The 72,089-nt window shown below is 32.7% G+C and overlaps 1 protein-coding gene across 1 annotated transcript; it reads left to right on the top strand.

Moving 5' to 3' along the window:
* The first annotated feature begins 12,526 nt into the window (after positions 1–12,526).
* Positions 12,527–68,389, top strand: LOC149423720 (uncharacterized). Its single transcript, XM_089632088.1, has 3 exons — positions 12,527–12,798; positions 48,303–48,430; positions 66,607–68,389. Exons 2-3 carry the CDS (start codon positions 48,317–48,319, stop codon positions 67,699–67,701), a joined length of 1,209 nt encoding a protein of 402 aa, XP_089488214.1. The 5' UTR covers positions 12,527–12,798; positions 48,303–48,316; the 3' UTR covers positions 67,702–68,389.
* The last annotated feature ends 3,700 nt before the right edge of the window (positions 68,390–72,089 follow it).

Raw genomic sequence — 72,089 nt, 5'->3', positions numbered from 1 at the left:
CTGTTTTTTATAATTTTTATTTAGTTTCTAGTTGTTTTCACATCGTCTTCACAATGGTTGCAAGTTTATGATCATTTGTTCTCTAAGCCATGTTTTAAATTTTTGTTTTAAATGTATTAATTTTCGTTATGTTTTTGTGTAGAGCATTATATAGTTCGGTATCACGGAATTTAATATTATTTCTCTGTTCAACATATGGAAGTTTAGTGTTAACAGCTTCCAAGGAGAATTTCTGAATACATAATAAATAATTTTTTATTAGTCTTGTAGTAAAAAAATCCAAGATTCATAAAGTAGCCGGAGAATACAATGCGTTTGAATTTCAAGTACCGACACTCATAAATCTTTAGCATATTGAGCGAAGGGCCCGCAGGCAGACGCATCCAGAATACCAATTTAATCGCCCCGACCAAGGGGCCTGTTCTATCGCATAATTCAGAACACTCCTGCGTGCATTTATACAGATGGCTGAATTACATTGCTTTCTTTATGCGGAAGTATTTCCACCCAAAAAAACCAAATCGAACGCTGCCAGTTTCGATTTAACCTTTCCGATACGAGATATTCCAGATACGTACTTATGCCTCTGATTCCATGCAAAGTATACTGCTGATAGGTTTGTTGTAACCATTGAACAATCCCAGCTTAAGACCCTGGTTTAACAACTATTACAAGTTACCATGATTATATAAATTTGACTGTCCTAAAACGATTGAATCTTTTTTTTATGCCAATGCCACACAATAGTCTCAACTGCTACTAACCGTCAGAAGGCAGTCGAGGTATGTTGTGAAGCTGAATGTAGTGTGGAGGGGAAGGAGACGGGGAAGAGGAAATTGGGGAAGTACCCGGCTATTCAGATCTGGTCATAAAAGTAATTTCAAGCAACGTTTAAATTCTGAATAGCGGCATTACATGAATAAGTTGTTAAATAACACAAATCAAATAAATAAAATTTACGTGGGCTGGATTTTTAACCCGTGACCTCCGGATTGATAGTTGAGAGGTTTACCCCTCGATCATGGAGGCGGTCGAATATTTAATATTTTAATGCTATTTATCCTAAATAAAAGGATACGTAGTTGAAAGCTTTCACCAGAAATAGATGATCAAACCGACGAGAATAACAGCCATTAAAAATTAACCAACCGATGCGCGTCGCGCCGAAAAACGAATAACGGACCCTTCAAATATCAAAATATTCGAAATGGCGCTGATAGTCGATTTGTGAATATGTCAAATGTGACGGCCAAATAACTGATGACAATAAAACAACTGGTCCTAATTTAGCGTTCAATACAGTAAAAAACTTTTTTTTTTAAAGATATTTTTTTGTATTTTTCCATTAAAAAAATTCAACATTTTTACCTGAAAACTTTCTGAAAATGTTGGAATTCCAAAAAAAGTTATTACCTTTTTTACTTGTGCTTTCAATTTGTAGGTTCGCAACCCGCAGTTAGTGCAATTTATAATATTATGGTAACGTAAAAACAAAGTTGTAGGAAACCTGATAAAGATTTGGCTTCACAATAAAAACATTTTTTTTTAAAATATTTATGATTCTAACGAAGCACACTCATCTTATGTTTTCCTATGGTTTGTTTATTTTTTTCATATTTTACTGACTTATTTAGTTCGAAGAAAATTTCAGTTTTCGATCGTCTCCTTTGGTAGTCAAATTCGAAGTGAAAAAGTAACATAACCACATAGTATTTGGTAAATTTTGTCGTATTTGGTGAATCATAGCGAGGTAGTTATTAGATTATCAAGTTTAATTTATAGAACTACACTTTAATTTAAAGTTTTTTCTGTCTACTCAATAATATTATTATTTAATTTATTAAAAAATTATTAATAAGTATAATTAATAAGCATATTTATTAATAAGATATGCTGTGTAATGGCACTGGTAAATTAAAAGTAGTTTGATTTCATTATTCAATTCAATTGATATACTTATTTTTTAAACGTTACTAAATTTTAGTTTAAAGTTATTAAATAACATATTATTTTAAATATATATAATAATAATATTTGGATGATTTGTATAGCGCCGTTTTTGTGCAAAATCACCTCAAGGGCGCTGTAAAAATTAATAATACATTTCTGCAGTGATATATGTTATTACTAACTATTTATGGAAATTTACCTGATGTCACTTGAGATTAAGACTTAATTAACAAGCGCCCCTGAGGTGATATCTCACAAAAGCGGCGCACAAATTGTCCAATATTATTATTATTATTAAATAATTGTTTATTAGCGAAATCTAGATACGGGATTTTGGACATAATTGGAACATTGGATATATACGGACTTTCTCTCAGGAATGGTATATTTAATTTAAGGGTATGACAGCTTAAAAAGCACAGTGATTAAATAGATATTATACATAATGAATGGTCATTATATATAATAACAAAATTGTTTAGCAATGTGATAAATTAATCACTTTATCCGGATATTATTCATAATATCGGGTCAAAGTTAGCCAAAGTAATAAATACGGTTCAACTGATTTGTTACCCTCCTATCCTAACCTAACCTATAATAACCCAACCTCACTTAACCTAACCTATCATAATCCAACCTAACCTAACCCATCCTAACATAACCTAACCCATCCTAACATAACCTAACCTAATCCAACCTAACCTAATCTAACCTATAATAACCTAACCTAACCTAACCTAAAATAACCCAACCCATACTAACCCAACCCAACCTAATCTAACCTATAAAAAATCCAACCTAACCTATAATAACCCAACCTAACCTAACCTAATCTAAAATAACCCAACCCATCTTAACCCAACCCAACCTAACCTAACTTATAAAAACCCATCTTAACCTAACCTAACCTAACCTAACCTAACCTAACCTAACCTAACTTAACATATAATAACCCAACCTAATCTATAATAACTCAACATAACCTAACCTAATCCAAAATAACCCAACCCATCCTAACCTAACCCAACCTAACCTAACCTAACCTATAAAAACCCAATCTACCCTAACCTTACCTATAATAACCCAACCTAACATATAATAACCCAACCCATCCTAACCCAACCCAACCTTATCTAACCTATAATAACCCAACCTTATAAATTAAAGGCAAATTGAAATAAAATATTATAATCTTTACCTATTCCTACTTGTTTTATTACTTTATTCAAGTCTTCAAAGATATTATATAAAATGGCTAGTTAATGTGATTAATTCTGTGTCAATTATCACTTTGTCTAAATTTGGTAGAAATTATAAATAATGGCTGGATAGTATAGATAATATCCGGATTTATTACTCTGGCTGTGACATATATATATATATATATATATATATATATATATATATATATATATATATATATATATATATATATATATATATATATATATGTAATGCAGAAGTATATATTATATCGATATGTAGGTCGAAATCAAGTGTTCTTAAATGAGTACGAAGTACACGTCATTTCGATATGAGCGTGAAACTTCTGCCTACTATCAAACCAAAACCGCCTAGATCACAAGGCCGCGACACTGAATCAAATCAGCCTTCTAACTTGTATGAGAAACTCCAAAATTTGATCAAACACGATACCAAGATCCTTTATGGTGGAGAGACGTTTTAAGTAACCGGTAAGTGGTTTCACCACAGTTTGATAATGCCTTCAAAATTCAAAATTCAAACAATATTTATTGCACAAAAAGAGTACAAAGGGTATAGCTTATAGGTTACATCCTATTTCTTCCAGCTAACCCAACAAATTCACATTATATTACATAACCTTCAGAAAGCGAAACAGCTGTCCCGCGTGATAATAATTACACAGCATAATATGTTTGTAAATTAACTTTTTTTTAAAATTATTTGAATTAATATCAAGGTACTTCCCAACCTTTCTCTCTCCCTTTTCCACTCCCTTCAGTCTCACAACATACCTACATTTTAGAGGCGGGTATAGGTACCGCCGCATTGGAAAACCAACAAATCTGCGATAGGTCACTCCAAGTTTTTCGCTACGTTTGGTGACTTAGCAAGGGGGTGCCCAGGTTCATGGGGTGAGGATTATTTATGTCTTGGCGGTGGATGCGTCTGACCACCAACCATGTGGCGAACCGGATTTGGAGAGACTGGTTGAGGATGATCTTTTTACGTCTCTGGTAGGACCGTCTTAACCTATTACCTTGCACCGCAGTTGGGGGGAAGAATTCAAACGTCCGTCACTCCTGGACAAACTGACCCCTGTAATTCCTACCCACCCCTCATACATATTTCTTTACCAAGTCTTCCTTTTTTTATAAAAACCCCCCACACAGCATCCTCAAAGATGACATAGGCCTTGAGGGAAATTATTTTATTCAGGGAGTGTGTAAAGCTAATGTAAAAAAAGGTGGCATAGTTCCACAGGCTTCATGCAGTCGGGAGCAGATGTGACTCAAGAGTGGTATTCACATAAAACGAAATATAAGATTAATTATAAACACAAAAAAATTTAAACATAAAATTCTACAATTTAATTTAATAGTATTCTTTCGAATCACACCTAGATTAGTGTAAGACCTTTTGGTTCAGACAACGTCTCAGGACGGGAAAACCCCTAAATATAAATTATTCTGACATACGCACGTGTCAATAGGTATATGTATTTATAAACCGACGGGTTATTAGTTAACTGTGGTTAGACTGGGGTAGATTTTGGACTACAAGGGTAATTAGTAATATCTGAATGATGCTGTCTCAATAGCCTTCTAATGATTGAAATACCTCGAGAAGATTATCGAGATAGTTATTGTATATATATATGTATGTCTCAGCCTTTCTCATTTAAGGCGAAGCTTAGTGCTAAATCACTATTTTGATTAATCTTTATAACGAATTGGTGTACATTATGAATACCAAAAAACATGCTTTAGATAAATTGACGGTAAAGTATTTGATATGTGTTCGTCGTTGGAAAGATAAATAATTATTATTCTCAGCTTGCCTCAAATATTTATAGAAAATTACATGGATTAAATCCAAAAAATGTTAAATTATGTGATTACAAAATGGCAGGATTTTTTCATCGAAAGTTGAAAGTTAAAAAAATATTAACATATTTTATTGTATTAATTGCATAAAAAGTGAAGTGACTGTTTTCTTACTAATTCCTTACACAAAAGGATTGTGTTTTCTAAATATGGAAGTTTCAATCAATATTGATTTCAAACACAAAAATTTCAAGATAATTATATCTAGTTTCTAAAATGATATTTCTTTTTACGACTGCTTCAAAAATAAGACATACGTGGAACATTATAGATATCTCGAAAGCTTTTCGAAATTCCATGAAATTTCACCGTGTCGTTTAGCTTGTGGGTAAAAAAAATTTAAACCTGAAGGGTTAAACGATTCCTAACATTGAATCTAAGGTAATCTTCTCCAATGGCACAATGATCATTGTGCCACTATTTTTGCGTGAATACGAGTAAAATATTATAATCAAAAAATTCGCTTTTAAGCGAATAATATTTAATAATGAATAACAGTAACATTTTTAAGAATTTTGCCGTATTTTTCGAGGATAAATAAGATATCCAAGAACATTTCAGCAGACTTAACTCAAAAATGCAATTTTTTACTTGTACCACTGTTATTGCTCAGGTGCAATGTATTAAGTGAAATGTTATTCAGATGTTCTAAACAAAAATTAAAATATTTTTAAGAAGATAGAAAAATCTAAATCGAAAGAAAGTTAACAAACGGGAACGAAACAGACCTATTTCCTAATTTATTGATAAACGTTGAAATAGTGTCGCCCACGTTTTTCGGTGATCGGTGTGATTTTGGTTTTTTTGTGACACCTATTTAAAAATCGAGCTGGTTTTGTTCTTTTAGTTACAAAATATTTTCACTCGAACCTGTAATGGGTAATAATTTTTCTAAATTTTCTGGAGAATAACATTGAAAACGCCTTCTTCCAATCTTCTTTATACACTTCAGTGGCATATCCAAAGTCATCCAACAAAATAAGTTTTTTTTTAATGTAAAGTATGTAGTAATTAAAATAATATGGTAAATTGCAGATTTGCTAACTTTATAAAAAAGTGTTCAAAAATAATCAATTATTCATTATAAATAAGAAATATTATTGATAAAAAATAATACTGAACTTCACAATAGTTAATACACCACAATTATAAAAAAATTCGATAAAAGTGAATTTTTAAGCAATCTCATAAAGTCTGGTCATAAATTAACAGCACACGTACATCGGTCACGTACGCCAGCATCCAACTGACAACTGATAACCGCGAACCCTTTCTTCTCAAGGGTACGTGATACACGAATGTCATGCACAATTCACATGTCCGGAATCACTCGACCTATCCGTAGTCACCTCATTCTACGGTATCATCTCAGTTATCTCGTTACAGCTATGCTAATTAAAATTGTCTATTTGGTCTGGTGTTGAAGTTTTTATACATTAAAAATGTAGTAGCAAAATGTAACATGAAATGACTTTCCTGTTTTTGGTGACCAGACCTATAAGTAACTATCTATTCAGTGTCCTTCTCCTTTCTCTTTGCAGTCGTAAGTATACTTCAGCTTCAAACATTCTCAGAACTAGGTTTGTCATAGTCCCACTTGCTCCGGGACTCTTGTGTGGTTTAGTTGATGGTTTAGAAATGTTAATCGGGCTTGCTGACATATCGCGTCCCTGTAAGAATCGAATTCCCAACTTACAACCATGAATTTGGAAATCACTGCAAATCCTGCAAATTTACAAAAGTTTTTCTACTAGTTTCTTTGACGGATAATCTCTTCCCAGAAATCTCGTAGCAAAAAAAAACTTCAAAATTGACTTGGGTCTTTCTCCACCGCTCACAACGGCTCATCCCTTAATCCAAATTTATAGTTTCGTCCCCGCTAAGCACTTCCCCACTAAATCCAGACGAATAGCATCAATTATGAGTACCGCGTTAAAAAATCCAAAACAGTTAATCCCTTCCTAATCAGATTAAAAACAGCCAAGAGCGACGCGAAAAATCAGGGAAATGTGAAATGTTAAATTGGCCGATTTTGGCAAGCAAACAAAACGGAATAATGCAGAGAATACCCGAGCCCCGGGGATTAAAGCTCCAAGTCCCTTCTACTCCAGGCCCCACACATCATGGCTACTTGGTCGGTTAGGATAATAGGATTTGAATAACCAATTTTGTGTTTACGGCAATGGAATCGTGAACTTTGGAGAGTTGAGCTCTGTGTGTTGTGTGCTGTGTGTTACGTGTCATTGCAGCGATACATGCAATATACAATACGTACACATAGTAGGTAATAACTAATAACTAGCATTGTATTAGTAATAGAGCTTTGAAGCTGTCACGCTAAACATGAATATTGTAAAAGTTAACTGGGAAGTAAATATATTTCGGTATACCCACTACTAAGATCATCAACTGCATGGGAAATGAAATGTCCCGGACGCAGTTCCCGGTGGAAGTTCATTTGGATTGATTTTATAATTTTCTGTGTGCTTGTCAGTAAGTATACAGTCTTTTCCACAGAAAACCTGTTTCGGAGCGCTGAATTCACATAAAAAATATAATATTATAATTTTTCTATGTTTGAGAAAGTATATATCTAAATTTTATGATTGTACATATTACTTTTAGAAACTTGTAAGTCGCTATTAGATATTCCTGAACGCTTCGGAAAATTTGATGCTATGTAAGTAGTCTTGACAAATCTACGCGTTTTAGCATTAGATTTCTTATTCGGGTTTGCGGTGTGAATATAAAAAGGTTGAGTCTGTGGATGCGGGGTGAGGGTAACCATGGGGATGAACGAGCTGCATCTAATTTTGTCAATTACTCTAACAAAATTCTTAAGCTCCCACGTAACTTCAAAAACACAAGATTCGTTAAAGTTTAATAATTGTTCTTTTTGTTTTGAAGAGTTTATTTAACAATATGCATTTGTTACTTGTTTTTAATAATTCGCTAGAAATTTCGACACGTCCGTCCGTGTCATTAACTAAAACTACATAGTTAACTAATTAATGACACGGACATTGAATGTGTTAGGGAATGATCCAACTGTGAAACAGTTCATTAAATTTCAAGGTTAATATTCAAGTTCTGTGAAAGATCTATTAAAGTTATGTTATCATCTAAGTACTGTGAATCGCCTGTGATGATATAATAACAAAACTTGAATATTACTTTCACAGATTTTTATTTTTGAAAATGGATGAATTCTTCAAATTCTGTGATACAACACGTCCTAACGTTTTGACACAAAAACATTAAAAGTTTATTGATAAACTGTAAACTCTTGTTGTTATGTTTAATATTAACGAAAAATAATAATTTATGGGTGAGGGTCATTAAAGGCACGGTAGTTTTCCATTTTATGTAGTGAGAACAAGATTATTTTCTTAAAATGAATCAATATTTTCCACAAATTCAATTTCCATAAGCAATATCTCCTCATTGATTTTTAAAAAACATTCAGAAGACGAAACGGTTGGGGTAAAAAAATAATATGTTCAAAGGAAAAAAAATAACAATTGTATTAAACAAATCATAATAAATAATTGTACAAATCCGTAAATGATTTTTTAAGTTAACCGGTTATAATTGTAAGACAACATTATATATAAATAGGTGTAAACAGTTCCAGTTACTATCATCCGAGGGTCGGGGTCGTCTATTCCATGAATGGTTCGGTCCAAGCACCAGTTAAACATTTTATACTATGTTACAGCTCCGAATAGCCCAAACACTCGCACTAACTTGGACCGTTCTTCTTTATTCTATACTGAATACATAATAGACACTAGAAATGCGTTACATGAAAATTTTTAAGAACATCGATGTTACCACTGGCTTAATATATTTTATACCATTTAGAATGCGCTTTGTCTCTCTTCTCCATTCCATTTAATCGAAATTAAAATTTACTGATGAAGATGGAACACAGTTCTTCATTTATGCAAAATTTAAGCAAATAATGGTCAGACTTTTGGATCATTAAACACGCCCACATCGCATTTCTTGTGCTCTTCTATGCCTTGTATTATAGCCTATTCCATCCCCGTTCTATTTAAAGGGAATTGTGTCCTGGAGGATTTGCCCGCCATTTCACTTATTGGACTTGCCTTCAGAGTGATTGTACCTAACCCTCCCATTCAATAATATGCGTGTATATACTTAATAGGTGCTTAGTCTTGCTAACCTTTGAGAAGTGTAAAGAAGTACGTATTATTTTGAGGTATAATGTGGAATAGAAAAGAAAAAGCCTACCTTTGTAAAGATAAAATAACGGATAAAAGGTGTATCGTAATCGACTATCCTCGTTAGCGTGTCTATTTATTCAAAATGTGAATTTCAATGGACTATTATACTCTCCATCAGTTTAATTACATACAGGGTTACAGGAATTTATTGCGATATATCTGACGTAAAAGAGGAAACGTAGTAATATTCTTACCCATAAAATATTCATGTGATAAATTTCACAATTTTTTCAAACTGTGGAATTTGTATGTTTGATAGTCACGAGTCACAATACACTTTTCAAATAATAATACGAATACTAGCGCAGACAAGGGAAAAATCGCGGAATCGCATAAGTCCCATTAAAAAGACAATTTTATGTTAAAATATTCAGTATGTCATAGAACCGGTTACAATTTAAAAAAGGCAGTTAAATTCAAATCGATTTTGATTTTTGAACCAGATTTCACGGAAACAAACAAACACACACACAGAAAACCTAATATTTACGTGTAAAAGGTTATGGAATGTGGAAGTATAAAATTTTTTTGCAAAGTTTTAAACCCACAATATTTGTATTGTAATAATATATTACGCAAAATGCAGCATATTCTACACCACAACCCTGTTTCTAAGTAAACTGGTCATGTTTTGAAATAAAGTGTCAAGAACTTTACAATTTTACTTCCAAAGAACAACTTTATAATTAAACATATTTTTCATAAATAACTCCTTCAAGTTAAAGTTTCTCGTTCACAAAAATAAAATATTAATTGCCTTATGATGAGGTGTACTTTGAGAGCATCTTCGAGATAATGGTTGGTATGTACATAAATAGCACCGAAATTCCAAAAATTAATAGGACCTATAATATTGTTTACACATACAAAAAAGTTTGTTTTAAAATTATTTACATTAAATAAAATTTAACACTACATCGATTGGCATTAAACCAAGTGTACCTAATTACAGTTATTTTATACGAATTATAAGAATGTATAAATTAAACGTGTATAACTTATTTATTATGAAACAAACAAAAAAAACAGCACTCTTTTAGCACGTTTTTTGACGTGTTTCGATTGTTGCCTCGCCGAACTGCTGTAATCAATAAGAAATAAAATATTTTATGATTCTTGTGTAGGCATTTTACGAATTTCACAAATAATAAACATAAAATGGAGAGAGTTTACAGTCAAGTGGTTAATCATTCACCCCTTACTAATAAATATGTTTTAAATGTTACACAACTGATAAGCAACCATTTCGCATACATTAATGGTGTTTTATCAGTTGTGTAAAATATGAAACACGTTTATTAGTAAGCTCCTCAGATGTCTTTAGAGAAAGCTACCGAGTAAGTAGCATAAGTGAAAAGTCCGACAAAAGGTTATTGTGAGTTATTTACCACGAATATCCAAACACAAAATGATTAAATACTTCAAAAATAGAATCCCACTTTATCAGTCAGTCATTACGTCACCAGAACTTATTATTATTATGATTTTTTATCACTTAAAATCAATAAATAACTGGCATTAGACTAACATTTTTTTAACGGTTCCATTATAAGATTTTAATATTTTCGATTTGGCGATCGATTTATGTATTATTTCTTGTTTTTCTACGCTTAAATAGAAACAAGGCGTCGGATAGATAAAAAACAATTTGCTATTTTATTATTATTAATGTATTATATTATAATGAGCAGTAGGTGGTCCGTTACAGTGTGTGAACTAACCCTTTTAGGCAAATTTGAAAAGAAAGTGGTATAATGGAATTGGAGTGAAGTGTCAATTTTCAGGTTGGCATTCACATGTAGCTTTTTGGTTCGGGGTGGAGTATAAAAAAAAACATTTTTATACTGACAGAAATATTTGCTGCTTAAGTAGGTAGAATTAGTAAAATCACGGGTTTAAAGAAAATGTAACCTCGTAAAGATATTCCTCTTTACTAATAAACGTGTTACAAAATTTGACACAAATTATAAATAACTATTTACCATACATAAGTTATAGTTTATCAGTTTATTTTTAAGGCCAATTATGCATATTGTTGTTGATTTTGTTTTCCACAATTTAGGCACATTTACAACAAAAAAAATCCTTAATTTCAAGTGAAAACGATAATTATACATATTATGTTATTACCATATTTAGCATTTAAGTTATTATTATTATCACCATTATAGAAAGTGTTTTAAATTTTACATAATAATAATTAGATGTTCTACCGAGCCGAACCCTCTGATATGAAAATATCTGGAGTCGGTGAATTATTTTCCTCCCATTTGATCTCTGGTGATTTGACGTGTTGTTTTTGTATTGTTTTGTATTTATTAGGCTTATATAATGCACTTGCATAATTTGGATTGACTAGATGACCATTTGTGGAAAAGTGTGAGGAAAGGTTTAGTTTTTCCTGTGGAGAAGATTTAACCCGGACATAAAGTCGGAAAAATTTAAAAAGTTAATAGATTGTTAGTTTGTTACATATTTTTAACATTATTGTTTTAGTTTGACAATATTATCAAAAATGAGAATACTAAGCTGTACATTCCGGATCATATATTTTACATTGCAGCTGCTTTTTGAATAATAAATAATTCAAACCAAATTAAAATAAAATTATTATTTATATAAAAATTATGTTTTTTTTGGTTTTACTGGATGACAGATTTTAATTTCCAGTTAGTATGGCAAGCCATTTAAAGTTTACAGAAAGTCATATAAATACCTGGTTGGAAGGTAATTAATATTATGTACTTGGCTTAGGTTTTAAACATTCACTTGAATACGGAATGAATTTTATTGGTTAGAAATTTTACTAGTTATGAAATAATTGTTGTCCATAATTTGAGCGCTAATACCATTAATTGAAAATAAATTTACATACAAGTAAGTTAATGAAGGTTTTAAATCTAGTTATCTATTCTAGGTTTATTGGAATGGTTCCCGTGAATAATTGTGTATTCAAGTGTGGAAGTGTTTGTTACACGGGAGACACGATATTTGCACTCTCAAATGAGGTACAGTGCTCGTCATCATCCAAACTAAACACGTACTCAATCCGAATGCGAAGGAACCAACTACCAACATTGTATTTTCAAAATGAAAATGTGTGAACCGCCGCGGCCGGGGTCGCTTGCGCAGAATCGAACGTTTGAAACGAATCTCGGCGCGTAGCACTGCCCCGTAGAGCCAGTGCCACGCAGACGCCCGTAGGCGATCTACGCCGAAAGCCCGAATCAAGTGCTACGGAGATCATCCGCTACGAAACGCGAACTACGAAAAGTCCCAGTACTAAGTTACTGGTGTCTCAAAAACAGCGTGAAACTTGTGTTTTAAATAATCAACTGAACAATTATTCTCTGTGATGTTTTAGAGATTGGAGTAAACATGGATCGTAGCTAGGATGGTATTAAATGCAAGTGTTTTGAAACTTATAATGAGATGTGAGAGTAATGTTTGGAAAGGAAAATATAGTTAGCAATTGGAAATTACACATAGACGACTACGAATTTGTGGTGAGTACTATAAAAACATAATTGCAAATCAATTAATAATATTATTTTTATAAAAATATTCTAATTAAATATATACAATGTTTCATTAAAACAATCCTCTCTGATCAGAAAATGAACTAAATAAGCACAATTGATTAAGTTTTTAATATGTACAATTGATTAAGAGCTTGAATACAATTACATTTGTGAATTATTCTTGTCTGACGAAACGAAAATAACCCACACATATTTGTGAAGTATGTACTTATACATGTAACTTTATTATTCTTCGGTAAATACTTATGACCAACGTTTTCTGTATTTAAAATAAAATAAATATTCAATAAAGTTATTTGAAAATAAGAATAATATATATAGGAGGAACAAATAATATCATAAATATGTATATAACTCAAGAATGTTTTAATTGTGAAAAGTCTATGTATATTTAAAAGTCCGAGCGATTTTAGTTTTAATTTGACATCAATTATATTAAAAGTATTTACAGTAATTAAAAATGACTTAGGACACGTGCAGGGAATTCGCAACCAATTTTACAATTGCTCGGCAATGATGCACTTAATAATAAGTACTAAATAACAGATATATTATCACAGAAAGGCACAATTTCCTTATGTGTACAAGTATACAATAATTTAGTATTACAATCCATCCTTGTTCAACAATACTGATATGAAAATTACAATGTTCTTTCAAGCTGATTCTTTTTTTGAAATTATTATTTGTTTATTTGATACAATAATATTTCAAACAATGGTGTGGGCCTCTTTGGGTACTTTGCCCGTACTGAGGCTCTCATTTTACAAACAATGATATTGGCCTCGCTGGATACTTTTCCCGTGCGGAGGCTCCAATTTTAAAAAATTCAATAAAAAGTAATTTAATTTTAATAATAATTCCTTATCTTTGGATTGCGAACAAGTCAATTTCCCACAACGATAAACTCAATTTACAGAATTGAATACAATTGTTTGGCGGCCGCTCCTTAAAGGAGTTACTTTGGTTAATTAAATACAATTTTTTCCTTAAATGGAAGTATATTTTTTGATGCCAAGAATGTTTTTTGATTCCCAATTTATTTGAGCTCACATACAAGGGACGAAAACATCAACCTACTGATTACACGCCAATGCATTTCCACTAGAGTACTGTATGATATTTTAAATAATTTTTTTTCTTATGTTCGTTTAACGTTATTTGCCATTTAAATTTACCTAATATTGTAGAGAGTAAAACAAATATCAACAAATTCCTTTGTAGTTTTTTATTCAATTTCGTTTGTTCTACTTGAATGTTTAAATAGAAACTTGAAAACACACATTTCAAAACACAAACTGTAATACAAAGAGACATTTCTACAAAAACTTGCTCCACGAATAAACTCTCTCTAGTCTTATCTTTAAATAATTAATGACGTTCCTGACTTGCTTTTCTAGTTGTTCGTGGTTCCACGCCAAAGGTACTTAAATGCCAAGATATTATAAGGTCACTTCTATGAAGGTTTGTATGGTTAAATACCATACAAAAACCATGATTAGGTAATAATATATCGCGTAACTTGTCTTAATAAAGTCAATATATTTTAGATAAACTTCCATGGTCCCAAAAATGTTTATATTTGTTAAGATAAAGCGGCATATTGAATAGTTTCTAGTTTCTACTAATTTACCAAGTTAGGTTAGACAATTTCCATAAAGTTATGTATATTAGAACCCAAATTAACACCGGCCATCAAAATAGGAATAACTTAATATAATATTTGTAGTTGAGACCGAAATATTTTGTTGGCTTATTTAAGAACCAATCCTTAAATTAAAACCAAAAACCTTTAAACAAGTTTTGGTGGTCCTTCATATGACACGGAAATAAAATAAATAAATAAAAAACAAGACGGACACCAGACCTGCTACGAACAATATACCTCCACGTAATATAATTTCCTTTCTGACCTATTATTATTGTGTTATCGTCCCAAAGGTAACAGAGGTGTCGAAAGGTATTTTTTCACATTTATATGAGTAAATCGGAATATTATTCACTCTAATCTGGATTTTTTTCGTTACGCTTCGTAACTGCTAATATTATTACTTAGTATCGCCATTTTGATCTTATTTGAAAACCTGATAACTAAAGTTATGGATCCACTTTAATATAATATTACAGAAAAGCATATTAACTATTTTTGAGGGTCGACCGATACATAACTAATTATTATTATTGAGGGTCAAACGATACTCAACTAATTATTATTATTATTGAGGGTCAACTGATACTTAACTAATTATTATTATTGAGGGGTAACCGGTACTTAACTAATTATTATTATTGGGGTCAACAGATACATAATTAATTATCATTATTGAGGGTCAACCGATACTTAACTAATTATTATAATTATTGGGGTCAACCGATACGTCGATACCTGCATAATAACTAATAATTATTATTGAGGGTCAACCGATACTTATTTTTTTTTTTTATTAACATAATTTTTTTATGCATATACAATTCAGGTACATACATAGTAATATAGAATGAAAGAGTAACAAAAAAAATTCCACAAAGGCGAAGCCTGAGCGTGGGTATTATAGTGTAAGGATAAAACAGTGGTGTTTAAAATATATTTTTTTAAACTTGTAAAAAGTATCTATAGACATCAATGTGATTGGTTTTTTTTACAGAAGTTTCCATTTTTTTTAAATTTACAAATACACACACACACACACACACAAAATTATTATTATTATTTTTGGGGTCAACCGATACTTAAATCATTATTATTATTGAGGGTCAACCGATACTTAACTAAACAATATCTATTGTTGATTAAAAACTAAAAAACGGGCACGAACTATTATAATTGTAAACAATTAAAAAATGTTATTTTTAAATTTAATGGTTTATGGGAACATCAGGAATAATACACATACCTCTCAGTATTAACCTGGAGAAACATCACTATTCAGAATTGAAACGTTGTTTTAAATAGTTGCTTAGTCGTGTTAACTGACTAGATCTGAATTATCAGGAATTACTCAATCTTTCTTTTATCTAGATTCTAGGCTATTTTTCTCTTGTTGTTGTCTATAGAAGAAAAAAGAAATGATTTTTATCTGTTCAGTGGGGATGCCATAGTATCACTTCGGGCAGTTGGGACTCTTGAGCGTTATTCACATAAAAATGTGTGTAAATGCCCATGAATAAAAATGAACTTTTCTAAATCTTTGTATTACGTTACAATGTCTACAAACATACAGGCAAATCATTATAAAAAGCCGCTTACTTTTGTAGTGGAGTAATTATTGGATGGATAAAACCGCGAGTTGAAATTTAAACAGAATTTACAAAATTCTCTACGCACCCCCACTATCTTCGGGCATTTGCAGAGTAAGAAGGGACTGCCAGCAAACTAGTTCAAAAAACGTTTTTGAAACTTTCGATACTATCGGTGCGCAAAAATAGATTGAAACTCGTAAATTTGTACGTTTCAGAGTAGGATTTACTATAATTTCGTAAAAGAAAAATCTTTGTAACCTAAAATCGTCAATTAATAATGGATTAAAATTACGACTTAATATTTAAAGACTTAATATTTAGTTCTTTAATTTGGGGTAAAGTTTATTGCTTAATTGTTTAGCGACTGGACGCTCTTTATATAAAATAATTACAATAAATACTAGCTTAAGTCTCCTCAGGGAGGAATGGTGCAGGCCGCATACAAAGAGCGCTAATTAAGTGAAGCTTAACATTGGGCGGTGAATAAATTCGGTGCGCTGCTTAAGGATAAATAGAATTATTCTAATTCAAACTGCAGGACATGGGATAGGTAGTAGGTAGTAGTACCTCTAATTAATTTCGTTTACCGTTCGTGATACGTTACACGTGATTGCAAGATTCTAACAGAACTTAATTGCAGTCTAGGTAGTGTCTTGGATAAATATATATATATATATTTTTTTTTTTTTAATGTGCGACATCTATTGACTTTTCCACAAGTCTAGGAAAATTATTCAATATTTTTATAGTGGAATAACTTATTATGTACAACCTTAAATTGTAATATTTAACCATTGAAGATAACATTTAACGAAAAAATGTGAAACAGAAAAATCAGAAAAAGATACGATCGCATCTACAAAATGAACCCGGGACCACTTTGCTTCACCACTGAGCTAATCCAACCATATTCCATTCGGTCCTATTTAATTGTATCATACTGTCCTAGATTATGGAAATCAATCTTGAACTACAAAAATTAAAATGAAAATTTTTCACCAAGTGGCTATTCAAATGCCTATTCTAAGGACAGGTTGTTTCGGAGAATTTGAACAATTCATCAAATTTTAAAGTTCATTTTCGGGTTCTGTGAAAGTCCTATTCAAGTTCTGTTATTATATCATTATAGGCTAGTTGCTCGACAGAACTGAAATAAAAACAGAACTTGAGAACATCTTTTACAGAACTTGAAAAGGAACGTTGAAATTTGATGAATTGTTCAAATTCTCCGAAACAACCTGTCCTAAGTCCGCTTAAGCTTTTGAAGGAATTGTGATCAGGATTTCATGTTGTTAAGCTTCTAAGCTTATAACAATTTGATAGAAAGCTGAAACGCATCTAGAGTCGGCGTTTAACGGGGACCTTTCAAATATCAAAAAAAACAAAATGGCTGCGTGGCCAATTAATGATTTCGTCACACGTAAATTTCCAGGAAACTATTGGGCCTTGGTTAATAAAGCTATCTGATTAATATGTCATATTTGTATTACCAATGAAGTGTGATGTACTTTAGTACAACTGTGTCCATACTGTTCATAATTCAAACAAATAAAATAATCACAAATAAACAACATTACCTTAATAACGTAAAACACTGCCTTAATTTATCGTGAAAAACATGTTTGAGAAAGAATAATAAAATAAATTGTTCAATAAATACATAACTTTATCATAACGCTAGAGCAAACTCGCCTAACTTCTGTAACAATCTTCATGAATTCACGAAATTTATTTGAACACAAAGAGTGACAAACAAAAATGATTTATTTTTCCAAGCACTTAATCATGAAGTTTATGGACGAGTTCTATAAGCCGCTCGGCGACTGATTTATTGAAAAGTTTGTATTGAAAAGCAAGAAGGAAGCAAACAAACATAATTTTGACCTGTTATTGTATTGGTAAACAAAATATTATAATTATATACCATAGGCAAAAAACTGTTTGTTTAGAGATTAACCTTAATTGCTTGTTTTTAACTAGAAAAACTACTAAGAAGTTAATACCAAATCGGATATTTTTATTTTCTCCTAATTTTTACTACACAAGCTTCACGTGAGGATAAAAATTTCCTCAAAAAATATCATCTTGGAGATGCTGTATGAAGGGAAAGAAGAAGAGGAAGTTCTGATAAGAAAAAAATGTATGAAGGGTCGGTAGGAATCTGGTGTCAATGTGTCCAGGAATGAAGGACGTATGAATCTATACCTCAAGAAAGTCCGGCTGGAGAAGTCAAAAGGTCTCCTTCAACCAGTCACTCCCGATCCGTCCCGCCACATAGTGGGTGGGTAAATGCATCTGTCGCCAAGATCTAAACAAACCTCACCCCACGAACCCCTGCTAAGTCACTAAACGTAGCAAACTACTTGGGGTGACCTATGTCATGGGTTTTGGTTATCCAATAAATGGTTCCGAGGGTGGCGGTACCCATCCCCGCCTGCCAAATTGAAATAATCCCTAATAAAGGCACATGTAAATAAATATTAATATAAATACAATCGATATTTAGTTAATTGGTATTTATTTCATATTACACACGATATTATTACATATACTAGAAACATAATTTTCTGTTTTGAAATTAAATTTCATTAATTTTATTTGACTACATACAACAAAACAGTTAGCTAAAACTAGCCAACTACTCCCACCCGTCTCGTGCCAATGAACTATTGCATTCCCAATAGTTGGGGCATGTTGAGAGGCTGAAGGTAGATGAAGAGTGAAGAGAAGGTAGAAATGAGATGGGGAAGAGAAAGGTGGGAAGTACCTGGTTTTTCAGATCTGGTCACCAAACACGACTAAAATTATTACTAAAGCAATTCTGAATGGCGGTCTTAAAGCAGGGCGATACTGAAACATTCCGCAAAAATTTGAAATAACTTACATAATTTTAAATGATTAAAATGTGAAATAATACAAACGAATCAAAAAATATTTGCGCACGCCGGGATTTCAACCCACGACCCCGGATTGCTAGTCGAGAGCCTTATCCCTCGACAACGGAGGCTAATTTGTTCGGTTTTGGGACCAAACAGTAATTACCCGTAGAGTCAATTTGTGGGAAGAAATTACACGGTCTCATAGAAATCGCTGTGACTCTCTTAATGGATAGAAATATGATCTAAACGTTGTTAGAAAGAGAAAAAACCACGCTTTATATTCAAATATAGAAGTAACCCACGAAATAATTAAAAATGTTCACATCAATGAAACCAAATGTTCCGACCGCAATTTGAGAAAAATTATGAAATTTTTTTTTTTTTTTAAAGAAACAAAAAAGGTGACGTTAAAATTATTAATTCATTAATTTATTAATACATATGTATAATAAAACGTGTAGCTTTTGTCACCAGTATTTTAATTCAGTGTTTAAACGAAAAAACGTAAAGTGAGCCATTTTGAAAACATTTTACGGCTGTTTTCACAATATAATGTTTTAAAATTTAAATATAATAATTGTAATAATTAACTTAGAAAATGTACTTTATCATCTTTCAAATACAGTTTTGGAATTCGTATATGTTCAGAATTATTCTATTTATTTAGATTTTATTGCAAAGTGGTAATACACACAAAATTCTCTGACGTTCTGACACCGTCTTTAAGAAATATAATGGTCAATGTGCCAGAAGCCTGAGAGGTTAATAGAATTGATGCAATTTCCCGCCTTCACAGGTAATAGAAAATCTGTCGATTTTATTGATAAAATTTTACTTCACGGACGTTTTTTAATTATTTTTTTCCAATAGTTCAAAGATCAACTCAATGAACTTTCTTCTAATTAAAAATAATCATCATTTAGTTTTAAACGATTTTATTGTGTTTGTTTCGTAATAAACTTTCTTTGGTGTAACAATGTTTTATGATAATGGTTTTATTGAAAAAAGTTTTTTCATATGAAATAAAAGTGTGTTTTTTTTTTAAAGCATATTTGCTACGCAAGTAATTCGACTGTATGCGTTAGATCCTCTGATTAATAATGCATTTATGAGGGACGAGAAACATCTAAAATAAAAATACAAATTAGAATAAAATTTCATATTAATTTTAAAAAAATGATGTAATCACAATTTTTTATTTTATTTATTTATTATTTAATACTTGAGTATTATAAATAAACCTACTATTCTAGTTAACATTAGATATATAAGAACATTAATGGAACATGTCTATAATGGCACAGTAATAAAGATACAATAATAGTAGGTATATTAAAGTTGGATATAACTTGCGTCCCTTGTCCCACCCTGTATAATTTACCAATATCCCACAACCCTCAATGATCCGGGAAGGGTAGTTAATGCTACCTATATAACCTATCACAGAGAAATAATAATGATTAATTAGTCCATTTCGGGTAGATCTCCAACTCACTTGACCCTTCGAAATTACTTTGAAATATTTCAAGTGACTTCCAAAAGGGCATTGCTCACAGATCTCACAATTGTTGAAGCGGAACAGCCTGAACTTGGCATTCATATAAAAAAAATTATGTTTTAGTTCGTTGACCCAATATGCAAACATAATTTTAATTTTTTTAGTTCAGAAAAGTTAAGTTTCATAAAATTATTTAGTGGGCATTATGTAAACTGTCAACTGATTGCCGTTTCAAAAAGATTAGATCATTAGCAAAATTAATTACATCATTTCAAAGGTGGTACATTCCATTGTTTTCACTGCAGGGGACATCTCGCAATTCAACTATGAAGGGAGAACATTTAAAAGTAATTATTACTCATTTATAAAATTTACTTGGAAAAACTGCGTTGCATGCCGATATCCACTGATGTTATTCATATATTTTTTTACAAAAGAGAGAGTAAATTTTTGGACGATTTTATTTAACTAAAACTCGCCTCCATTCTTCGTGGATGTGCGACAGTATCTAACTCCAGACTAAAATCCTAACATATGTACATACTTTAGAAAAAATATAGACCGCTTAAAGAATTTATATATTCTTAAAAAGAAATAGTATTTTTTTGTCTTTGGTACTCGAACCCTAGTATAGAAACAGTCAAAGCTGATTATGCTTAAGATAAGGTGATCGCAGGCTTGAGATTTCCTAAAAATAATTATAAAAAAGTTTCTTATTTTTGAATTGATTTTACCAAAAGCGGTCTGAAAGTGTAGCAGCATTAAGAATCAAATTGAATTCTAGACACATTTATAAAAGTTTTTGGAAAGGGAAAAGAGATTTAACTCTATTAAATGGCTTAGCTTTGTGTGACGTGGGGGCAAACTTTTCCACGCGGTAAATGAAGATTAAACGCCTTCAATGTGAATAAAGGATTTAAAAAATTATTATTCCGGATTATTAACAAAAATGCGTGAACCTAAACGAGTAAGGAGAATAGAGGTACATTAACACTTTGTAAATTTGCCGTGTCAGGGAAAATAAGGTTTTTTATAACTAGCATTAATATTATCTTAGTCATTTTCGTTTAGCTACTTTCTTTTGAAATTAACTCATCCTAGCATAATACTTATACTGAAGTAATGGTACGGCAATATCTACCGCCACAGTGACAATTTGCTTGATATTGATTTTGAAGATTTGTTAACCTGAAATTACTGTAGGTATATCTGACAAAACATTGATGAAAAAAATCTTTCGATTAATTTATCTAATACAGCGTTAGAAATGTGTGGTTGATGTATTATTATTGTATGTATACAACAGGTTTTCTTTTCATCCCGTGGTGCCACCTCCCAGACGATTCTAGACCAACAATAAGTTTTCCATCTAATACACCGTTAGCAACGTATGGTTGCTGTATTATTATTATATGTGTACAACATGCTTTCTTTTCTTCCCGTGGTGCCACCTTCAAGATGAATCTGGTCCAACAATAAGTTTTCCATCTAATACACCGTTAGCAACGTATGGTTGCTGTATTATTATTGTATGTGTACAACATGCTTTCTTTTCTTCCCGTGGTGCCACCTTCAAGATGAATCTGGTCCAACAATAAGCTTTCCATCTAATACACCGTTAGCAACGTATGGTTGCTGTATTATTATTACATGTGTACAACATGCTTTCTTTTCTTCCCGTGGTGCCACCTTCAAGATGAATCTGGTCCAACAATAAGCTTTCCATCTAATACACCGTTAGCAACGTATGGTTGCTGTATTATTATTACATGTGTACAACATGCTTTCTTTTCTTCCTATTGGGCCTCCTCTCAGAAGATTCTGGTCCAACGATAAGTTATCATTTCATTATGTTGTGAGGGAAACGCTATTTTTGAAATACATCTATTTGAATTTCACTTTTGTTTTCGGTAATGAATGAATTCAAATCTTAGATGCGGATATTGACTCACTTTCCGACATCCGATCGAGCTGAAGCTCAGCAAACAAACTCGTTGTCAATGTCAATGAATTCTATCAACTTTTGGTGGCAGTTACGTACACAAAAGCCGACATATACGCATTTCTCTGAAATCGGATTATATTTCAGCAGTTAATATACGAAATAAATTTCGGTCCTACCCAGATTTATTTCGTATATTAACAAAGTTTAAAAAGGCACTTTAACATAAATGTATAATTTATGGTGAAAAAACTTAGTTTTTTACTTGTTTATTTTTTCTTTTTATTAAGATACGGCAATACATCAATAACACATCCCTTGGTTCACATTTCAAAGGCATCAAATCTTAATCTATCAATAGTTGTTTTATTAATTGTTCTTAAATACATTGACCTGGCGGATTGGCTCATAACTTCCCAAACCGTAAATTTTATCACAAACCCATTTTATATTATGGACCCAGTCAATCCTTCCTAATCAACAATGTCAAATAAATCCTAGATAAAATATCAAATTCAGCAAAAACAGTTTTCGAGGACTAATTAAGATGATAAAATATGCAAAGGAAAAAAGGTAAACGCCGTACATTTCTAATTGGGCTTTTTATTATTTGGGCCACCATTCATTCTAAAATGTTTTTTTATTAATTTTCGATTGGGTCGATTTCTAGATACTTCAGGTCAGGTCAGGTTAACTTTGTTTGATCAAGATGAAATTTAATAGGACGAGGTGAACCCCTCCCAGTATTTATGTAAAATGTTTCAGAGACTTTCTCAAATCAGACATTTTTGTTTTGAAAAGACTCTTGGAGATCAAGTCAAATAGTTATGTAGCAATTACAAATTTATGTTTTCTCAAACATTCACATATTTTGTGAGCCCTTTAAAAAATGAAATGTAAGTCTCTATACTTAATGTGAGAAAATCGCCATAACTTTAGCACATAAATTTTGTAATATTGTTCCTGGTAATGATACAATCCACACAATGATCACCCAATAAATTTTAATACGGGAATAAAAGTCGCAAGCTAGTTTTTAAGGTGCTAGGTGAAGCAGGTCTTTAAAATAAATGTTGCTTACTAAAAAAGAACTTTATATTTTATGCTCTCCCGTTGCTATTGAAAAAAATTGATATTTTAATGGATTTTTTTCTTATTTCTTCTTCGTGAAGAGTCTATAATATTCCGTACTAGCTTTTTACCGAAAAACTTCTCAAGTTTCAGATGATTTATCCGTTTTGCGAACGCGTTTTGGTTAAAGGTAGTTAAAGAATACGCAGGCGTGTTGAAGTACTAACTCGGTGTCGTATAAACGTTATGTTTTCTACTACAAGTATTTATTTTATTTATGGTACAACTGGGTATATTTATATCGAAAAAATATATTTTCTAATCCATTACTTTCATAGTGAAATTGCCTTCGGGTCGGTCTTACGCGGATGAAAGTGGGTTTTATGAACATGTTCCCGGGAAACCTTAAACAAAATCCAAAAAAATATTACGTACGAACATGAAAAATACATGGCTTTTTGAACTATTGTTTATTAGAATTGTTTAAATTCATAACATCATTTTTTTTCATACCGAAGTTAAAATATTATAAAGGTGTCATTTATTTTCATTTTTATTTTTGATATGAAATCGAATTTGAGTTCGTAAGGATAATGCTGCAACATTAAATTGTTACGACGATACCAAGAACAAATATTTTTGACTGATGAATTTGATTAATTTCATGTTGTGGATATATGTCATTTAAAAAATAGAAGGCAATGCTAATATGATAATGGTGAAAGAAGTAATTGAACGCTGTCAGTAGTAAGTGGAACTTTCGTCAGCATTGATCCAGATCAACTGGCTTGCAAATACGAATACCTACTTGAATTAATGTGAATGGATAATATTGTACCGTTATTGTTACCGTACATGTAGAAAATTGAAAATTCAGTTATCTCCTTCAATAATCAAAAACCTTTCCGGCCTTAACATATCTACAATCACGACTTTGTTTCACCGTTGCGTCAAAGTTAAACAGTACCGTTATCAAAGAGCTCCACGTGAAGAATGGTTTAAGCGAGGAACTTTAATTTTATTTCACGAAATAAATTGTCACCAGAAAGCGGCAAAAGGCGAAGACATGTCATTTTCCGTGCGTTCCGCGATATTTACAGGTCTACGGGTTTTCTTTTTACAATTTGAAACATAGCGTTATATATTCCTCTGCTACGGAATATTTCCATGTAAAATTATAAATCAAGAAAGGCAAACACACGCCATTGTGGATCGTGAGCCTGACAAATCGGAACGTCAGAATGAACACAGGAATTAAATAAACATGTCGTAGGCGGCACACGTAGAACCTTACCTACACCAGAAGTATGTAGATGTAGCTAAACTTGCCGCCGCGGCACCTAGCGCCTAGCGCCTAGCGCCTAGCAGACGCCTAGCGACCTCGCCACCAACTAATGCCACCAAGCCGACTATAGTGACGCCCATTTCCGGTTCCACACGTCAAACCAGCGAGCCGTGAATCTATGAAGGAATTGCTCCTTATTTATATCCTGTCTCGGGTATCGGGTTTGGCGGATTATTTATGAAATGCGTCATGAATAGTTTCAATAAAGAGGAGAGCCGTGTATGTTTCTGACACAATGGAGGCGGTGGCGGTTAATGATCTACCTAGAATAGCTAAGGCTTTTATCGGAATGCAACCGGAGCTGACGTTTACGGATTTAAATAACATTTGAAAGCGAGATAATGATGTATGATTTACCAAGCGCTGGCTTCTCAGTATCGTTTTTTCATTCCTAGTTTTTTATGCAATTCTCTGCGCTTCTATTTTTCATTTCATCTTTCCAAAGCATTAACATATACGGAGATCTAGGATCCACTTTACATGCTTCTAGTGATAAATCGTGACCCAAACCATTACTTTTATTATGAAGAATATATTTTTTTATTGTTATCAAGTTCAACTTGTAGAACATCATTTTAATTAAAAAATAATTTTATGTCAATTTTTTTTGGATAAATTTATTTAAAAAATAATATTAAACAATTAATCACCGCTCATTATATTTTTTTCTATACGTAATTATTTGTCTACGTTTGTCTATTTTTAAAGGCGTTAAGAAGCCATTGGCCTTAATTAGCCATTTCAAACATTTAGATTATTATGGATTGAAAGTGGTGTATACAAAGTATTCAATTTTCATATAATTAATTAAAAGCTTTTATTTTTTTATTATTCACCCGGGACTTCACCTGGTTTCAATATAACGTATTTTTATAAACAAGTTTTTCTGTGTGTGTAATTATTTTTTCACCTTCCAAAGACATTATCAAACGAAGTGAAGGTATTTATGAATAAACCTTTTTTAAAAATAATAATATAATTATTAAATATACTAACATAAATTGTGATATAACACGATGGAAATTTCGCAATTAGTTTGTTGTTTCTGTTTCCAGTAAAAAAACACAAATATTTGCTTCAGGGAAAACGATTCTTCAAGTATTGCTTTGGGAAGTGATCAATGATTAGAATCGAAAGAAGTCGTGTAATTGCACCATTGCGTTTGAATACTATATCCTAAATGCTGGGCTCTTAACAACATCCCTTAATTTTCTTCTCTTTCCGCGGGTATCGAATAAACATCATAATCCTTTACGATGAGAGGACCTCTTTTTCGCCCAATTCGGTATCGAAGAAACTTCTCGTACATTGTAAAAATCTAAAGTCTATAGTGCTATAGCGGTAAGCTACTAGTAAGTTATAGAACATCAATATGTGTAACGCGCATCACATCTTGTACGTTCTAGTACATTCTCGTACTAGAATGTACTAGAACGTACTACGCAGGCAGCCAGAATATTCCTGGCTGTAGTTAACGGGGACCGTCTATAAGCGAGCCCGCATCGCGGTACCAAGTCAGTCCTAAGAGGTCAGTCTTTAGCATTCAGTAAGTCATGGTAACCATGGTGGGCACCTCTCTCCACGCGGGCGTGGATCCGTTGTGTTTCTACCAATCACCCACTTTTAAGACGGGGTTACCGGTGTGTCAGAGTAACTCATCACGTCGGGGTGCTGATCAAGTCGGGATACTGATCACGTCGGGGTCACCATACTTGGGTAGATGCGAGTGGTGGGCTCAAACCGCAACTCGTTCTCGCATCAAACCGTAGGTATATACAAGTGTGCCCGGCGTCACTCGCATCTGCCCAAAAGTGATAAACCTTTGTTAGAATTTAAATGGACAGTGTGCATAAAATAAAGAAGACATCTAGAAGTGCCTTCCACACGGAGGGAAGTCGATTTTTCTCCCCATTTAACAGGCCTTATTAATAAAACATCAATTTAAAAATGAGTTATGAATTTGCTTTGATATAACATGACGATAAAAAGAATTATCGTTGTAATGAAAAAAAAATCGGATCTTAAGGATTACGTGTTCGGACATCATGATAATATATTTGTAATTTGCTAAAAAATTATCAGGAAACCTTTTAATTCATTCATAAGGCCTGCAATCCCGTTTTTAACGGGTATTATCATAATTTGAAAAGATTCTTAATAAATTAGCAAAAGTAATTTTTCGCCTTGCGTAAACATTTTAATGGTAACAAATGTGTCACTGACTTAATATCTCTTGGATCTAGACCATTAAGCACGTGGTCTGTCTCTCTTACACTTGCTTGAAATTGTATATCGCCATCCCATTTGAATTTCATAATCACGGTGAAACACTGTTTTGTATGGAACTGTTGGCCGAATTCAGGCTTAAATTTGGACCACGAAACAAACCCACGAAACACTTTATTATTATTAGCATAATTAATTCTTGCATTATTAATGATGCCAATACTCTTGTACCACGGGATTTACTGACTAATGCTATGGAAACGGGATATATACATATTTTTGTTTTTTATACAATCATGCGATGAAACATATTATATTGCAAAAATGCAATAGATATCCCTACAACACAACGCAAACATAAATAAAATAAAATGGCAATACTTCACGGAATAATAAAAGTCTTATTTATTTATGGCGGTCATGGATTCTTTATGACGTCGTAAAAAGTGAAGTTTACCTTACACTTCACCTTCACTTGATGCAATTCATGGATCATTTAAAATCATATCTACTTAAGCAGGCTTCGATTATCAATCATTAGAAAAGAAAAACCATTCATTATTCAAACTATTTTAATTTATTAAGCGGTTTTCTTTAAATTATGCGATCTTGAATTTTTTTTTTTAAATGGAATTTTTGTTAATTTCAGTACAATAATTATCTTAAGTTTACGACTTAAAAATAAATGACACAATCAACAAGTTGAACACAAAAATAGAGGCGTTGAGAAATTACGTGCATAAAATACACAGTCAAAATTAAAAAGGGAAAATCTGTATAGTGTAACTAAAAAAGACGTACAAATTAAATCCCAAAGATAAAAACATACAAATTTATGTAGAATTGGAATGTAAAATCACTGTAAAAGTATACAATAGAAATATTGGAGTCGATTTGAAAATCACTCTGAAAGTATACAATGGAAATATTGTAGTCGCTTTTAAAATCACTGTGAAAGTATACAATGGAAATATTGTAGTCGCTTTTAAAATCACTGTGAAAGTATACAATGGAAATATTGCAGTCGCTTTTAAAATCACTGTGAAAGTAAAGAATGGAAATATTGCAGTCGCTTTTAAAATCACTGCGAAAGTATACAATGGAAATATTGCAGTCGCTTTTAAAATAACTGTGAAAGTATACAATGGAAATATTGGAGTCGATTTGAAAATCACTCTGAAAGTATACAATAGAAATATTGGAGCCATGTTAAAACTCGTAAAATGTAGATAAGCAATATTGTAATAATGTAAACCGGCCTATTTGAATCAAACATTTATCAATGAGATCTATTCATATCGGACCGGTCAGTGGTTGAGTGGGCATAGCGCTTGGGTCTCACCCGAGCGTCGCGTGTTCGATTCCTCGGCTGGCTAAGTCCTCCATCACAACACAAGCAACATTTTCGGCTTTCTGTGGTGGTAGTTGGAGATTTTCAAACATTGTTGGGTTATTCGTAACCTGGGAATGTTTGACTTTCATTAAAAAAAAAAAAATAAAAAAAAATATATATATTCTCTCCTTGAAATAATAATAGTTTTTATTCCAGAACCCGGGGAGGTAAAAGTCATCCCACACAGAGCTAAACTCACCTATTCAGACAGTCCTATCCGTAAACTCAGAAATATTCACCTTCATAGTCCGCGACATTAAAAATAACTAAATTGGAAAAAAATAAGCAAATAAGGATTTTTGAAGATGTAAAAAAAATATATTGCAGTGTATTAAATAAATAAATGTAATTAATATCAATGGTAATCGATGGTAAAATAGCAAATGTAATTAATATCAATGGTAATGGATGGTAACATAGCAAATGTAATTAATATCAATGGTAAAGGATGGCAAAATACAAAATGTAATTAATATCAATGGTAATGGATGATAAAATAGCAAATGTAAAACTTCTCCAAGCTTAAACTTTCTAATAAAAGTGTGCTTATCTGAAGTGACCCGACAGGAAATGAACTCTTCTGAATCTGTTTGTAAATAATAAAATTAGATAGAGCTTAAGAAATCATAATAAATTATACAAATTATTATTTTTATCATCCCGTAGAGAGTATTGTAATATTATTATTTATTATTATTATTTCACTATGGGCTGGTTTATCGGGACTGATATAAAAACAGAACTTTCGCAGGACTTAACTCTGAAATTTGAACAATTCTTCAAATTTGAAAGTTAATTTTTAAGTTCTGTGAAAGATTTTTTCAAGTCCTGTTATTATTTCAGTTCTGTCAAGCAACTAGCCAATAATGATATAATAACAGATCTCGAATAAGACTTTAACGGAACCCGAAAATAAACATTTAAATTTGATGAATTGTTCAAATTAAGTGAAACAACCAATCCTTAGTTATGGTTTAGCTTAGAATAATTTAATCAAATCATGAACTACAAAATGCTCGCTTTTAAAAAATGTACAAATCTTTGCTATACACACATACATATTATGATATGTTTATTTACTTTTGGTGTTCCTATTAAATATATTTTGTAATTAAAATATAATTTTTAATTTTCCATCCAAATGTTTACTAGAAAAATTTATCGGTTCTTTCTTTCTTGTCGTTTTCCTCAGCTATCCACGGTAGTATATTCATTAGATACATGTAAAGAGGTGTGTTTCAGTATGGTGATTTATCTACATGATTTTGAAAGGAAAGGTCTTTTTAATTCGATAACCACTCACGAGTCTATAAATTGTGGCGGCCAGTAGACTTAAGACTTTCCCAATATTGGAAATGTTTAGAGACGAAGGAAATAATGGAGGGGAGTAAGGAAGGTCGTCTCAGGTAGGTTCTATATTCTAAAGTGAGGTCCCCATGTTAATACAAAGGTCACTGTAGAGCACGGGTTCGTAAACATCAAGTCCAAATTAGATCGTCAATATAAGAGACACCAAGGACGCAAACATTTTATAAGTGGACTAGCAATCACATTATTTCGATAGGGGCTAATGTTTTAACGAACCCTCACATACGAGTACATACTAATGTCTTAGCACATAATAACACCCCATGTTTCATATAAATAATGCTGGGTGGCATTTTTTCACATTATTCACGAAATAAATGAACGTAATTGTTCCCCGGCGCGCTAGAGAGAAAATCAGACATGGCAGTTTGTGATTTTTTTATCTCATTAAAAAATAGAGTTAATAGAAACGAAGAATGTTTACTGTTAACACTGTTTAAATAGTTAAATGAAAATGTGTTATAAAACAAATTTTAAAGCATAAACTAAAGCTTCAAAAATAGGAAATTATTATTTAGTGTTACTATTTTTAAAAATATTAACACTATCGGCCCACTGGTCTTTGTAATAAGATATACCTACATCATTTTTATATGCAAATTATTTGCAGTATCAGATCCTAGAAAAGCTTCGAACCTTTACTAATCACAGTAATTTCGCATACACGCAAATGATAAATTAAAATCGCATAGAAATATAGAAAGAAAAAGGTATGAAGTAGTAATTATAGATTAGTTTTCCCTCAACTTCTGATGGAATATTATCTAAGTTTGTCTCTTTTGAATTCTTTGAATGCAAATGCCCTGCGATCGACATTTTACTTACTATCGTATTATCCCTGGCTGTAGAAATATAATCTTTTGGAAAAAAATTATTTCGTTATTATGAAATTTGTCAAGTATACAAAAGCGTGCATCATTTACAAAGTTGATGTTAAAAATAATTAAGATAGAACGTACCTTTCTATGAAAAAATGCGAGCTTTTTAAGGTCATGTGAACGGTGCGGACGGGCCGACAGAGTGACGATCGCCCCGGCCAAAGTATAACGTTACAGTTTTCATCATGTACGCTCTAATTACATTTCCATAAGTCTGTTAATATGCAAATGGCCACATACGGACACACAAACGCTTTTGGAATTTGAAATTATGCAATTGGGCCCCGGACCGACCCTCCTTGCCTCCTCGCGGCCCCACCAAGGCCCGGCCCCTCTCTGCGCGGGGCCAATAATACTCGTAAGTCTGGGGAGAATTACACCATCATGCAGCCCATTGTATTTGAAAAGCTGTGCTTTAGTATCCTAATTTTAGTTTTTATACAAAATTCTTTTACAGGATATTAAAGTGATTGTACTTTCATTAAAACCGTGTTCTGATTGCGAAAAGTCACTACAATGAAAATGTTGGAACAGAATTGAATATTCAATTAATCTTTTTGAAAAAATTTCAATACGTGTCTCATATAAATAATCGGATATGTTTATCTAGGTTACAAAAAAATTGTTAAAACTATGTAATCATTGAAAAAGATAGCAGCTAAAAAATAAGGGAAAAAATTAGTTGATATTGTTAATCGTAAATTTGAAATATGAAAACGACAAAAATGACGTAGAATAATTAGATTCCGATGGCTTAGATGGTTCAGGCGTTGTTCCGGTAGGACAGAGATTTTGGGTTTGATTCAAAATTGAGACAGTTAGATTTTTATTTTTATGTTCTCTTTATATTTCTTGTATAGTTTAGATTTATCAGTATTATCTTCTTCTTCTTCAATGATATGTTCCATTCTTAATTAGGTTTTTTCCCAGTGATAAATTTAAAAAAAATATATACAACCTGCTGACGTGTGCCCGGCATTGCTTGGGGTTATGAATGGTTTTGATTAAAGTTATAAGGTCGTGAATTCTAGTGTACCTGAAAACTGGGGCTATTCTTAAGATGGAAATAATGTGAGAAGTAAAAAGTTAACTTTTTACTAGTTTTTGTTTCACTTGATCGTGCCATGTCTTCCTCGGACGTCCTCGACTTCTACCATTCACATAGAGGTGTATATATTGCTTACATGTGTGAGGAATAAGATACATGTATGTAAGTATACGTATGTTGTGTATATGTATGTATATGTAAGGTTCCACGATAACTCAACACAGTGACAATTCAACAAACAAGTGTAAGTAAAAAGTGATATAAAGTCATTAAAAACGATGAAATTTTTTTTTAACGTAACCTAACCTAACTTAACCTAACCTAACCTAACTTACTTAACCCAGTTAATAAAGTTTTTGTTTCATAACTTTCCATGATTTATATAACTTTTTAAAAATGTGGTGATTTATCCGGTCACATATATGTATATGCATATATTACTGTATGTATGTATATATGTGTACTACTTTATATATTTGTGTATATTTTATAGAAAACTTTTGTGAGTTATTGAAAACATTTTTTTTAACAATTTTCAATTTTGTTTTATAATTCTACCAAAATATGTTTACACTAGACTTAAATTCAAACTAACCATTCCTCTATTGGGCACCATGAAACAGGCAGCTGCCTAGTATGGTGTTCTAATGTATCTTATCTAAATAAATTTATTAATCATGTAACATGTACTTATAAATAAATAAAAAAAAATACATCATACATTCTCCTTAATTACCTTTCTTCACAAATAATTATTTGATTCATGTCTTCCTCGAGCTCTCCACCTTTTTTCACCATTCTCTTCGTCTAGTATAATGAAATCCACATTGTTATTGTTAAAAAAATACATCATTTCGACTTAAATTCGACTCCGTATCTCATTCCAGTGCAGAGATAACGTATTAAGTCTTCACTTTGCGTCCCCGAATTTATCCATCATTCACTACTGTATAACATAATGTTACTGTTTAAAAACAACATTACGTCGACTTTAATTAAAGTCCGTATCTAAATCAAGTACAGAGATAAAGCCTGAAGTCTTCATCGGGCATCCCCGACTTCATATACCACTCCAACCACCTTCTAAACACTCCTGACACTAATAATAATAAATTATAAACTTTGAAATTTCAACGAAATCGCTTCGGTGGTTTTTGAGTCTATAGGGGACAAACAAAGAAACATTAATTTTTATACATATACTTATACAAACAATATTATGATGTTTGGTTTGATTTATTTGCTGTCAAACGAAAAAATGAAAGCTCACAAAAAAATGATATTGAAACCAAACAATAGTTGCAAATTTCATGAGTGAGTTCTTGTGTTCACATTGTTCACAACTTTTTTTCGTTTAGAATTTTTTTCCTATTTCACGCAAATCGGAGTGTTTGCAAAATTGCAAAATTCTATTTTAAATGTACCTACATATTGTTTAGTCGAATGGTTACAAGTTTGTAGGTACGATTGTTAACTTCTCTGAAGAGATACACTGCGAAAAATATGACGTGGGCGTGTCCGTGTGCCTAAAGAGAGTTCAATATATCATTATTTTTGGTGGACTATCAACATTTTTTAAATATTAAAATTCTTTCCTGATCAGTTTAATCAATTTTATGGCCGACGCGGCGTGACGCATGTGACTCTAAAGGTCATGTGTTAATTGGCGACAACCGGTTCTTTTCAAATTGTATAGATCACGCTTCTAGGGATTTTCTGTTCAGAGGTTAACGAATATTGTTCTGTTTTTTTTATTATTACAGTGCCCTTCCGGTTTATGCAACCAATTTGCGTGCTCTGAATATGGCCACCCATCGTTTGCATCTCAAACTGCAGAATTTTAAGTGACCCCTTTAGATCAAAGTTGGGCTCGGTTTTGCAATTCTAATTCCTTTCAAGTTTAGATCATCAAGTTGACCAAAATTTCGTGGCTAATTATCGCCATAAGTCCCGCCTTGTCTCTCTCTCACCCTATTAAATCTCCAAGGGAACGCTGCCCTATCAGTCTCTGCATTGTTATTCACTTCAGTGGAAGAAATTAACCACTTCGACAATGGGGCGAAAGATCCGTGCAGAATGTGAAATGTTTATTTATTTTATGTAAGAATAAAGCAACGATTAGTTGAATGTATCGTTTACGTTTAAGCTTAAGTTTATTTTATTTTAAATTTATTTTGTTTTTTTTTTCTTTGTTTTCTGTTCTATTTTTTTTGTTTTTGATCATATATTTTTTTGTATCTCTATATGGAATGTGTGGGACTCCACTAACCTCCCCACATACCGGAATAAACACTTTTATTTTTTTTTTGAACTTCCGATTTAGTTGTCCGGGTTAAATCTTCCCCAAAGGAAAAACTTAACCCTTCCACTCACTTTTCCACAAATGATCATCTAGTAAATCAACATTATGTAAGTGCATTATATAAGCAAAATAAATACAAAACAATACAAGAACAACACGTCAACTCACCAGAGATCAAATGGGAAAATAATTCACCGACTCCAGATATTTTCATATCAGAGGGTTCGGCTCGGTAGAACTTCTAACAGGGCCTATAAATCCTATTGATCCCTCAACATAAATATTTAAAAAATCTTTCGTTATTCTACATGTATTCAAAATGACCGACTTTTGCTTCTTTATATATAATTTTTTTGATAGATCTAATACGCCTAAATTTTTAATGAGAGAGCTAGGTATAATGCCAGTAGCCGAAATAACGAATGGTAATATTTTTATAGTCTAAGAATGCCAAATATTTTTTAATTATTATTATTATAAGTATTGGTTAGAGCAGTGATTCTCAAAGTAAGCGGAACCCCCGGAAGGCGGTGGTGGCCTCGAAGGCAAATTGGGGAGGGGGTATTAGTGGGGTTTTTTAAATTTATTTTTTGCTTTTATGTTGACGAATAATTTTATATAAAGATTAATAAATAAATGTGCCATTTTAGATTTATAGACAAAACGACATGTTCGTTTTTATTCGTGAGTTTGGCGGCGTTGACGTCACGACTTTGGTGAGAGCCGGACATTTCTATGTCATAATGACGTTGTAGCCGGTTGAAACCCTTTCAGAATGTGCGATTTTAGATCGTTTTTCAAATCAATAATTATGAATGAAATATATAATATTTTTTAGGCTGTAATTATTAGCTTGAAACACCTATATAAATTGAAAAAATCTTCTCAGAAAAAATATGTCCCGCTGACGGGAATTGAGCTCGCAGCCTTCTGATTACCGGTAAAATATACATTTTTTTTAAACGATAAAAATAGTCAGAAACATAAACTTTAGGAACGGGGTGTTGCACAGAATTTGAAAAATTCAAATTCTGTTAATATTTCAGTTTTGTAAATGATATAATAATAAAACATGGATGGAACTTGAAAATCAACTTTGAAATTTGATGAATTGTTAAAATCCTGTGAAATAACACGTCCTTAGTCTACCACAAATTTTTTAACGGTATTCGTAGTTTGTGAAAACACCCTATTGTGTGGTACATACCACCCCATGCAGCATGCATCCACGAATAGGGAGTAGCTCTCTCTGTGTTTCGTCTATTGAAGTCATATATTACTAGAAGTTACCCGTCGGACGCTATATAAATCACAGAAGAATGACACGTTTCTGTATTTAGAGCATGTTGAGCATTGTTTACATAAATATAACGAGATATGTTTCGCCACTATTTGAATTTTGTGATGTGCTAGTTCCTAACTTTACTTGCATGAAATTGTATTCATATTCCGGTAGAGTTTGGACTGAAAGAGAAATAATAACATTTTTCCAATTCAAATATTATTTACAATTATGATATTTGTTTCTTTATTGCTTTATTTACCCAATAATTTTATTTACACGTTTTTCGTAATAAAAAATTACATAACATAATATGTTAAAAAAAAGGTAAGTTAAGGGAACCCATAAAGGAGCCTATGCGCGGGTAATATAAAAATAAATATTGATAGAAAATAATAAAAATAAACTTTTTAAATAAAATAAAATACTAAAATTCAACATCAAGCAAATTTAAAAAATATGTTTTATTGTTGTTAGGATATGAAACATAAAGTTTCATGATTAAAATTTATCATTTTTATTTAATTTAAATTTTTTCAAATACAATATAAAGTAGGTATAAAAAGGTGAAAAATGAAGGTTTGGAATGAATTTATTTGAACAGTGTTTCAACATCTAAATCATTCAGCCATAATTTTAATTCTTTTACGTAGTATGATATTTTATTAGCCATTTGTACTTATTTGGTAAAATATTAAAGGTACGCGTACCCTTAAAATTGCAATGTGTTTGCATTAATTGGGTATTGATTTGGGGGTGTACATTATTAATCATTTCACTTATTCTTTTTATTTTTTTTCTAAATTATTTCTGTTTTTAAATACATATTTTATGGTTTTAAAATAAATAATTTGACAAAATAAAATACATTTGTTTTGAAAATTGTGTGATAATTTTATAACGAATACTAATTTGACTCTCGAAACGTATTTCTAGTATTAAATTTTTTTCGTATTTATTATTTTGAGGTAGAAGCTTAAATTAGAAGTAAATTACTCAAAACTTTTATTCTTTTAAACGTTCTGCATAATGTTAAAATTCTTATTTTCTTCATTTACTTTTATCGGAGACACCTTGGAACGATATTAACATAACAAATTGACACTCAACATAAATTATACGACATCGTTCTGGTAACTTTATCCATAAATAGTTAATACAATATTGAATATTAATATTGTAATAAAGTGTTCATCATAAAACAAACACAATTTATTACAAATATGATGTTTTAAAAACAAAATATAATATTATATAAATTATTCGCGAACAACGCTCTATGTCGTTCATGTTATTATCCTCGTGGGATTGACGTTGGGAAACTAAGATTTTTATAGACGGAAAAAATAAACTGGTTGCCAGAACAATTGCTAGCAAATTACCTAAATAACAACTTATCATTTTCCACAACAGGCATACAATAAATAATTTTGTATTTATTCTGAGGGTGTAAGGAGAAAGAAGGACCGTTAGCTTTGGTGGATTTGTAAATATCCTAGAGAACTTAGAACATCCTAAAAGGACGAAAAAGATCAATGTTTTGGATTTGTAGTGTGTTTTTATAACCTCAGCTAGTGATTCTGTAAATATGTTTCTGAAAATGCACCTACATACATAACTATCGTGAAAGGATATTAGATTTATTTTTTTATGTAGTGTTTTTAATCGAGCACACGTTTAGTCGTTAATCTAATAACACCAAGGAATTAGTACTTAATATAATATAATAATGTGTAAATACACAATAATTTATCTCGTGAAACCACTATTTTAATAAATAAATTGTATATGTTTCTGAACCATTTTTTTTTTATTAAACTGTAAAATAATATTTCAATAATAACTGAAAAAAAAATCGTGTACAATCTTGTTCTGTAACATTAAGATGGTTTAAAAAAAAAATTCGCAGTATAAATTAATTTCATAATTTTCTTTAAATCGGTATTTGAACAAAACGTTCTATTACTTTTTTATTAAAGGTAAACATATGTTTTACAAGACAAGGTTTTATGCAAAGCACAGAGGATTACAAATTACTATAAGCAATAACCGACGGGAATTGAACCCGCACATTCTGATTGCCGGCATAATTTTACTTTGGCTTGAAACATTCTTCTTCGTAGAATTGGCATCTAGAATTTTAATCAATTTTAAGCAAAGCCGAGGGACGGCAAGTCTAATACACAATTTGAAACCATGCATGTATTAATCAAATTAAACTACAGGGTTTTCCAATAAGAGGTGTTATTTTGATATTAAATCGTAAATGACCAATGGTTTCGTCGGTCTTTTTGAAAGTAAACGTTGTCCAGATCAATACCATCAAATTCCGGCCATGAAAAAACCATTAATCATCTCTCAATAGCGCAATCCATTCACCGTAACTGTTGCTCCAGCCTCATTTTTGAAAAAGTAAGGTCTAATGACTCCACCGGCCCATAAACCGCACCAAACAGTCACACATTGAGGATAGAGAGGCTTTTCAACAATAACTCTTGGGTTTTCCGAGCCCCAGATGCGACAATTTTGCTTGTTGACGAAGCCACCGAGGTGGAAATGGGCCTCATCACTCAAGATGATTTGCATTTAATTCACTCAAGTCAATTTTAATAATTTCAAATCGTTGTTGAAACGTGTATCGTTCCATTTGTATTAATGGCGTAGTTTTTACTGGTCGAATGTCAAAAAATGACAGCTTAAAAATAACATCTACGGAAATAGCGGGCTATTCAAAATAACACCTCTTATTGGAAACCCTGTATTATTTAAATTAAATTACACAAGAAAGTGATTTTGAAATTATTGAAGTAGAAAAAATATAGCAAATAAATATATTACATTAAATGGTAAGCATTACGTAAAATAGTCATTTTCAAATAATAAATAGCAAAAGTAAATTCAAGGAAAGCAAAAGCTCCTAATCTGATCCCAAAATAATGGGGTTTGGGGCGGAAATAGATTAGCTGCTACTGGATAGCTAAAAGCTCTCGGAATTTTTTCTCTTTCACGAATTGCTAAACAAGAAGCCTACGATTGTCTCCTGAATAGTTAACCCCTTATGTCAGTGCCTAGACAGCTTTTTAAGTGACTGCTAAATCTACATTTTCCTTTAAGTAAAGATCAAAAAAGAAAAGAAGCTCTGTTTTTTATTAAAGCAAACAAAAAACGAAAAGATTCATTAGAAGTTTTAAGCAAGTGTTAAAAATAATCTACCTTAGAAAACAATTTGATTTAAATAACAAACAAATGAGAAGAAGCATAATAACGATTTTATGAATACTTTGAAATCCTACATATTATTATTTTTTTTGACAGAAAGCGGCGGATGGAAAGGTCCATACAAATGAGATCCTTTGAGTTTAGTTAAATAAAGGAATGTTCTGCTACCTTCTGTTATAAAACATTCAGTGTTAAATTCATGGAATCAGGGTTGACGCTAACAATGACATTTCAAACTATCAACACTAAGGCTAACGGTATAGTGTGACAAAACTAATATACGGTACCACCTGACTCTGATATAGACTTGATTGCCATAAAATCAATAGTGACATGTTGTATTAAATGTAACGTATAAAATATCGCATTAAATACAACTTGACACGGATAACTTTTCACGAATATTTAGTTATCATCTGGAAATTAAAATTTTACGGTATTTAGTAAAAATGACAGTCACTATGCGTAAGTATACTAATACAAAATTCATTAACAATTCAGCAAATATATTTAAAATACTATCAATCAAAAATAATAAACCAAATAACAAAACTAAAACTGGCCGCAGCTGGTCCTTATATTGGAAATATCGAAAACTTTTAATAGCCTTTTCATAGTCAATGATTGACAAAACCTATAGAGAATAATACTTCCTGCATCACCTTTCACACTTTTTTATAACAATAAAACAAAATCATTTTTTGGAAAAACTCAAATTAAAGTATTTTAACATCGGAAAATAAAAAGATTTATTTTATCTTCTGGCCATCTCTAAATATTACTTATCTTAATACAAACATTAATTATCAGAAATACTGTGAAATCCAATACTTTTGTGGATAATATGATTGATAAAAATCGTATCCGATTACGGTGCACTGGGTTCTGACCTTTGCCACTTTACACAATGTAAATTTGATTTATCAAATCTGAATTTGACCCAACGCAATCGCTCCGATCAGCGGCTCGGAGAGCCGCAAGGGGAGAGGGGTGGTGGAGGGGGGTCCTTATCGGGAAGGGTTGGATTAAAAGACCACCGGGAAAATTGTAAACACATTACAGGATAGTCCAGTGTTAGCTGTTTTGTACCCAGATTATAGAATTATGCGAACATTATACGAACATGAATATATTACTATGTTGAAAAACTAGCTCAAAACATAGCATAATGATCAATAATGGTCAGTGGATATGATTTGAAATTCTCATAATCAACGTTTTTTTTAACTTTAAAACATGTGGCCAGTACCAGACCCAAGAATACCAATACTCAGAAAAATAGACTATAAGACTGATAAAGATAAATTATGAATAACAAATATAAAATTTGAAAGAAATATAATAAAGATAATCTATTTAAACTATTTCTATTTATCAAGACCTATCGGACGATGGCGATATCGAACGACAAAAGAGAAGCCTAAGCATAGAGTCTAATATGATTGCCCGCAGATTATGAAAATGCAGCAATACCGTCAATAAAATACTGTTCAACGCATTCTGTACTCGCCTGTATACGTGTGAGACATGGTGTCACTACCGAACTTGCTCGATGGAACGACTCCGAATTCAATATAATGACGCCTGTAGAATCATATTTGGATATCGAAGATACAGCAGCGCATCGACAATGTTCACGGAATTAGGACTAAATGGATTTGCCGGCCTGATGAGACACCGGGTCACTGGAGCCAGGATGCGGCTAATGGCCTCCGCCAACACGTTGGGGACTGCAGCCTACCAGTACCAAACGCCACTCCTGAGTGAGCGCTGGGTCCAAGCTCACTCAAGACCACGCCCTGCATAGTTGTTAATTACTTTGTTGTTAATTTATTCTTCGTCATATATCTTTATAATTTCAAATACCTACTGTACAAAAAATATGTATATATAAATATGGGACGTGTGGGATTAAACTAACCTCCCCACATCCTGGAATAAAAATTATTATTATTATTATTATAAACAGTTTAAAAAACTCTTTCCTTTAGAGAAACCTTCATCATGTTGTGTTGAGGTATCATTCCCGCCTAGTTTTTATTTTTATTTTTGTGATTGCAGTATTCAGTTTTTCCATTTTGTAATGCTACATTCATTGATCAACAACCTTTTTAAAAACGTTTTCCAAGAGATAAACATTTTAATATTGTATAAATTAGAAACAATTTTGAATATTCATCTAGTATTTACAAGAGTAGCATTATACATTATTTTCGTTGCCAGAAATCATTGTTTTATTTTGAACTTTGGATTGCTTCAAAAGTAGTATTTAAATAAAATAAAATGATGAAGTACGCTGTTTAAAAAAAACGATACAAAATCAATAATGCAAAAGTTAGTTAATACACAATATAAGTATCCTATAAACAGCAAAAGCTGCAACTTATTTCTAAAAGACAAAAGTTTGGAAAGTTGAAAACACGTAGCAATAGTTTCCCCAGTGACCGATAACACATCCTCCATTCTGCTTCCATCATTGGTTTAGAACAACTGACTTTGTTTTCTGAAAGTTCTAATACTCGTGGCGGTGTAAACAAGGCCGGGACGTGTAGGCGACAAGAATTTATTAGGTGCCCCTAAAGTGAATTCTATTTTGTCATGACATGCTTCCCAACACGTCTGATTCTTATCAGGAATTTCCTTAAAGTCTGTGCGATTGGAATAATGATAGCATTTCAATCGGTGCCGTTTCAGCTCGAGAAAAATAAATCATTTGAAACTTTCCCTTGCGGAAAACGCCATTTAACTTATTGTTGCGTGTTTGCTGTTTACTGCTTATTACCTAAACATTCATTTGAATATCTTTGTGCGAAGTAAATAAATCAAACTCGTATTTATGTCTATGTTGATTATGACTTTATTTATCATACTAATCCACATCACATAAGACAATCTTAAAACAATCACGCCAAATATATCTCCGAACGATGTCGAATTTTCCCCATTTTAGTAATTTTGTTATTACTGCTTGTCAATGAGGATTTCTACTAACTCATTTATTACAAGTTGGAACTGATTAATCCATCTGATTATTCATAATGATTTTTAGTGAGTATTTTAGTTTTAAGTGTGGTTTATAATAACAGTAGTATGTTTTTTAAACTAAGATAATAACGTAGTTTTTTTTCTGAAAATTTGCACATATTTTTCCAATATTCCCATTTCCTTCGAAACCTCTTTTAACGAATTTGTGGATAACACGTAACAATTTAAGTAGCATATAAATATATTATTTATGAAACATTGTTATTTTGATTATTGATTTGATCTGAGTTTTGTTGTGTTCATCCTTCTTAGGCCAACTTTTCGAACAACCTTTCAGAATTCAGAAAACATCTCGAATAACAATTTTCATGCCAACGTTATAAATAAATGAAACTCGTTTTAATGTTACTAAAACTAACAAGTTTATTAACATATCTTATATACATTTCATCCCAGCTTTGTCCTTCGGTCATCACTGCTCTGAAAGGTAGTAAATCACTCCTTTTGGTTTTAAATATGAACTAACTCATCCACCCTACAAAGTTTTCAACGATTCTTAAAAATTACATTAGTTTTAATTTAATTTATTTATTAATCTTAACATAGCTCTTGTGCATAGTCATAATTTGTGCTACTGTTTTTTGTTCCCTTTTTAAAATTTGATATATTTTCAATCGCAGTAACTTCTTTTAGAATTTTGTTATATATTTGGACGGCCTGCTACATAGGAGATATCTGGGTATTGATTTTTTTCCTTGTATATAATATAATTAATTCATTTTCATGTCTCTTACTGTGTCCGTATATCTCATGATTGTAATTTAATTTTATATCAAGTTCCGTAGACATCATCCCTATGTTAATTTTATGTATAAAAGAATACATTCAAATATATAGTATGATTCGTAATTACAAAACGTAGCTATTTTAATACGTCTCTTATTCGTGCACATGTTGCGCATGTGATTCGCATTAGTTTATTTTGTAAGTATTTGCAAGTTGAACATTTTATGGTCGTTGCAGAGAAAAAGAATATTTGAAAAATAATTTAGTTTATTTTATGACATGTTTCTTTATTAACTTTATTTCTGATCCTGCCAAAAAACGATATTTTTGCAAGTTTTTAAGTTGAAATTATAAAACGAAAGGATGTGAAAGTACCCACACTAACATATTATTACTTCGGACGTAATATTTAATATTTACAACACGCGTTAATCATTTATATCTGTCATCCATGGCACGGTTCCTCGAAACTCTTCGTTATTATGTTTCTATGTACGGGATGTTTCAGGACGTATCGTTTATCCGGCTTTAAACGAGTCCTGAACTTAATTGGAGTAAAAATGTAGATGTCATTTTGTGTAACATTTTTTTAAGGCCACTGTCGTCAATAGTCAATCAGTCGAGTAGCCCCTCATACCCCGGCCGAACCCTTAATGTTTATACCTGTGCAACGCTGAGTGCACCATGAGATACAAATGGGCCTTGTGAATAATCGAAGTAACGGGTTGCGGCGTATGAAAGAAAGAAATATAAAATATTTTATTGCTTTGAAACGATAAAAAAAATATGTCAACAGCTTAGTCCAGACCCCTAGAGGCGTGTGACGCATGTGTTAGACGAGTGCGAGCAAAAGTATAAAGAAATGGTTTAGTATGAAAAATTTCCGAAAACCTACATTATTATAATCACAAAATGGTTTCGTACTCTTTATTATGCGTTTTTGATGGCGTAATTATCTATTTTATTTGCTAGTCAGATATGTCGTGTATTTTGCGTTGTGTGGACTGTCTGGACGAAGCTAATATAGCAAAATGACATTTACATTTTTTACTCGAAATAAGTCAGGGAATCGCTGGTTTAAGTCTGTCAGGAACGTCCTCAAACATCCTGTATAATATACCAGGATTCGAGTATAGTGTAGTTGGATCATACGTATCCGGTTGTACGTTATACCTATAGCATGCTATTTTATAAGTTGTTCGTCCACGTGAAGTTTAAAGTGCGGGTTTTGCCAACCGCAGAACGGGGCTGGAGGCCACCTGGCGATAAAGATTAAATACTGCTCTCCGTAGGCTATCGGGGATTACAAATACGAAAACCTGTTAAATATTTGATTGAGGTGTTAATTAGAAAAACACAATATTTTCACGTAATTAACTGCTGAATAAATTTTAAGTTTTATTTAATTCGTAAACTTTAATCGTATGTAGTGAATAGTTGTAAAATAAGTATCAGATTCTCACAGACAATTAAATTACGTTGGTTGATTTAAAGGATGTGAAGCTATTTTGTGATTCTCTTCTTTTTTGGGCCAACGTTTCAGAAAAGCTTACAATGGTCTTCACTAGGGCAGATAAAATTATAAGTTTAATCTTGGAGGCACACATTTTTTTAAAGGTTATGTTGTTTTCTAGCATTACCGACATCGCCGATTCAAATCGAAAAATAACAAACAATTTGATACACACATTTAAAAAAAATTGTAATTTCATATTTATGACTCTTGATGGAAATGACGTTGCCAAACGAAAACAGGTGCAAGGACCTATAAGATTACAAACAATGGTTCCAGAGCACACCGTTCGGTAATTATCGCTGCATTTCTGCTTTGAAGTTAAGATGTTCCATGGTTTTTATTTGTGTTTTAAACCTTCCAAATCAAATCAAATTTCAGATAAGATTAAATTTCGCCTTAATGCAGACCAATATTTTTGTCACAAAAATATGTTTTCGCACCTTGCCTCCACCTTCTTGCGTCGGGCGACAAAACAGGCTGCAAGCTTCCCCCCACAACCCCCCTCACCTGAGCTCCCAGTCAACCCACCCCCACCCCCCACAACCCCTCTACAGCCACCTCTCCCCAGCCAGACAGCTTCATGTAATGCAGCTTCTATAAATCATCCGTTAACAAGTGCGGTGAGTTATGATTTCCAAAGTAAGTCTGAGTGTTTTCAAACTGAGAAGAGAACAATTATTTGCCCCAGAATCCGTTATACGTAATTTTATCATGATTTTGTAATGAGTGGCAAAAAATAAAATAGCAAATACGCTGAAGAAGTTAATTTAATGACAGAATTTTATTTTACATAACAAAAAAAAATCGGAATTAAAAGTGTTGACCTAACTATGCTGCTTTGTTATCTAACTGTAACATGAGTTATATAGAGAAAATACCACACTTAAAAATCCTGTTTCCAGGGAAACGTTTAAATCAGCACTGAAAACGAAACGATATTTGAGTATGATATTTTATCTAAATGCGTAATACAGATGTCAATAATTTTGTTCACACCGACATCTATTGAAAGCTTACAGAACTTAAACATGAATTACGAACCTTTTTTCCAATAAAAATCCTAAAAACGCATTGAGGGGAGTGGGTGTAGTTAAATTAGTGGTTGTATGTATTTTTGAATGAGAAATCTAAAAAAACAGCGCCACCTATCAATTTAAAAACTATCCTATATTTCAAGCTAGAACCAATCGTACACATTCACAAAATTTCATTGAAATGGGTTGCGTGTACGAATACAGTGAGACGTGATTTGTATAAATTAAGATTATTCACTAAATCTACTTAATATTTTCTACTTATTTTTTATATAATAAGTAGAATTATTATAATGAAAAAATTATTATCTACTTGATTAATGCACGTATTATAATTTACTTAAAACTGTTTTCGTATTATTGTGTACTTAATTTGCTTATTTTTTTTTATTTTTTTTAACTTCCGATTTAGTTGTCCGGGTTAAATCTTCCCCAAAGGAAAAACTTAACCCTTCCACTCACTTTTCCACAAATGATCATCTAGTCAATCAACATTATGTAAGTGCATTATATAAGCAAAATAAATACAAAACAATACAAGAACAACACGTCAACTCACCAGAGATCGAATGGGAAAATAATTCACCGACTCCAGATATTTTCATATCAGAGGGTTCGGCTCGGTAGAACTTCTAACAGGGCCTATAAATCCTACTGATCCCTCAACAAAAATATTCAAAAAATCTTTTGTTATCCTACATGTATTCAAAATGACCGACTTTTGCATCTTTATATATAATTTTTTTGATAGATCTCATACGCCTAAATTTTTAATTAGAGAGCTAGGTATAATGCCAGTAGCCGAAATAACGAATGGTAATATTTTTATAGTCTGAGAATGCCAAATTCTTTTTATTTCATTTCCTAAATCTGTGTATTTTCTTATTTTTTCACTAACAGATTTTTGAATATTACAGGAATTTGGAATAGCGACATCAATGATATAAGTTATTTTTTTTAATTTTGTCATGTAAAACTATATCGGGTCTATTATGACTAATCGCTCGGTCTGTTAGTATAGTTTTATCATAATATATTTTATAAAATTCGTTTTCTAAAAATGAATTTGGTTCGTATTCATAATATGGTACTACATTACGGCAGTCAATCAAGTTATGTTTAATTACCAAATTTTGGTGAATTATTTTTAAAACTTGATTGTGCCTAAATGTATACTCGGACGGTGCTAATATAGAACATCCCGATATAATATGTTCTATAGTTTCCGGAAAAGCCAAACATTTTCTACACAAATCATCAATTTGATTTGTATCTTTGATTATATGCTTTCTATAATTTTTAGTATTAATGACTCTATCCTGAATGGCAAGCATAAATCCTTCTATTTCTGCGCTCAACTCTCCAATACTCAACCATTTGTTTGACGAAATTTTGTCAACATACGTTTGGTTGAGATAATTGAAGTGTTTTGCGTGTAAAATTTTATTTGACCAGGAATCAAATAATTTCTGGTTGGAATAATTTACTTTTATTTATCTCTTTCTATTATTTAATTATTATTACTTACCTGTTAGTATTTACTCATTTTTATACTAGTTTATTTTTTGTTAATAATTATTAATACTATTCCTCTCGTCATTGTATAGTGTGTAGTGTTAATGTTTGTAATTTTGTAGGTTTATAATTTCATATTATTTAAAGTTAACATGTATTTGTTTATTTACTATAATTAAAAAGCTGCATATCTTTTTTGTAAAATACCAGATTTTAAATAAATAAATGAATAAAATATTGTAATACTTTTCTTTTACATGATCAAGTTGTTCTTGCTAAATTGAAACACTTTTCGTTCCGGAAATATCGTAAAGTGTTATATTTCAAGGCTTTAGATTATAAATATTCAACGGAGGTTGAAGTGAAACAATGGTGGTGTCGTCATATTAATGATGGATGGCTGACAATGGTCGTGTCGGACATTTTCTCCCTTTGTAAATTTTTTTCCGAGAAAAGTGTTAAATATCTTACGTAAGTAAAATGAAGTGGTTCTGTCTCATTATCGTAGAAGTATTAGTGTTACTGTGTGTATATACTACTACAAACCTTTTCCGCATTTCGTTCTATGCCCTTTTTTTACTGAATTTTCGTCTATTACGCAGTAGTATATACTCTTGTAATATACGCACATAAACGATAATATTGCAATTTTGCGTTGACTGTTTTTGACGTGCTGTAATGCGCTTTTCCTCTTCAACGAGCTAATGTTTGAGAAACCTCTAAAATATTCCCAAAGCACCTCAAATTAAAACCAACAAAACACCGTTATAACGTTAAATTTGTAAGCAGTTGATTAAAATAAAAAAAGTATCTCAAATATTAATTTCATAATGAATTAATGGAGTTATGAAACTATTTTTTTACATTAATTGCACACAAGCAGCCATGTGGAAAATAATTTCTCTAAGGGCCTAGGCCATCTTTGGGGATGCTGTGTGGTAGGTTTTTGTAGAGGAAGTTCTGGTAAAGAAAAAGGCATGAGGGGTGGGTAGGTATCTGGGGGTAAGTGTCCAGGGCGATGTTCCGAGAGAGTCCTGTTGGAGAAGTTAACCAGTCCCACGCGATCTGGCCTACAGAACCTCGAACCTCACATGAACCCGGACACTCCTGCTTAGTCACTCAAGTGTATCAGAACTACCTGGGGTGTATATACTACCCATACCCGCCTCTCAAATTGCTATTAGTACAATTTTTTTAAACAACTATTTTTAAGGCGATGCCATACGTAGTAATGCAAAATCATGTGTTTTTGGTTTGAAAATGTGGTCGACTAGAAATGTTTAGATGGTTTAATTAAATACTGCGAGTAGAATATATCCTGGCCTTTGAAATGATCGATTATTTTTTAGATAAGTTTTATATAAGCCCAGAAAAAAATAATGTAAAGGCCTATGAAAACTGCTGTAAAGTTCAAAATCTTCTACTTACGAACCCATTTTCGGTTATGATTTTATTGTATAATGTAGCAAATTAAGTTATTTATAAAATGATCGAAAAAAAATTGAATATTTATGCCTGAACATCCACAAAATAAAATAAAAGGCACTTTTTGGGCATGTTTTTTTCTTGCATAAATCAAAACAGGCGGATGGTGTTAAGCGGGAATTTAAACCTTATCGCCATCTACGTAAGGGTTGTTATTGATAGCGGCTCAATTTAAAATATTATACGACGTAGTGCATCGCCTTAATGACGATGTTCATATTCTAACGGGGTGATTGTAACATGAATTGCTTAAGAAAAATGGTACATGGGTTTATTAAAAAAATGCGGAGTAATAGATGAAATTTTATAAAAAAATAAAAATTTTATAAAAAAAGCATTAAATGTTGCTGTCGTGTGATGATAATATTTGAGGCGTTTGATACTGTAATATAGTGGAATAGTCAGCATTATGCAGGCAGTAGGCCCCGGTAGTAATGATGGATGCTTGGTTTCCAGTGGCGCCCCGCGCGATGTGGCAGTTATTGATGGCGCTCAGCTGGATAACTGTCACACTGTCGGATAATTTCTTCACCGCCTCCCCCTCGTCCTGCCCCGCCGAGTGCATCTGCTTGTCACAGTCTCAGGTATGTACCCAACCAACCACCACGTTACGCCACTGACACTTCCCTCTCATGCTTTTAGAATATTATTTATGATATCCCAAATCCATTCAATTTGAGGAGAGGTGGGACTTTTTATTTATTTCAGTATATATATAACTAATGTAGAACAGATCATAATAATATAAATGTGTGGCTATGATCTTTGGCTACAAATCCGGAGGTCGGGGTTTAAATCCCGGCGAGTGCATTTAAACTTTATTTGTGTTATTTCGCAATTTCATTATTTAAAAAAAGCTGTGCCCCGCCACTCGTTGCTGTGTCTCTGTGTGTGCTTATAGAAAACATAATAGCGCCTGTTGCTTTTGGTTAACTTGGTGTAAGGTTGGTTAAGACGCCTATCCCAGTAAGACAAGAGATCCTGGGTTCGATTCCTGGTTGTGATCGTTATCTTTTTATTTTTCTGTGTCTTGTACTGTTTCATGTTTTGTTCAAATTTATTAGTATTATCTTCTGCAATGATATATTACATTGATTTTTATAACCTTCATAATATAAAAATATAAAAAGTGGTTCCTGAATTTTCATTATTGCTACACGTTCCAGAGTGGTAAATACTTTCGGTGAGCGGAAAACTCATCAAAATGACAATTCAACACACCTTTAAAAAGTGATGAAACAAAAACTAGTTTATATAGTTTACGTTTTTGAGGCTTTTATGTTAGTTTTTGCTATCGTTTTTAATGACTTTATATAACTTTTTAAACGTGTGTTGAGTTGTTATTGCGTTGAGTTGTCATGCAACCATTAATTTTATTTCGTCTTTCTCTAAAATAGATTTTACATCAATTAACTATAAAATATTGGTAATCATATTTGATGATATAGTTCCAATTAATTATAAAATATTGGTAATCATATCTGATGATCTAGCTCTAATCACCTATAAAATATTGGTAGTAATATCTGATCATCTAGCTCCAATTTTTTTAATTTTTTTTTTAAATTTTTTAATTTTTTTTTTTATTAACGACAATTATAATTACAAAGTTAAGTATATTATTCGCAGTCCTCCTCACTAGGTATTCCTGTTCCGAGGCGGACTGTAGGTTTTTGTATAGGTGTAGATCGTGATTTCCTTGTTAATTTCTACAAAAAAATTTTTAAAAAATTGTCTTCACATTTGTTCAGTTCATAATTTTATTGATTTCCTCATCTTCATGTTTACTTAGCCATAATTTGATGTTGTTTTTAAATTTTTGTGTCTCCGTTGTGTTTTTGAGTTCAATTGGCAGGGCATTATATAGTTTTGTAGCATGGAAATGATGATTCTTCTGGCCAAAAGACATATTGAAATATAAATTAACTTTAAAACATTGGTAATCATATCTGATGATCTAGCTCCAATTAACTATACAGTATTAGTAATCATATCTGATGATATGACTCCAATTAACTATAAAATATTGGTAATAGTATCTGATGATTTAGCTCAAATTAACTATTAAAAGTTGCGCTCTTGTTGGTCAAATGAACTGTATCAAAAATAATAAAATAAAAATAAATAACAATGCTCCATTAAATTTCCATACGGGTTATACCCATTTTTAGTGGTTCTTCATATTTTATAAGATGATATAACAGTACTAAACCTGTACCTTACGTAGATAATAAAATGAGGGAATGACTTTAACACCTCCACCTATAAATACTTTTATGTGGAACATAAAATGGCCAACGGTCAAAGGGTCTGGTCATCATTCTAAGGGAGATTGAAATATAAATATTTTACTCTTGACATCGACCAAATGACATCAATGACTCTCGATATTAAACCGCATCAATTATGAATCCAGTTTGCTCTAATAAAACCTTCACAAATTTCACGTACGTATCTATTATCCTGCCATATCAACTTCACTCATTTATTTATTTAATAACCGACAATTTTAAAATTTATTACTCTTTTCTTAAATTTAATGGTTTTACTTTCGAAGCAAGTAAAGTTTCCGAATAAACTATATATCAGCATTTGCTGCTTATTTTTACACTTGCTGTTTATTTTTACAAATAACTAGAGTAGACCCGTGCAAAATCAAGGGATAATATACCTAATTATTGTAGGATTTGTGAATCTGAAACAATATTGTCAATTTTCTGTGTAATGCAATTATATTTTTTGTTAAAAAAATTAGACATTTATTCTTCTAATGAACACGTTAGTAAACTTGAAAAATCACCAAATCTGCGAAATATTAAAATAAATAATTACACGTTTAAAATAAAGAATTATAAAATAATTTTTTGATTATAGGAAGGTGGTACCTACTTGTTTGTCTGGTTCACGCAAAAAGCTCAAATTATGAAAATTCCAAAGCATATTTGAGTTCATTGAAAGTGAATAATACCAAGCAGAAATACTCGTATTTCGTTTCCCGCACTTGCAACTGAAATAAGTATTTTTATATAATTATTATTTATATAGGAACACAATACATAGACACATGTTGGGTGTGTAAAAGTCGGCTTATTTTGTGGTCACAAAAGCTTTCAACCAACTTTTACAAAGCTTTGCAGTGGGAATGAAATTAAATTAAGTTTTATCCGCATAGCGTGAATGTATTATAAAAATAAATTAGTATCAAGTAGAGAAGGGATGGGGCACCAACAAGAAACGTTAAGAAATTAGATGTCTGGAAGCAAAGCGTTATGCCGCGGCCGCGCCGGTAAATACAGAGATGCGCCTTTCTTGGCTTGAATGTTGTTTGAGAAACATACTCTATGTCAGACGGTTGTTCATTCCGAACATATAATGATTTTTTTTTATCTAAGCAGTGCCATTTTTTACGACCCTGCTAGATGATGTGATGGCCTCCGTGGTAGAGGGGTAAGGCTCTCGACTAGCAATTCGAAGGTCGCGGGTTAAAATCCCTGGATGAATTTGTGTTATTTCACAATTTATTCAGTAAAAATTATATGTAGTGTACTTGCGGCACGTTCCAGAGTGGAGAATACTCTCGGTATCACCCTGGTGGAAGAACACAATTTAGAATGTTTTATTGAAATAATAAAATAAATAAAAAAAATAAATATTGGACAATTTTTATAGCGCCGCTTTTGTGAGTTATCACCTCAGCGCTTTACAGTTGATGCAGGTATTAAAAATATATAAATATTACCAAAATAAAGTGAAGTTAAGTAAAGTAAAATAAAGAACAGGAACAGGTGACATGAAGATAGAAGATGGAGACTCTCCAGCAAGAATCCTAGGTGGTGAAGAAACTGGACCAGCTGCTGCAGCGAAAGAGTCCACCAACAGTGCCAACACGAGGTTCGTCATCCATCCAGGTATATGTCTGCTGCTAATAAAGCGCTGAAACAATATCCTCACATAGATAACAGACCTTGGCAGCACCGCTGAGACTCTGCTGCAAGAATCCGAGGTGGTGAAGGAACTGCACCAGCTGCTGCAGCGAGAGAGACTACCGCGTCCACCAACAGTGCGGCTTTATCCATGTCTTTATATATTTCTCTTCCCCATATAGTTACCCTCCCCACTACCCACAGCCTCAAAACATACCCTAATTGCGGCTACCATAGACTTACTGGGTTCACACCACTGTTGGGAGCAGTTGGGAGTCTTGTGCAGTAGTCACATACAAAAGATAGGTTAGTATTTATGTTAACTGGCATGTGTATGTGGCAGCCAGACGCGCCCTCGCGTTTGTGTTTTTTTAAGTATTTTCAAGGGAAATGAGACAACATCCCTTTGAAATTATTTTTAAAATCAGTCAATCAACATTTTAAATGAGCTTAAAAATTAGTAATCTGAACTTTATAGTAATGTGATTAGAGTGCAGTGTGTTAAAAATGAATACAGTGCACAATGCACCACTACACAATCACCAGGAACAAGATTACATGGAGATGAATGATGGAATTGCCGAACGTCACGGCGGTGCTGCCAAGGTCTGTTATCTATGTGAGGATACTGTGTCAGCGCTTAATTAGCAGCAGACACATACCTGGACGGATGACGAACCTCGTGCTGGCACTGTTGGTGGACGCGGTGCACTCTTTCGCTGCAGCAGCTGGTCCAGTTTCCTCACCACCTAGGATTCTTGCTACAAAGTCTCCATCTTCTATCTTCGTATCACCTGTTCCTGTACTTCATCACCTGCTCATGTACTTCATTTTATGTAACTTAATTTCACTTATTTTTGTAATATTTATATTTTTGTAATACCTGCATCAACTGTAAAGCGCCCTTGAGGTGATATCTCACAAAAGCGGCGCTATACAAATTGTCCAATAAATAAATAAACTGTTTAATATATACCTTCCCTCAAAGTGCAGGCAATATGCCATTCGAATGAGCTACTACAGAAATAGGAGCTGCTTTTCAAATGCCACCTTCAAGGCAAAATTAAAAAAAAACACCTTTCTGTTCCCGTTAGCTTAACGTTCCGCTTCACCCGCCCCAAGTTCCCACCCTTCTCATATAAACAATATTTATGTTTATTAAAAAAAAAACAACATTCACACTATGAGGAAAACAACGCAACATAATTTTATTTCCACTATAAATCTGAGTTGGCTTGGAGAAATTACCTAGAGGAAATAAGCCCATCTTTACACAACTGAAAATGTTTCTTCGTCGAATGAACTTAAACAAAAATAAATTTCTGGGGAAATCCTTAATTTATTTCCAATTGGCTGATTTCTCTCTTTTGTGGAAAATAGATATCTTTATTTGAAAAGTTAAGTTTTCCTTTATAAAACATATTTAGTCTCATAAGAATCACATATAAATTTTACCACCTTTATTAATTGTTTAGTATAACCTACATTACATCCTTCAGTTTCTCAGTAGGGCTTTTAGCATTATTTTGTTCTTATTCAAAATGCAAAAACTTTCATTATTTATCGTGCTTTATATTATCAGCTTCTTCAAAGATCACAAAACTCAATGATAATACATTGTGTTTTGATATCCCATATTTTTCACTTACACCAAGATTAATGCGCCTCAATGTATCAAGGAATTTGAAAGCATAAAACGGGAATATCCGGGAACAAATGCACCGCCACCGCCACTAGAATATGTGGGTAATTCAGGAAGGCTATTCCGTAAGGCAATAAAAACGTTTTCATGAATTTTATTGCTCTTATTCTACGTTATATTGTTTTGAAACGAATTACTTGAATGTAGCGCAAACCAGACGTTACATATTTCGTTCGGAAGATTTCATTGCTTTGTTGTTTTTTCAAAGTGTTGGCGAATGTAGAGAAATGTTTTTCTTGTAAAATATTAAACTCGCGGTATAAGTGTATTATTTGATTAAAATTATTAAGAATTTTTTTTGTTTTGGAATAACTTATGGAGTCGGAGGAAGGAAGTTGGAATGTGTGTAGGGCCTATTAGCAATGATAACGGGACGCCTCGGCAAGGCAAGGGTCCTAGGTTAAAATCCTAGATTCAACCGTATCTTTTTTCTGATTTTTTTGTTTCATTTTTTCGTTTAAGAATCCACTAATATTGTTATTTTTAAATGATAAACTAATGTTTATAAGACAAGCTTTTTTGCATAGTATAAAGGATAACAAATAATAATAAGCAATAGTTAGTCGCCTGAAATATCAATACAAATTGAAAATATATCCCGAGTAAAAACAAATAAAGTTGGTTGTTTACAGGTGGAAAAATGTAATAAGCAGTAATTGTTGATTGAGGTACTAGTACATATTGAATCATTTGGCGGGTTGGAAATAAGCCGACATAGCTCAGTGGTTTCAAAGCACCTGACCAGATATCAGAAGGCACGGGTTCAATTCCCGTTGGCGGCATTTATTTTTAATTAGGAGATATTGTCAATTTGTATTGATATTTCTTATAATTATTTTTTTATTAATATTGTCATAAATAATTAAACAAAAAATTTAAATATTGAAGTTTTTGAAACACGATATGCTGAAAATAATTTTATTCATGGACAGGTCTTAGGAAATGCATCGAACAGAATTTATTTATTTTTCAGTCTCCAATAAATAGTTTTACACCAATATATAAAGGTACAGTGAATGAGAAAAGCTAAAAACATATACTTACACGTAGAAACAAAAAAATTATGAAATTATACAAAAAACATACAAAAAGTAACATTAATAGCAAATAATAGAAGAATGTACGTAACATGTGTGTTTGATGGTTTAAATAATGCGTAATCTGTATCGAATGCGAGAGGTGACATTAGTGGGTAACGTTATGTATTTATTGCTTATTTGTGAATACCGGTGATTCCAGTAGCATATCACAACATTTACACACATACATATATTAGTTGCGATGCAGCCTTTTTCAAACTTTTCTTCTAATCTTGAATTCATTGACATTTGACTGAAAAAATCTCTCAAGAAAGTTGGTTTAGAAGCGTAGTCATTCTCCCCAGAGGTATGATCATTGGTAGGTTGGTCCTCCCTCTTGGAAAAATAAAAAGCCTGTGCTGCCTCGCTCTGGTGAAGTTATCGGGGACGTAAAATGTAATACGTTCAAGAACATCAGGATTTAAAATGTGGCCATTGAACAGCTTATGTGCTACTAACACCATTTTTCCCCTAACGTCTAGACGATCTAGTCGTAGCATTCCAACGAGAAAGTCATGGGATAACAACAAAGGGTAGTATCCAAACTATCATATGTAAAGGCATCGCATACACTTGTTTTGCAACTTTTTGATATCATTTGGGTATAAGGGATCTTTGGGTCCCCATATAAACGAGATATAATCCATTCTCTAAAAATTACATTTTTTCTGTAGGTACTCGTACCAAAGACTTCGTTGGGCTGGCCACCTGGATAATGTCAGATGACAGGAAGCCGAACATCGTGACTTATGACTCATTATCAAGATGTTGTTCCTGTGAAAGTGACTTGGAGGCCATCCGCTGAAAACGTAGAGATAGATGACTACATTTGTGGACGAGGTCTAGGGCAGTTCGGCTGCAACGTTTCACACGAAAAAACACAAAAACAAACACATTTATGCTTGCGTTAATTTTTTTTATCAAAAATAATATACATAATCGTGTCATAGGTGAGGTACTCGTAGGTAGATACAACATTCTGTTTACGTGCTAATTTTTATGTGCTGTTACATCATTTTATGTCGACAAACGACAGTTGAATTTGATCATGGCGTACAGGAGGCAGCGCAATGTAAAAGAACGATATTTTAACAATGAAAAAAATACGTACATTTTAATACAATTTTTTTTAAGCAGTACCAAAACACGGCAGGTGTTGGGTGCAATAATAAAAATAATGTCTACCAATTATCTGAATTAATATAATACTTAGTGTTAACCTTATAATATGATAACTAATGATAATACAATGAACTCAATAATCTTCTCCCATGGTTTAAGAGTAAGCTGTGCAATTAACCGACAGATTTGATAAGCGAATTCATCGATTTCTGGTTGCTACGCCAGAGTTAATAAAAAACATTATTCATATGTAAGTGCAAAAGATAAAATTACCATAATAAAATGAAAGCTTCCAATAGAGGTAACTAGAAACACACGAGGACAGTACAATACTGTTTTTCCCAGCTCCGGAATCACTGTCCTAGTGTAAACAGTAGTTTGGAAGACAGGACTGTGAACCAAGACACTGTCTCAGAGATAGACTGGGAAGCTATCTCCGCAGGATAGTTTCTCATCCCCACTAACGTGCCCGGCTGCGTTGACAAGACAGTAGGACAATAGCCAGTCGCTCCCGTACATTTTTTCGCCTTAAGAATGTCGCGTAAATGGAACCCAGAAGAAATTACTAAATTGATAACGGTATATAGTGAACACGTCTGTTTATGGCACATTGATTGCCATTATTAAAAGGATTAGAATAATGTCATGTAATTTATTGCTTCGTAGATAGTGCCACAAAATTCAGGTACAAGAAACGATATAGCGGCTTTCAACAGTCTAAATGTATTTTGCAGCGATCTGGAGCTAATACCCGTCACTTAAAATATTATTCTTATTTGCAGTTCGACCTGAGCATTCCCTCATTACTTTATTTTCGCGTTGAATTTTTGGCGAAACGAGGTTAAGTCGCAATTCAACGTGCTCTGGTGACATTCTCATGGACATTTTATATTCCTGAGGATCTTCCACTTCTAATTATTTTAGGATCATTGAAGACGCTCCCAGTGTAGATCTGCGCCCCATCCAATTCCTAACAACAGTTTTATATTTTTATTATTTACTTCGCTCTCCAACAATTCTAACACAATTTGGTATAAATGACCTAATATTTTTCGTGAACTCGTTCGTAACGCGCGTCGTCGTGTTTCCATTTTGACAACGTTCCGCGTTTGAACTACGGTAAAATTATTCTATTGTCCCATTTTACTGCCCTACGCGGTTCAAGCTGTTAACGGAACAGGGACCGGACACTATTGTACTGTCTCCTGTATTGTCCTCGTGTGGTCCCGCCATGTGAAATTGGAGTCGAACTATTTAAACTGGGCCCCGTATGAAGCGTCCTTATATTTCGAACATTGAGAGAATTCATCAGAAATTATTGTGTTTTCTAACAGTTCTAATAAACTAAGAAATTCTATCTAACTAATACATAATGGTGAAATTCTGACACAAATCAAACAATTTGCGCAAGACTCTCACACTCGGAAACGTCGCCACTTCATATTGTATTGTCGAGTGACTGGCGCCTATCTGTTCCCGAATTCGCCGATGGGAAAAACGACCTCCTAAGTGAACAAGGTGGACGTAAAATTCGAAGTTTTATTCGAAACATACGATGAGGTTGCATTTTTTAGTAGTACATATCACTGTATCAACGGCACTTTTGCAAATAATTAAATAGTAAAATGTGCAATGTTGTAATTATTATGTAAACAAATAAATTATAAAAAAAATGGTTTTTATCAAAGCCTACCTTAATACTAGCGATGGGTCATGACTCATTATATTAAGGTATCATCCCACTTTATCAACTTGAAAAATATTATTTTTATGATGGATTTCTAGAGATAGATTCTATACTATACCACTATAAAAAACATTGTGTATAAATTTTAATAAAGATCAAAGCGTCCTAAGTATTATTCATAGAGTTTATTTGAGGGTGCTTTTACTTGAGCGAGCAGGTATTCGTTAGCCTAGCTGTTCTGTCACTTCTAAAGGCTCTCGCTTTATACACGCAAACAGCCAGAATGAGCCGAAGAGATTTGAAGAAAATGAATCATTTGAACAAGCGGAAAGCAGTCCTGTATGGCGCTGGTATAGCTGATAGATTTTTCAGTAAAAAAAAATTTAAACGCTTTTTTCTCGAAACCACTTTTTTGATCATTGACAACACATTTGCCACATGTATGGTTGTTGATGAAATTAGAATTATATGAAAATATTTATTTTGGGTGCTTTTTAAAATGAAAATTTCTCTCAAAACAGGCTTATTTTTGGAGTTTTTTTTCAACAACTACTATTTTGCTATTTTTACGTAAAAAAATATGATAATTCTAATTCAGACAGTAGCCACCACTATACTAAACTCAAATCATTTTTGGTTTTTGTGTTTGAAATAAATCCACTCAAAAATAACATCAACGAAACTGTCTTCGCTTTTTATAAATACAGATAGATGAATTCTGTGAAATAAATAGAATACAAATTGTCATACATTTTAAGGGATATTTTATGAAGCCCAAAAAGATTTATATCAAAAACTTTTGTAGGAAATAAACTTTATTAAAAAAAATCATAATTTTTCAGCCGTCTAAAGTGGGTTGATCCCTTAAGAGCGGGAGTCACAGTACCAGCTCAATATTTTCGTACGACTGACTCAAAGAGTCAACTCAATTGAAGGACGATTCAATTGAATGGAAGCCGTGAGCTTAGAGCGTACGAACAGTGATCATATTGTGCTCCCCGTTACGGCTCCTCCGATACTGCACCTCGCACCATGAGAAAAATAAGATGCTAGGTAGTTAGTAGAACTACATGTCCAAGTCCAGATGTCGGACTGTCAGACGCTGTTCACGTCTCTGAGTATATAACAATGAATACTTTAATGGCGCTGTTTTAGCCGAGTTAACCGGGAGTCGTACGAATACGGCTCATCAAAAAGAGCTAGCCCAATTGTGCAGCTCATTCAAGAACGACTCATCGCTACTACATACTTATACCTTGACAGCCAGACTTGATATGATTACAGATTTATACAGGGCTGGAATGAGTACTGTGTCACTGGTATGTGTACGGTATTGGTAGTATGAGTGCTGCATCACTGGTATGAGTACTGAATCGCTGGTATGAGTACTATATCGCTGGTATGAGTACTGTATTACTGGTATGAATATTGTATCGCTGATATACAGCATGTTTCAAATTTGTTTTTCAACATCAGTAAAAAAATACGATGAAGCTGATTTAAAAAAATTCGAACACACTTCAAAACTTTTAGAATAACTGTAAAAACTTTTCAAATATTCAAATTCGAACAGCGTAAACATTTTTTGTCGCCATTTCGCTCAAAACCCACGCATAAAAGGCATTTTCTCGGGGACATCATATTCATTAATACACGAAAAAATGTATTGTTCGGGTCTACTATAATTGCGCTAATTTTAATAATGAACATATAACGATAGATTTTACTACCCTGTTATTTAGTTTATCGATTAAAATTGATAACAAAGTGATAAATCGTTATTGTGTGTTATTAATACCTTTAGATATCTCAAATATTTTCCGCCGGTATAATACGAATTAATTTATAAAACAATATGAATTTGTAATCAAAGGTATTCGTTCTCAAAAGTTCAAAGTTTCAGAAATTGATCTTTTAAGTATGCTATCTATCATTATTTTTTTTGAATCAGGAAAGAATATCATACAATACATCCTTGTAAAATATTGAAAGAAAACTATTTTTAAAAGCGCTAATCGGGCAACTACTCTGCACAAATTCAGTTTTATAGGGACAACCAATATTCTGCTACGAATACAAAAAATAACTATAACAAACTTTTTGTTATTTTCGCACGTTTTTCCAAATCGATTTAATTAACTGATAAAAATAAGCATATTTTAACATACATATAATATATGTATGTTAAAATATGCATATATATATAATATAATATAATATATATATATATATATATATATATATATATATATATATATATATATATATATATATATATATATATATATATATATATATATATATATATATATATATATATATATATATATATATATTAGAGTGTCCCAGGACATAAGGAAGAATTTTTTTTTCATGAATTTAAATATGCATACCCTCTTATTTTATTCCATTTGATCCCAATAACTAATTTAATAAATATTATTTTGATTAAAAACCGGCAACCCGTGCCGACTTGATACCAAACATATGGTACAGAGTCAATATGGAAGGATTTTCAACTTTCATTTTTGTCGGATAAATAAAATTTAAAAATGCACAAATGTTCGATTATGTAGTATTTTATATTTAAAAATGGTTTATTGATTAATTTTTTTCTTCGTAGTTTGTTTTTTACAGTCAGGATAAATCTTCCGTTGTTCCTGAACGCATCGTAGCAAAAATTATTTTTGTTCCTCTTCGACCGTGAGATTAAGCCATGAAAATCTTGCATTAACTTAACAGTTCTTTCAGCTGTATCATTCACTACCCTCAGCGGCGACACCTTCTTTCTGACTTCTTGATACGAAGCATTATTTGACCACATCGTAGGGAATTCGTTAAGAAAACTGGCATCTGTTTTCAGACGATCAAAAAAATACTTGCTCTTGACTGAAATGAAGTCGTAAATATTTTTCTCTGAAACAAAAGTCACTAAATTATTATATGAACAAAAACCTCAATACAAAACATAATTTAAACTACTTAATAAACTTACCATACAATTTACCGTCAAGATCTTCCTTCGATGGGATGTAACGTTTGTCATGGGTTGATAAATTATTTTTTTTGATATTTCGAGCATTTTTATTTTAGTTGTTTGATCAGCGTCGTCAAACAGCGATAAAATAGATCCTTCATGGGTCAAATACCATAACTGCTTACTGAACAGAAATAAAGCTGCCATTGAGATGTTTTCATCAATTTTTTCTTAAGCCTTCATCGATTTCAAAAAGCACAAGTCCTGGTAAGGTGCTTTAACTGCTATAGTACATTATAACCATGGCTTGACATAGAATGTTACTATGAACAGGCAAACGTCTAAAAGTGCCGCCTTATCCTTACCGGTAATTTTAAATTGCGCACAAATTATTGATGTTTTCAATGAATAAAGCGCCTTTGCCATCCATCGAGCACCTGGAGGCCGAATCTTAAATTTTCTCACTGTATCTCCTCCTAAAACTATCACACAGAGCTCTAAAAACTCTCAATAGTCATCTTCAAGTATTTTTGTTGTCAGTGCAGTACGGTAAAAGTCAAGCAAATCATCGATTTCGGAAGCGGTTTGGTGCAATGTGAGATTTTCTCTGTAGCACTGAATTTTATCGGGATCAACATTTTTACAGTTATCTCGAAATTTTTTGAAGAGTGGTATGTCAGGACTTGTAGTCACTTGACTGATTTTTACTTCAAACACAGCTTTTAATACCAACTATGGCTATATTTGGTATATATTGACAGTTAAATTCACTTTCCGGATATTGTAGAACAAAACTTCAAGAACTTGTCCATTAGATGGCAGTTTAGAACCCGATATTTGGTGTTTTACGACTCCTATTAAAAATATACTCTTTTTAGAAGTGCGTAAATCTAACAACATCTTGCCTGAACGAGTGATTTTCGTTTACTAACAAAATAGCAAGCTACTACAAGCTCATCAACACGTTTGCTCGCAGGCGTCTTAATGTACAAGTACTGACATCTTTCGATGCAAGTCGGCACGGGTTGCAGTTGTCCAAAGTAAACGAAATTTTGTTTATAAGTGTTTTGTCATTATTAAAACAAAATTAGAGGGTATGCGTTCAAAAATAACAACTTTAATTTTTTTGGGACACCCTAATATATATATATACATATATATGTATAAACAAAATAAAAATAATTATGGATTTTCTCCTTGTGGCTGTACCTCTTGTAAGACAACATAATAAAACATATTCAAATTTATAAGAGAATGATATAAAAACGTAAAATTACTAGTGAAATTGCTCTTTGACCGGACGGCGGCTGAGTTGACATCGCGTTTGGGTCCCACCCAGGGGTAGTGTGTTCAATTCCTCGGCTGGCTAAGTCCTCCATCAAAACACGAGCAACATTTCTGCTTACTGTGGTGGTATTAGGAGATTTTCAAATATTTTCAGCTTATTCGTAATCCGGGAATATTTGTCTTTGTTTATTAAAAAGAAGTAATAAAATATTTATTTTACTCAGCTATTCTGGTGTAATTGAAGGATTCATATTAAGAAAAGATATCATATTATAATAAATATTTGACGGGATATAACATAAATCTTATTCAATACAGAATTGTATAAAACAAAAACAAAAACAACAACAACAACAACAACGACAACTGACACGTGATAATAATAATTCAGAAAAACAGATTTTTTTCAATGTTCAAACCTATTGTCATGGTTATCATTTATTGGTAACAATAAGAAGACAGGATATACATAAAAAAAACTCAGTTCAAAACAGAATTATAAATATAAATAACATAAAAGTTACATATTCATGAAATATCAGAGTTATGGACTAGAGAGTCTGGACACTCTTTTATGGACTTTTATATTTTTTAAGCTCGCAATTGAAAATATCCACTTTCGATATTATGTTATTGTAATTATGTCTGCTCAAACAAGAATTTTGTTTATAGTTATGTGGAGCGCGCAGGTTCATTAAATTGAATCTTATTTACCAAACTTCGGGTATTGTTAACTAATAATTTATACGGGAATAATAAGTCTATGTGATGCCTTTGTTTATTCAGTTAATCAATTTTTGAATGAAGCTGCCTCTGCATAATTATTAAATCTTATAAATGAATTGTTCCAAATAAATCGTAAGAATTTGTCTTGAATTATTCTTGTTATGATTCACTTGATCGTGCCTATATAGGGTATCCTCACACACTCCTTTCCAGTACACTTACAACGTGTCCAAACTGTCTAACAGTCAATTTCTTAATCTAGTAAACATATTTTACACCCAATTTATCGGAAAAAATCATAATACCATATAATATTTTGCGTCTTTACAGCGTCGATGGTCGTCCTCTTTCTTCTTCCAAGGATTGTATGAAAATGAAAGAGACAGAAGATACTAGAATGATAATGTCACATACTACCTCTCTCTACGACTATTAAAGTCAACCGGTAAATGCTAAAAACGGTTTGCAAAAATATTATTATGATAATGAGGAAAAATTTCAATTAACCATTTAAGAAAAAAAATGTTGGCGAATATTTGTTTTGTTAAAAGCTTTACGGATTAACCTTTCCCCAAAACTTATCGATCGTTTTTTCAATAATCATAAAGTAGATCGTTCTGGCGGTTTGTAACCTTCAACATGTTGTTATAATACTTAGCTTAATTGGCTGTGAAATAAGCATTTGGTGAAATAGGCAGGAAACACAATTTATGGTCGAACGAATGACAGATAATTTTAAGATCGTGTGATAACTGTTATTTTATTTGTTCGGGTGAGAATAGTAAAAATAATAATTCATAAAACTGAAATAAAATCATAGGTTTTAAAGATCGTTCAGTGGCTGAGTTCACAAATACACATGCTTTCCATGCAGGCGTATTGGATCCAATTCCTAGCCAAGTCCTGCATAATTGCATAAGAAACATCTTCCGCTTATAATCTTGGCAGTATCAGGAATTCAAATATTGTCAGGTTATTTTTAACATAAAAATGTTCATCCTTTTCTATTTATCGCAGTTCTTAATTTAAAGCGACAGCCAGAATGGTGCAATGCATTAATTTTTTTAAATACAAAAGGCAAACATGTATATTATGTAAGTATTAAAAAAATAAATAAATGGTAAATACACATATATGCCAAAAAATGTGGGGTTACAATCTTAGGGTGCGTATAAACAGGACTAAATTTCCGCGAGCTAAGCCACTATTTACGGGAAACGAAGCAAACGCAAAGCAACCGCAAGCGGCGCGCGTGCCGTTTACGGATGCTTCTCACCTTTCCCATAATTCGCAACTCGGCTCGCGGAAATTTTGTCTAGTTTATACGTAACGTAATACTACTGGTGTTTGTGAACAAAATTAAGGAACAAAAACTTAAAGAATCAATCATTATATATGAAAAATTATAAAATGAAGTCTTAAAACACTGACGTAATATGGGAATTCTGTGTTTGGCTTACCAGTATTTCAAGAGGAGGTGTTCCATAAAGGTATCGTATGATTGATCCCTTCGGCTCTAGCGTACAACTTTACAGCCGAGAGACTACGCCATTGACAACATGTGCCGATTAGACGGCTCTTTTGTGTTTAGTAGCTCGGCAGTTATTGTGTTTCTTTCCTTCTACAACACGGATCTCCTGAACATTATTTTTCAAAGAGGTCCTCCACACAGCATCCCCAAAAATTACAGGCTCCGTATGTCATAAAAATATTTACCATGACAAATACATTTCCGTGGTTTACTAAAAATAAAAACTAATCGTCAGATAAATAGCATTATTTAAAATGAAGCTGTCAGCTAGCTTGTTTGGCGAATGGGTGTGTTTAGTGAAGGCCAAAAAGGTCGGCCGGGAAAAATGTTTTACATTACTCCTGTTTGTCAACATTTATTTTTTACTTTTTTAATAACAAAAACTAAATTATTGAAAGTACGTTATGTTATAGTTTTTAATTAAATAATATTGAGACACTGAGTTTTAACCACTGTTTTTACTAATTTATTCATTTTATTTTTTAGTGCTCGTCGACTTTATTGAGATTGCTTTAATATTTTCCACCTATATATAATATATAACATATTTTCCAACTATATATAATTATTATTTAAGACCATATTAAGGATAACCGAAAACGTCTCCACATTTTGAAAATATAAATTATTATTATTATTATATGCACAAATTATGCTTAGCAAAACAAATAAGAAAAAAATATTATTATGTCTATTTCTTATTGAAAAGGGACAGTTAAAGGTTTCAAAAAGTTGTCCTGAGAAATGCACTTACATGACATATTTTAACATAAAAAAACATTTTTTTTTTCAGTTTTCAGTTTCAGTGCCGGCAACCCGGGCGTTTATTTAATTTCATGGTTGTTTACATTGTTTTCTTTTCTTTTACCCGCCTCACTAGACAGAGTCTGTTCCGAGGCGGGTAAATCACATATTATATTTGTTCCAAAAGAAATGTATGTATTTAAAAAATATATATACATATATGTATGTAAAAAGACAAAAAAAGATACAATTATGTGGTGGTATATTAAATATTTACATACATACTTTTAAATTTTTTAAATTTTTTTTATTAGTTACATTCCATGAGAAGATTGCCTATGTAACATAGATAAAAGTAAATTAAATTTTGTGACAATTGAATATAGATATAGCGGTTACATGATAATTAGTATTGCAAAATTGCAGTTTCTCGCATTTGTTTTATTTGAATATTATATAATTTCGTGAGAAATTGTATGAAATGTTATTTATTTAGAATATTTTGAATATCTGTTCTTTCCTTTTCATTCATCCATAATACAAATTTTTTGAACAGCCAATTCAAATTATTTGGGGTGACGTAAGTTTTTGTTTGTGTTAGGAAGGTATTGCAAATTTAATATAATAAAAAGAAAAATATGAACACCTTGCTGAACACCTACACTACAAGAACGAAATTCTCAAATCTACTAAAAATTCCAAAATTAAATACATCTTTTGGCCAGAAAAACCACTATTTCTATGCTATAAAATTATATAATGCCCTTCCTATTGAAATTAAAAACACCATGGATATAGAAAAGTTTAAAAAAGACATCAAATTATGGCTATCTAAACATGAAGATGAGGAAATCATTAAATTTATGAAGTAACCCCAACGCAACCTACAGACAACAAACATAAATACTCTTTGCTTAATTTATTTTATATTTTGTGGGAACCAACAAATTAGAAGATGAGAAAATCATGATCAACACAAATACAACAAACTACAGTCCGCCTCGGATAAGGAATACCTAGTGAGGACGACTGAGAACAAACTACATCACTTTATATCGTTTTTTACTTAATATTGTATCATTTTTACTTTACTTTATATGACGTTAAATAAAAAATAAAAAATAAATAATTACGGAAAAAATTGTGACTTTCGGTCTTTGATGACTAAAAACTATTAGATATAAAAGTGAACACCGAACAACAAAATGTGGAAGAATTTTAGTGCTTGTCTTTTCCTCAGTTGAAATATTTGTGAAATCTGAATGACCACCTTTCAGCTCATTAGCTCGAGTCAATGGGAGTGGTGATTTTGAGCCCAGTGAGAGCTGTGATCAGTGTGGTGTGTTAACGCTATTTTAAATGCCCCTTGGTGGTTTATCGATTAAACTCAAGAATTTATCGCCGTGAATAAATTGTTCTTCCGTGCTGGGAAAGCTTAGCTCGGGACGGCGCGTGTGCCCGCAACATAAATCATCAGGAATTACTGTGATGATCGTTAATTTTAGTTAGAATATCAAATAACACAAACAGAAAGAATTGCACCGTCCGATTCGTCCCGATAATAAGATCACGCACGATTCCGCCAATCATTTCACATTGTCTTACCCCCCCATTTATGAGTTCCAAGTCTGTTATTTGTGCTGATTTTAGTGACGATCGGAACATTATTTGCTATTATTACAATAATTGCTTCGTTTCCCTTCTAATAATATTTTGATTGTCAGGAAGATGATGTGGGTCGTCTCACAATTCTTTTTAACCGTAAAAATGAGACTGAATGTAATAAATCCAACATAAAAAATATTAATCTGTCCTTTAGGAAAACATCGGAATTGACATAAATTAGTGGTAATTCTGAGAAGCTTATGTTTATGGCAAGAAGGAAAACTAATATAGGTGTCTAGAATGTTAGAATATTCTCCAAGAATGTATTTATTCAGGTATGTATAATAATAATTAATTAATATTTTCCCTTGTTCCAGGTACTGTGTAACACGGGCGGTCTCATTGAGATTCCTCTGCAAACGCTACCTTCAACAGTTGAGCATCTTTCACTGACCAGGAACAACTTCAACGTCATCCGAAGTGACGCCTTCAATGGTCTCAAATTGCTGCGCAAAATATCTTTGGATGGAAATAACATATCTGCAATCAAACCTTTCGCTTTCCGAGGACTTCCTAGACTGAAGGAATTATCAATACAATACACCCCTCTGTCAACGCTGAATCAATTCGCTTTTGCTGGACTTCAAAATCTTTCGTCAATCTTTCTCGGACATAATAAGATAATTCAAATAGAAGCTTACGCCTTTGCTGGAACAAATTATCTTAAATCAATCATGTTGAATAATAATCCTATTCAGAAAATAATGACAAATGCCTTCTCAGGATTAACCAATGTTGAGCACCTTGCTTTTCCGTCAGGGATCCGTTCCATTGAGCCCGATGCATTTGCGGGACTTGATATGGTCGGTCTCATAAAACTAGCATTTATGGACCTAGCGTCTCTCAGACCATACACGTTCAGGGGCATGACACACATCCACACTCTATCATTGCAAGAATCTGATCTCGGAATCATAAGGATAGCAGCGTTCGAAGGACTGTCTTACGTTGATAATTTAAATATCCTCAACAACAAAATTGATGCTGTACAAGAGTTGAACATCGGTTATAACAACAGTGTTAGAGTGTTGAGATTACACGGAAACCACCTGTTGGAGATTCCAGCTCCAGGAGTGGTTACAGTGGAAGGCGTTGAAATCCTCAGCGTACGAGGGAATCACTTTCCGTGTGATTGCAGAATTCATTCCCTTATCGAGGGCCCTCTAGGAAACGCTTCTTCGGGTGATTTCCTCACAACTAATTTCTGCATATCGCCGCTAGAAGTCCACGGACACGTGTTAGCTGATGTAAACATAGACGGAATCGGTCGGTGTGGAGAACATGTTACTAAGGAGAACTTGGACTCTTCCAAAAACAATGTCAATAGTAAAGCGGCAATACAGAATTACCTATCATTTTTTTGCCTAGTTATTGCAGTAACTTTTTCAACCATTATTGATTGCTATTTGTGACAACCGAGGCTCTGAACATGTGTCAAATGCTCATGATTAAATACGTAAAAAAAGACAAAAGTGTGTATTTTATAAGTAATTGTGATGAATAATCTTGTAATCGTGTGAGTGTTGTTCAGAAGTAGAGTTATTTAAAAATGTGCCAAAACTACATACAATTGTGACGGAATCAATCGAAACTGGGGGAAATTAAAAAACATCGACGAAGTGTAGATAATATACGGAACCGTATTGTTGGAATTAGGGAATATGTTATTGAATTAAAATCACAGTCGTTAAACGTATATAGGTGATCATATATTATATTATATATAGAAATAATGCGTTTTTATCAGTAAGGATGCCACTTCTCGTATACGAATGTTGTTAGGAGCCATTATTTTAGGTTATTGTAATCATATTATTGCTTGTAGATTTAGACAATTGAGAATGATATAAATATACACATAGCTAAATGATTATTTATTATTGTAAATATATTGTAACATTATCCTTTCAAATAATTATCAACACCTAAAAAGTCAATTTCTAAAATATTGTAACTATGGATTTGTGTTCCTTCTTTTTAATTGAAATCGTAAAACGACTGTAAAACTATTTAAATTTAAGTAAAATTTTGTAAATCGTCGAATTATCTTTGTCTGCTTACTAACATAATATTGTGTACAAATTATTTACTTTGAAATCAGAGTAATAATTTCACAAAACATATCGGTGTATTTTTTCTTGGATGTAAATACAATAAAATTTTAAAAAGATTTTTAAAGGAATTAAAATTGCATAGTCCGTGTTGTTAATGGGAAGCTATTACCTACTACTGAAAGTGCAAAACCTGCGAAATCGAATCATGTTTTATTATTAAAGAATAATGATCTTTTAATCCTGTTTCATTCTGTTCTTCATCCTTCCATTCTGTTGGTTTAAGTGTGGACAGCGCCTTGGAAGGCTTCACATTTCCTGAAATATCTTGGAATCAGCAATAATAAGAGCCAGCAGACAATTGAGAAGACAACGAGGCAGAAGAAAACAAGGGTAAATAGCTTCATAAATTTGATCCCCTAAAATAATGAAGCCATTACGAGGTAACGTTAAACCGATGTTCAGGATTACTGTGTTCATAATAACCAAGCTCTTTCGTAATGCGAGGATTAGACCCACTACGAATATTTGCTATTCGGACACAAATAAATACCGTAAAGAATCAAGTAAAATCAAAATCCAAGAAAGCTCGAATATTCATCAAGAACCCTTCAAAAATTTACTCCAAAGAGGTAAGAAAACCAAACATCTATTTTTCGATTTCAGAATTAGTTGAAAATAGACTGAAATGTTCATTTTAACCCTTCCGCAGCGGAGTGGGGTTCCGCACTTAGTGTCGGCTCGTGACTTTTGGGTGTACTAGAGTGCTAATATAAAAAGGCTTTACTGATGTTTTTGTAACCGAAAACATTTTTTTTTGAAAATTATATTATTTGTATGAAGACTTTAAAGAAATCTGTGCAGTGCCAAATTGAATTTCCTGAAAATCTTCATAAAAAAAATAAAATTTTCGAAAAAAATTGTTTTTTTGAAAATTAGCACTCTCTCACACTCAGTCACGAGCCGCCACTGAATACACTTCCCCAAAGCGAGTGTTTTGTGTTACGCGTAAGTGGTTTTTACATCACATACTATATAATTTAGGTAATTCTTGAAAAACCATTTGGAAAAAACAATTTCAAAAATAATCCGTAATTTAAAAATAATATATTAAATAATATTTATCAAATTTCGTCCAAATTAGTCTCCCCTCTCTCCTCCTCAGATCAACATTTCTTAAACAATAAAACAGCAAATAAGCCGCGAGTGTGTTTGTAAAAATAATGTTAGGAGACACGATCGCACCGCGATATGTGGGGTATCAACGTGACCCACTTCGAATTATACATGATTTTTAACTTCAGGTACGCAAAGGTTAATGGACATTTATTCAGTGAATTTCAGAAAAATAACGAGTTTATTGTTGATTTTAATTATTCAGCAAGAAATTACAATGATAAAATAACTTTATTTGGTTGGTGCAACACAATAGGAAAAATTGTAATTTTTGGAAAATGACAATCTATTTTGTGTTGATGCTAAATTTTTCCTAAACAAGAAATCGAACAGACAAAATAATCTCAATACGGAATATAAGTATGTACCTACAAACAAAACAAAACCATGTCTACATACGTTGAACTGTCTACTTTAATTTATATGGAATGTTCTTGATTCTTTAATCACACTTGGCCAAAGACAAGAATCACTCAACAGCCAATAGCATCACTAACGGCCTCTATAACTCACCAGACAGTTTTCGACTTTGACCTCTAAGCATACTCCAATCCTCCAAATGGGGATCAAAAAATAGTCCGGAAGGTTGATAAGGGATGCCCGCAAGGCTCCATTTTGGGACCTAAATACTGGAATATTAATTTTGACGACTCCTCCAGGTTACCCTTACCTGAAGGATGCACATCGGTCGACTACGGTGATGATAAATTGTATTTGGTCTCGGGGGACAGTAGAAGGGAAGTGGAAGGAAAGGCTAAAGAAGGTTTGCGTGCAATCCTAAGCTGGGGTGTGAGAAACAAGTTGAATTTTGCCCCCCAAAAGACCGTGGGACTCTTGATGAAAGGTTTCCTCAGTAGAAGAAGAAACCCTTCCATCAAAATGGGAGCCTCCACTATTCACTTTGCAGACTCAGTCAAATATCTAGGTGTCACTCTAGATCGATCGTCCTCCTTCTTTACTCACGTTAAAGAGGTCTCCAGCAAGGCCCAGGCCCTTTTCTTTAAGCTGAGAAGAATCTCTACAGCTGAGTGGGGGTTGCGTTCCCCTGCCCTGTGACTACTTTATAGGGGTATATACGTGGCGCAAGTCTCGTATGCCACCTCTGTGTGGGAGCACCGTTTGGGAAATTCGCTTATACTCTCGGCTCTCAAGAGGGGTCAGCGAACCCCCTTGCTGGCGCTCTCCGGTGCATACAGAACCGTTGCTTCGGACGCTTTGCCCGTGTTGGCCGGTATTTTACCAATCGATCTGGAAATCAGGGAAGTGTTAACAAAAAAGAAGCTCTCCAGAGGACTACCTGCTACACATCTCGGCGTAATTCTTACGCCGGGCGGGGTAGGGACTCTCCCTGGTCTACTGAAACAAATGAGTGACTTATCACTCAACGAGTGGCAGTCTCGATGGGATAGGTCGAAAATGGGAAGATGGACCTTCTCCTTCTTCCCATCAGTTAAAATCAGAATGGAAGGAGCTTTCATCAAATTGGATCACCACATGACCCAAATATTATCAGGACATGGTGAGTTCAGGGGGAGACTACACAGACTCTCCCTGTCCCCACACCCGAACTGCGCGTGTGGTAGTTCCGATCAAACCGCTGAGCACATTCTATGGCACGGTGAGATTATGACGGATGCAAGAGATGAATTATTGGCTGGTTTGGAAGTAACAACGAGACCAGTTTGGAATTCTGATCTCGTGTCGAACGTGGTGAATTTCGAGTGCTTGAGGAAGTACAAAAAAATCTGAGTCGAGAGATGGTCTGATCTTAGAGTCGAGAATTGAGATTAAAATCAGTAGCTTTTAATGCCAGGTGTTGCTCCTGGCCTCATCGGACTACGGGACTATATTACTGTAAACATACCGCTATATGTAAATTTTGTAAAATTCTTTTGATATAGTTATTATTAGATTTTCCTGTTTATTTTTGCTAATTTTATTGGCATTATGTATATCTCTTTCTTGTATAATTATTGTTTATAATGATTTACCTTTTTTTTCGAGGATGACCTGTAAATAACGCGACAGTATAAATCTATTTCGCAATTTTCTTCTTTTATTGTGTTTTGTATTATTGTTTTTACAGAGTTAAGTGCTTGTTGGTAGCAGAACTGAACTGATTTCTTTTTTTCTTCTGTCCGGTATACCCCAACTCTGGGGTGGCATAAGACCTCGTCCGTGCATACCCATTTTGGATAACTATTTTGCAATGAGGGATTGGTGTCGTCGCCTGCCATCAGTGCCTCCCCTGAGGCTAGGAACGGGACTGAGGATGGGCTGATCGTTAATTGGTGACCTTCCACCCTGCCTCCAGGTTCTCCGACGCTTTCTCCTCATGGTCTTTGGGATCTTCCCAACCCCAACTTACATCTTTCGTCGAGGCACAACCGGTTTCCTGGCTTAGGGGCGCGGAACCTGATCCTCGTGAAACCTATCCAATGCCCTGCTTTCTCTCCCTAGGACTGCCTGGGAGAGCGGGTGACGACACCCCCTCACAAAAAATGAGGTGTACATTTCACCATTTTCTTTTGTCTCATAATTTTTCATTTTTGTAGGTGGCTGTAAATTATTAT

This window comes from Hesperophylax consimilis, chromosome 5 (genome assembly GCF_061612785.1).
Source record: "Hesperophylax consimilis isolate HC1 chromosome 5, BYU_Hcon_1.0, whole genome shotgun sequence".
NCBI classification, from domain to species: Eukaryota; Metazoa; Arthropoda; class Insecta; order Trichoptera; family Limnephilidae; genus Hesperophylax; species Hesperophylax consimilis.
The sequence above is the reverse complement of the archived record's forward strand: the minus strand, read 5'-3'. Positions and strand labels throughout refer to the sequence as shown.

Excerpts from the sequence above, each read along its gene's own strand:
- LOC149423720 (XM_089632088.1), top strand. The coding sequence starts at position 48,317 with ATGTGGCAGTTATTGATGGCGCTCAGCTGGATAACTGTCACACTGTCG. Across the intron at positions 48,431-66,606 it reads TCTGCTTGTCACAGTCTCAG|GTACTGTGTAACACGGGCGG; the intron begins GTATGTACCCAA and ends CCCTTGTTCCAG.